We start from the raw sequence: 60,948 nt of genomic DNA, 5'->3' as shown, positions 1-60,948 counted from the left end.
GGTAGCTTGCTTTGTGTTCTCTCTCCTGGAATAGACCTCCTTCTGCCCCACCATGGAAACATAACTCAGCTAGAGTCCCAAAAGCAGAGGTGGTCACCCAAGTGGCCTCTCATTCACCTCACTTAGCCTATTCCATTTTCTGCACAAAGCTCCATGAAGCACGGAGGCTAAGCAGCTCCCGGTACAAAATAGAGCGTCCCTCCGTCTCTACCTCTGAAGGTTGGGGACAGTCCCTCCCAGTCACTCTTCCGCTTTGGGGGGGTCGGTTGGTCTCAGGGACAGCTGACAGCCTTATTTAGCCAACCAGCTGCTCTGAGATACACAATGTCCCTAATGCTCCAAGTCTGGCTGACGATTCTTTTGTATTCATGTAAGCAGCAGTTGCAGGAGAATCCGTCAGTCCCTTTGGTGGCCTCAGGGTGTCAAGGCTGCCATTCAAATCATTACCACCACAATTATTAACCATTGTTTTAGTGAGCTATCTGCCAGGCAATTGTTTTTTCTTTTTTTAATCATTAAAAAACAATCAAATTTCACTGGAGCAATGCTTGCCTCAAGTCACATCAACACATTTATGAAACCCCTTCTGTTTGCCCAGTTCAACAGGAAGTCTTGGAGGAGGGAAGACTGAAAACACTGATTTCAAAGAATTGATAACGCTGTGGGGAAGAGGTTGGCACAAAACACAATAGGAAAAACTTATGTAAGATATAATACACTGCTACAGAGTGGAAATTTTGTTTCCTGGATTTTATGACTCAGGGGATGGGCTGCAATGGAGGAGACGCCATGGGTGGATGATTTGGAGAAGCGGGATATTGCGGTGGGAAACTGCTTTCTTTTCCAACAGGTAAGAGGAAAACAAGCACAGTAGCGGACAGGATATGCACCCCATTAGAGGAGCCACCAGAGCCTGACTTTTTAACAAGAGAGTTCATCATTTAGGATAAATATTAAAGGTAGTTTTAAAAGGGCTTTTGCTTCCAGATGAGTGATGGGGCTGGCCTGCGTAAATCAGTGAGATATTCAAAGGCCTCGTCCATGGTGGGGCTCGGAGCTACCTTCTGAACCCATTTTTCAAGCATGCTAAAGCCCAACAGCGCGCCAAGGGCCGCACAAGGCACGGTCACAGAGCGGGCTCAACGACGTTGCTGGAAGGGATGTGCTGGCCCACGTTTGCGGCCATGCCCGATGCCCCTGGGGCTTCAGCGCTCAGCACACCTCACAGTGTTTCCCCCAGCGATGGAACTTGTTTATGTGACCCTGTTCAAGGGATGAAAACACTGAACAGCAAGGCGAGAGCGCCTGGATCCGCCGCGGAAGCCAGGGCAGACGGGGCCGGCGACCGAGGAGCGCGCGGGAGTCCACGCGGGGCGAGCGGACGGGCTGCGGACAGCGCCCGCCGGGGCTCGGCGGCCCGGGGCAGGCGGACCCGGGGGAGGGGAGAGGGGGGGAGGGGGAGGCAGCGGGCCGGCCGCGGGCCCCGGCGGCGGAGAGCCGTCTGGGTCGTGCGGGCCGGGGCTCGGCGGGCGGGCGGGCAGCGCCCGGGGGCTCCTGAGGCAGGAGAGCAGAGCGGTCAAGGGCAGCAGGGCCGTGGGGCGGGCGGTGCCGGAGGCAGGAAGGGAACGGCGGGGCGGGGGCAGTGAGGTCCCGGGTGGGCGTGGGAACAGACGCTCAGCCTCCGGGGGGTGCCGCGGGGCGTGACCAGGGAGCCCGGCGAGCGCCACCGCCCGGAGCGGGCGGGAGCGCGACTCGAGCCCGCCGCGGAGAGGGCGCCGCGTCCACAGCCTCGGCGGCGGGGCGGGGGCGAGGCGAGTGCGCGTGCGCGGCCCGCGCGGGCGGGGGCGGCGGGAGCGCGCGTGCGCGCGGCCAGGCAGCCTGGGCGGCGGGTCCTGACAGCGACGGGCGGCGTCGGCCGGTCCTGCCTGTGACGGCGGCGGCGGCGGCTCCAGACACCGGCGGCGGCGGCGGCGGCGGCCACCCCGCGGCGGCGACCCCGCGGCGGCGCGGAGATGTGGCCCCTGGTGCTGCTGCTGCTGTTGGGCTCGGCGTGCTGCGGTGAGTGCCCCCGGCTCCTGGCTCTGCGGCTCGGGTCTGGGCGCCCCCGCGGGCGTGTGGGCTGCGCCCCGCCGGCCCCGCGGCGCCCCCGAGCGGGTGGCGGGGCCCTGACGCCCCGGGTGCGGACCTGGGAGGGCCCCGCGAGTAATCGGGTGCCCCCTTCCTTCCCTTCCCTCCTCTTCCTCGTCCCCCTGGGTGAGAGCGGGGCTCGTCTCCTTCCCCCCGCTCTCCACCTCCAGACGCTCACCCCAAGGAAGACGCGTGCACCTTCCGCAACAATTCAGTGTAGACGGAAAGGGCGCGATAGGAGGCGAGGGGGTGACAGCTGTTAGGATCCCTCCTTTTTCGCACCCCTCTCCCTCCTCGGTGTTTAAACGCATGTGGGGATGAAGGAGGGAGAGTGGGAGGGCCCGGGCCTCTTGTGATGGAAGTGCGTATTTTGGCGAAGTCTGCCAGACGGGGTTTCTCCTATTTGCCCTCCCGCATGAACGGAGGAGTTAAGGGGACAGAAAGGACACAAGTAAGTTTCATTTCCAACCCAGCATTTAATCGAAAGAATCTTCTGGCCGTTTTTTTTTTTTTAACCCTAGAAATAAGCTTCCTTATTCTTATCCACTTTTTTTTCTCGCTACCCCACGCGCCATCAACCACCTTAATATAGTCCCAATTGCACGTTCAAATTTTCCCACTTTATTTGAGGGGCCCATTTTAAGAGTTATCCAGATTTCGCTTGAAATATAAAGACAATAACCTCTAGTCAAAACAGATTTGCAGCAAAGTGGGATTTAGCGTCTTTTAACGCCAAAGGCGTCTTGTTCCCCCAAGCTTTTGGAATCCATTTCGCTTTTTGAAAATGTGTGCTTCGTCTGTAAAAACTGAGGAAGAAATAGGGATTTTTGTGGCTCTACAGTGCCTGTCACTCTTCACATCTATAGAGCCTTTTGTGAACTTTTTGTAAGATTCGGAATTGAGCTTGAGTAACAGTAGCAAGCAATTGTTACATTGAATTCTAGAAGGCGAAATTAATTACGTTGTAAACTGATTGTTAGCCTCCCTGCTTCGTTCATAGAGGCTTAAGGCAACATGCCCTTAAGTCCCTGCTTATCACTTTCTCCACTCTCTGAAACATCCTGGGATGTGGGAGCTGTTAATATCAGTATCTCTATTATCTAAAGGATTGATGTTCTGTAAGGTAGTGTTTCCTGTCATCATCATTAATGGCTTGTTGCCATTACTATCATTATAGCTAAAATAATACTGCTTTCAGAAATCTGTTGTATAATCAGACAGCCTTCATAGTGAACCAGATTGTAAATTTGTAATAAAATATCTCTAATTCAGATGGTTGGCATCAAAGCGAGTCTGAAGAGTAAAAAGTGTAAATCATGTACTGTTATAAAAACAGGGGGCCTATTTTCAAGTAGATTAGAAAGAATGGCTGGAATGGTACTTGTGGGAATAGGAATTCTGGTAGGCCTCCTTTAGTAATAGTTAAGATTATGTATAATTAGCATTCATTTATGTAAAATTTTAATGTGCTGAAGCCCCTACAGAGTCATAGAATTCAGAATTTATGGTATTATATTATACTTAGTTAATAATAACCTGAAAAAAAAATAGAGGCAGTATGCATTTGAGTTCTAAGTGTTAAACATAAAACATAAAGTGATAGTGTTTGTCATAAGGTATAATGGCTTTTTTTGTGTGTTTTTAATATGTAGTTTTAAAAGGATGTGTATAAAGAGATATTGTTAGTCTCAGAACACAAGTAGTCATAAACCAAGGTATTTGGGAGATTAAATTTAGAATCCAGAATGAGAAAGGAAGTCCTGCATTTGTATGTTTGTTTGCACTGAAGTTTGATTTTCCTTTCACTTTCATTTGCAAATGGCTGATAATCAAGTTAGCCAGTTTCCTGTTAGCTGCCACAGTTTCAGTTGACCTTTGCAGTGAAAGAAGTTATCTAAAATGCCCTTTCCATCTAATTACAGGCAAACTGCACCCCCTTGTATTAGTTTACAAGATGCAGAATGAATTACTGTGCTCCGCTCCTCCCTCTTCCCCAATATGTCCAATTATATTTGTTTAAAAGCACATCAGCAGTTTCTGTGGTTTTCACTAACTGGTAAATAAAACCTCACTCAAATAACAACAGTGATATGAACTGTCTTTTCAGTGGTTGAATGATTTTTTTCTTTGTTCGAAGTCAGTTTTTGAAATTGGGGTACACATGATTAAATTAAAACACATTTTTATTGTCTTAAGTCTAGTAGTAATTTGGCTTGCTTAAATGAAAATGTTTTCTTTTCTCCTAAAGACTATATTACTTTTAAACACAAGTTGCCATTTTAAGGAAGTAAATGCCTATTTAAAAGTACTTATTTATGGGGCCGCCCCAGCAGTCTAGAGACAGTGTGTTAAAGCATTACACTAAATGCCTGCCATTAAGACACTTGCTCATGCTGTCATCTGTATTTTGGCAGATGTTTTGTCTTTGCCACTGAGTTGTTAACGGAGATTTGAAAGGCCAGGTTCTAAAGATGAAAAATATGAGTTTTTCCCCAAATTGACAAATATTCTAAATCCAAAATAATCACTTGTATTATTAAAACTAAGTTGGCACTCCTTATTGTTAATTCAACTATAACTAGTATAGGCATTGTTTTTTAATATATTAATGTTCCTTTTGTGACATAGTTTTCATATAACCATTTTGCTCATCTTTTAGGTTTTTGCTTCATAGCAGTTTATACAAGATAAAAATTTCTGTATTTTTATATCTTGTGTCTCAGCATAATAGAATGCACTCTTGGGTTGTCATAAAGCTACTTTCACTTTGTGTACTAGTGCAGGTATTTCTTCTGTGGTAAAAAAAAAAAAAAAAAAAAAACAAGAATAGTAGTATAGGTTCAATTTTGCTAAATTCATTGTAGTACTAAGACCACCCAGGAAATTTGAGTCTGAAATACCTAGACTAAGACAAAAGGACCTGGATTTTCCCTCTTTGTGCTCACGTGGAGTTGAAGGAGGAATTAGAAGCTACACCCTCCTCTGAATATTTCATTCCATGTCCATGGAACAGTTAAGTAAGACTCAGAATCTGATCAACCCCAGGGTTTGAGATTTAGATTAGGAGAATAAGTGTTCGTGTTTGAATACATGTCACACTTATGGGTTAAAAGGCAAGGTAAGGGATCTGGCAAGTGCAGGGTCTGTCAAAATTGCTTTTTCTGTTTCAAGTAAGTATGGGTCCATGCTATGCTTTAAGCAAGACCCTCTTGGACATATAGACAAATTTCAGACTGTGTGCTTCTTAATAACTTAAGATGTGGTTTATAGACAGTAGAGATTTTTTTGTTTTTATCCCTCGATGGTACTTAATATATTTTAAGTGCTTGGTAAGGCCGTAGTTCTGGGTGTTACTGACTTTAAACTGCCCTGCTTCCTGTAATTCTAGGTCGGCCACTTCCCTTCTTATAAGGCCACTTTTAAATCTAGTGAGGGGATTACTTTGAGTCAGAACTAAACAACTTGTGGACACCCCACTGTACCCCAGAACTTACCTGGTCTCTGTTGAGGACACATCTGACTAAATCTTCCTTTTTGTCCCTGATTCTAACCTGGTTCATTTGGAGCCTCCAGTTCCTACCAGGGGCTTAGGTCTGGTGGCCAAAACTGGTAGGATTCACTCTGGCAGGTCTTTACTCATGAGTTTCGTGTCATTTCCTGGGGCTTCTTACTCCATTCCTGAACATCCATTCCAAGCAGATAGTTAACTTCCTACTCTACTGCAGAAAATAGTGATGTGTGGTGGGGATTCTCTCAACTTCCCTCCTACCATTGCTAAACTTATCTATAATATCTTAGACAACCTTCTCATGCTCCTCCCTCACCTAGAATGCCTATTCACCTTTCTGAGGAAAGGACCACTTGTCTACAGCTCCTTCATCTCCACCATTTTGGAGATCTGCCCAATTAGCTTAATTCTTCAGTCTTGTGTCTTGGATTTTTCCCTCTGCATTGGTTCCTTCATCTTAGCTTGCAGACATGCTCAAGTTTTACCCCATTTTGAAAACAAACAAGCAAACAAGAGGAACCAGAAAACCTTGCCCTTGTCCCTGCCTCCACACTCTTTCCATTCTTGCGTTCCCGCTCATCTTTCTTACACTGCCACATGTATTGAAGAGAATCACGGCCTCTTCTTTCTCCCCTCCCATTCACTTCCCAAATGTAATCACTAGTGGGACTTCTCATTCCGCTAGTCTATTGACATTGCTGCAGATAAAGAAGCTAATGATGTAGTTTTCAATCTAGAGACTGTTTTTCCTAATCCCACTTAACATCTGTTTTTTCCATATTAAGACCCTCCCTTGGTGTCTGCCATGGCGTTCTTTGCTGCCTCACTTACTTCTCTCACTTCTTTTTCTCACTTCCTTGGTTTGTTCCTCTTTAACTACTTGCTCCATAAATGTTGGTGTTCTCAACATTTTACTCTCTGGTACCTGCTCTGTTTGCTTTGCAAGGACTATCTGGGCAATCTTGTTTATGCTCGCGATTTCAATGACCAGCTGTATTCTTGGTGATCACCAAGTCTTTGTAGCTCCAATCTTCCTTCTTAAATCCAGATCCATATATCCTGGAATCTACTGGATATCTCCATTTCACTGTACCACATGTACTTAAATACTCAGTCTATTAAATATTGAAGGAATATTCCCCCCTAAATCTCTTTTCTCTGTAGTTAATCCACAATCTAACTAGATACACATACTATTTTAATTAATAACTTTAATTCTTCTCCCTCACCTTCCACATCTGACTTACGTTGATTTTACTTCTTTTTCACTGTAATTTTTTGGCCTTATCTCCAGTGGTAATTTACCTGGTCTATTGCAGTGATCTCTTAGTGAGTCTCCTTTCTCTTCTCCCCTCCCACCTTGAATTCACCCTTCATACTGCTGTATTATTTTTTTTAATGCAAGTAAATCTAAGTGGTTTGCTATTGCTTATATTATCAAGTCCAGACTCCTCAGAATGACATTCAAAGAAGCCTTTACAGTATTTCTTAACCAACTTTTCCAGACCCTTTTACTAGAGATCCCCTGAATAATCTTCTGCTTCCAGTTACTCACTTTCTTCATTCCTCCGTACGTGTTACTTACTCTGCCTAGAAAGCCCTTCTTTTCCATAACATTCCTGCTCATCCTTCAAGACCCAGTTTAAAACTCACTCTCTAGGAAGATCATTCTTAGACACATTCATATAATTTTTAAGGAACTCTTCCATCCAACCTGCAACTGACTTCATTGATACTTTCCATTAAAATATATATCTTCACGATTCCGTAATCAGGTCTATGGACGTGAGAAGCAGTGGAAGATTCTCTTGAAATATGGAAGAAGAGTGAATCCTCTCTGATATGATTTTTAGATTTTTCTTTCTTGGGATTCATCCTTTAAATTTTTCACATTCATAAGGAATGTATTTACTCCTACTTGGTGGACCCTGAGTTAAGTCCATGGGATACCAAATGAAGACATTGTCCTTCCTTTTCTTCCTTTTGAGCCTAATGGAGAGGTCAGTTAAGTAAAACAGTAATTACAAGATTCACTAGGAAGTACAGTGACAACGCTTGAACGGGGGCGATGGGAGCAATAGGGAGGAAGTGAGCACAGTTGTGTAGAGCTAGGGAAGGGTACGGAATTGAGCGTCTCCACTGTGCTTTAGCAGGAAGAGCCAAAGTTAGCAAACTATAGCTGCCATGTAATGAGCATTTGCTATGTATGTGAAAGGCACTGCACTAAGAACTTCATGTTCTCATGGGCTGGCCCCGTGGCTTAGCGGTTAAGCGTGTGCGCTCCACTGCTGGTGGCTCGGGTTCGGATCCCGGGCATGCACCGCTTCTCCGGCCATGCTGAAGCCGCGTCCCACATACAGCAACTGGAAGGATGTGCAGCTATGACATACAACTATCTACTGGGGCTTTGGGGGGAAAATAAATACATAAATAAAATCTTTAAAAAAAAAAAAGAACTTCATGTTCTTGCCTCATTAAATCTTAACAAAATCTCTATGAGGTCTGTACTATCACTATTCACATTTTATAGATGAGGAACCTGAGGTTCAGAGGTTAAGTAACTTGCCTAAGGTTATACTTCTGGGAAGAGCTAAGTCTTGAGCCAAAATCTGACTCCAAAATGTGTGCTCTTACCTAGGCACCCAGTGAAGGGTGTGAGTTTCTTTAGGCTGGGAGAATAATATGTGCAAAGGCATGGAGATGGGAGTTCATGTGCATATTCGTGGATTGCAAGAAGGTCATTAAGACTGGAGCTTAGTCTGGAAATGAAGTTAGTACAGGAGATGGAGCTAGACAGGATCTTGAAGGACCTGGTTTGTATTCCATGCTAATGCACTTAGAATTTAGCCTGAAAAGGGGAGAGGGTGTTGTATATTAGGCAAAAGAGTGCACATTTGCGTTTAGAACAGCTATTTTGGGAACTGTGGAAAATACATTGGGGCTGAGATAGGGAAACGTTGAGGCTGGAGGCAGGGAGTGAGTTAGGAGGATATGGCTGTAGTTCAAGGGAGAATTGATGAATGTCTAGTTCTTTCATACAACAGACATTGATTTAGGAACTATTAAATAGGTTGAGCCTACCAAGAATTCTCCATGGCTAAGGAGAAGGGGGAATCCAGCATGAGTCTTAGGTCGAGGTCTGGTTGACTGGTAAATAATAGAAAATGCTTTAGGTAGCTGAGGGTTTGGGAGGAGGGTAGGGGGTGGGTAAATAGGTTTTTGGACCTGTTGACTTTGAAGTAACGGTGGTGCATCCAAGTGGGAATGCACAGCAGACGGTTGGCTTTCCAAGGTCTGCAGTTAGGGAGAAAGGTGGGGCCTGGTTAAATAAACTGTGTGTAAGTCGTTAAAACCATGGAGTAAGGGAGAATACTGAGGGGAAGGGCAATGCTGGGTAGGAAGGCCATAGGAACACTCATATTTACTGTGTCAAGGAATAGAGTTCAATAAAGAAGGAAAGCTGGGATGGAGTAGACAAAGCAGTAGAAGGAAATTCAGAATCAAGAGATATTACAGAGGCCAAGGGACAAGAGCAGGAAAGGAGCTGCCCACTGGCTCAAGGACTGTGGAGAAGTCAAGACAGACAGTGAACCATGCACATTTAATTTTTCACAAGGGACTATTGGTGAGTTTGGCAAGAGCTGTTTGATGTGAAGAAGGAGAGGTGGGGAGGTGGAGGCCGGATGGCAGAGATTTAAGAAGTGAATAGGAGGTGAAGAAATGCAGTTAGATTATTATTTTAGGATTCTAGGGAAGAGAGAGACAGGTATGAGGGATTTTTAAGAAGTTGGCTAATATTCAAGCATTTTTTTAAAATGTAAAAATAAATAAATAAATAACCCATGTAAATGGAATAGAGGGCTGTAGGAGGCTGATAATCAGCTAGGGAAAGGCCTTAAGGAGATTGATGGGTGTGGAGGCAGAAATGGCTACTAGCTCTCAGGTGAAAGAATTCATTTCTGAAGAGGAGGAACTGTGGGGGGGCGTGTAGGTAGTTGGGGTTGCAGGTAAATTTGTATGTGGGAGTTTTGGAAGCTTCTGGCTTCTCATCTGAAGGAATCAATTAGCATTAAGAAACAGGGAGAGAGGGCTTCTTTGAAGAGTATAGGATAAGCTCTTGCCAAAGGAGAGTGACCCAGTAAAAAGATAAAAGACTGAAGGCCCAGATGGGTGGGGACTGCGACAATCTTCTCTTGTTCCCTTAGTAGCAACACAGATTTTCTTAGAAATCTGTGAGACTGATTACTCTCCTGCCCATCCATAGAACTTCGTTCACACAGGAAGGATGGCACTTATGACCTCGTGTTATGCAAGGTACATAACGTTTCCCCAAGAGAGAAGTGTAAGCTTCTAAAAGATAATTCCTATATTTTTTTCATCATTGTATCTCCACATCCTATCACAGTGTTTCAGGTAGGTAATTCTCAATAAATGTTTGTTGCATTTTTAAATTTCTGAGCTGGACTTGTGTGCTGTGACTGCAATGTATTGAGCCTTCTTTGCAACTACATAGTAGCTATTTTCAGGACTGTGGTATGAGATGGTTTGGGTTGGTGGTCTGTATTCACAGAGGTTGTAAGGTCCAATATTTTTGGTATTTGATGTAAAATAATTTTCTCATTTCATTTGTTAATTTATCTGTAACTCTGGCATCACTGATGGTTATGTTTGTCTACTCCTATCTGATTTAGACTCCTATAGGCATATCTTGATTATTGAGAATTTCCTTATTCATATTAATTATCTATGTTCCTTTGTTTATCTCTATATTTTAAATCTTTCTTTCACTTTGCTCTTTCATCAGAAGGCAGTAGCCAAAAGAGAGAAAATGCAAACCAGATAATTTTACTACTTAATTGTTTTTTAATAAGTGTTTATAGAGGATGAAGTTGTAGTTAACAGCTGCTGGAGTGACATTTTTAGACTACCCTTATTTATTAATTATTAGTGTAAGGGTTATTCAAGTTATGCTTTATCCAGGTCAATTTTACTTTGAATTTTATTGGCAGCATTTATTCTACTTAAACTGCTTCAGCTATAAAATTTTTTTATTACAATAAATAATGCAGTGCAATTAGTGCTTTCTGTATTCTTTAGAAAATTTTTTCTCTAAACATAAGTTATGAAATTGTGGAGTGTTTGCTGACCATTTCTGCTTACCTAGAGCCTTCTAAAAAAGTTCACCAGGATAAGTGAGCTCTTCACTTGTATCTCTTTTATTAAAGGATAATTTGTAGTTGGTAAAATCTTGACTCAAACATATAAAATGAACACGTCAAAGATTTTATTTCACGCATTAATTAATGAGCAAACCAGGAAGATGGAAGACCATCTGGGTTTTAAAAGAAAATTGGAAAAACAGACACATTTATAGGCAATCAGGAATGCTGAAATGGATTTGCTAATAGGTGCAAAATTGGTCAATATCCTCAGGGCAGTAAAATGAAATTTTTTGAAAATTTTTTCCTGTCTTCCACTAGGTGGAAATCAATTGCAGAACAAAGCTTATTTGTGTCTCTGTGGACACGAATCATTTGCATTATCATCGGTTTTCTACAACTCACGAAATTGTAAAAGAGCCCAGTCAAACACAGCAAAAGGCACAAGCCCCTATAAAATCAGATATTGCCAGAGGATCTGTCAGACAATGCCCAGCGTTCCACTGAAAGGACGCCTGGTAATCTTTTTGTCCATTTCAAAATCGCTCACCATCTTTTCTGACACTTTCCGTCCTGTCTAATTCAGCATCATAGCCACCTTCTTCTCTCCTTGTTGTACGCTATAGTCTGCTCCTCAATGCTTCTTTCTCAGGGGAAATAATTCACAAGTCTCAGGTTTTGAAGAATTCAATTGCAAATCCAGGTTTGCCTGAGGCTTCCTAATATTTGGGTGGCTAGAAATGTAGAAAACTGGGAAGAGGTGAGCTGTTGGCGCTCACAAGGTGGGTTCAGACTGAAATTACCAGAAATATAACAATTTAGACCTGCCAGAGATGTTTCCGATCATTACATGAAAATACCACATTGCCTAGTTTTCCTAGTATCATGCTCCATATTTATAGCACAGGATTGTTGGAGAGCCTTGCCTGTATATTTTCTCCTTAGATGCTCACCACAATTCTGTGAAGTGGCCCAGTGTTCCTTTTTGATCCTCTTACTTACAGAGAGTAAACCAAAGCATAGAAATGTTAAGTGACTCGCTTAAGGTCGCATACTGAAAAGTGACAGAGATGGGATTTGTACTCAGGCTTTCCGAACGTTGTTCCGTTCATATTCCATTATGTGTCCTAGCATTCAATTCAGTGGGCGTTTATTGAATAAGAATTATGTTCCTAGAATAATAACATCCTATGCGCCTGACTTTTATTCCCAGTTTATATAGAAGGAAGAAAGCTTAAGGATGAACTATTAAAATTGCTATTTTGTTTATATTTGTTAGTGCTTTGTTTTTTGAGAGAAAGGCCAACTAACTACTTAGATAAGAGAGTTGATAAATGGCTGAAAAATGTGGAAGACAACTACAATTTCTCCACATTCTTGCATGTTTTAGATGAAAGATGAGTGATTGTGTTTACTTTCCCAATTCCTTTTTTATAAGGCGATGACTGGTAGTTTATTCTATTGAGAAGAGTTGACAGAATATAGCCTTCTTATTAGCAGTATCTGCTCTTGGTTTCAATGAGTTTCTTAGCTTTATTTTGAGCAGTTTATGATTTCTAGGAGAAAGGTATACCTGTAAAATACATTTGGAAATTGTTATTCTGTGGCTTCAATGAAATATCGGGGTGGGAAAATGCCTTTCAATTGTATATAATCCTTTATAATACTTACATACAAACGTCTATTGCTGTCTGTATTTTGCAGTGTGGAAATAGCCACGGAGAATATTTTTTCTCCTTAGCATTCTAAGACTAGTGGAAAGATGTGATGTGATTCATCCAATTTACTTTTTATATTAAAGTATAGTAGAGCCTGCCACCTTTTTTGGAAATGCAACATAAGGATAGAGATAAACTTCATATCAGTTTAGCAGGTGGTATTTGGAGGAAGTGTATAGGAGTTGAGACTGAATATAATATTTGGTTTGATTTTCTGTTCAGAATTTTCCCATGGTAAGGACAATATTTTTCTACATATATCAGTAGGCAGTAATGATTACTCAGAAGCTTCCAAAGCCGGATACCACACCTGCATGTTCCAACATGGTTGCTGAATTTATTTCCAAGACGCATGATAATGTATACTTTGTATTACTGAGAAAGAATTAGGAAAATTTACAGTGTTGTCTACCAGCTGTGCACATTGATATTAAAATACTTTGTTTCTTTTTTTCACCCTCGGGTCTTCTCTCCAGCTGCACTGCTTGCTTACGTGAACAACTGAAGCATTGCTCTTTATCTTAAGGATTTGTTACACAACTAAGATCTTATAGAATTCTATAGCAAAATGAATTTTCTTTTATTTTTCTTTTCCAGGTTCCGCTCAGCTAATATTTAATATAACCAAGTCTGTAGAATACACCGTTTGCAATGAAAGTGTCATCATCCCATGCTTTGTTAATAATGTGGAGGCGAAAAGCATTACTGAAATGTATGTAAAGTGGAAATTTAAAGGAAAAGACATTTACACCTACAGTGGACAAGAGCAAAAGACCACTAATGACCCCGACTTTAACAGTGCAACTATCACACCTTCAGAATTACTAAAAGGCATTGCCTCTTTGAAGATGGATAAGAGGGACGCCCGTGTAGGAAACTATACCTGTGAAGTGACAGAATTAAGCAGAGAAGGCGAAACCATCATAGAACTGAAATATCGTGTTGGTAAGACTTCTATACGAGCTTTTCTTTTATTTGTCCTGCAGCAACCTGATCCTATTGGAAAGGGCGCAGAATGAGACTGGGAACTCCTTAGAATCAAAAAGCAGGCTGTTAATAATAAAAGTTGATGTAATGTTTGTTAGCAACTTTAAGATCATGAGTTTTATCTTACTTGCTCTTTTACTTTTCACAGTAAAACTCCTTTGCTGTTTGCTAAATTGTATGTTGTGTGGTTCTCAGATTTTTGGTCTGAGGACTGTTGTGTTGGTGTGAGCGGTCCTGGTGTCACCTGCTCTGCATTTCTCTTTGCTGCTGTCAAAAGTACTTTCTTTCGAGGGGCCAGCCTGGTGGCGTAGTGGTTAGGTTTCCACGTGCTGCTTCACAGCTTCTGATCCTGGGCTCAGTCCTACCCACCTCTTATCAAGCCATGCTGTGGCAGGCATCCCACATATAAAGTGGAGGAAGATGGGCACGGATGTTAGCCCAGGGCCAGTCTTCCTCAGCAAAAAGAGGAGGATTGGCAACAGGTGTTAGCTCAGGGCTCATCTTCTTCACCAAAAAAAAAAAAAAAAGTACTTTCTTTTATGTGATTTTCCGGCCTCTTTCCAATTATTTAGCCTTTTTTTTTTTCTAACTTTGCACTTTGATCAAGGGTTGACAAGTCCCAGCTATGCTCCCTCTGGAAAGCATAGATTAGAGGGAGAATCAGGAGATTAAACACGCCTCACCGTGGATGACCCCGTGAGGTTCCCTATGCTGAGCCGTGGTTTGCTGCTTTTTTCCTGGGCCAGGATATGGGAGAGCCAGAGATCCAATTTAATTTGCTTGAATTTGCCTTGGTTGTAGCGCCCTGGCTCTGCACGTTCTTCGCAAGGTTGGGTTGGTGAGCTGTGTAAGGCAGTACAGTTAGCTCAAGTCAGCAGTCGGCTTTCTTTTCCTTGATGTGCCAGCTGAGGTCTTCCACCACACGCAAGTGTGTTCTGACTCTCTATGTTGACAGCTCTATTCAGAATCACGAGACGTATTACTGACCTCGGGACGAGACCATACTTTGAGAACCTCTGCTTTAGACGGAATCCGAACAGCTGAATTGGATCAGCTGTTCGCCTTCTGTTCTTCTAGTGTTTACTGTTTTAAGATGTCTGTTACCAGGTTTGTTTGTTTTGTTTCTTTGTTTTCAACGTGCCCTATAAAATATGAGCTATGCTTACTTTTGGGGCCATTAATATGAGGAGGAATTGTTTTTTTTCAAAGAATAGAAAATTCTACCAGAGGTCTCAGATATTAGGCTTCACACCTATTTTTTTTTTTTTTTGGAATAATTGTAGATTCAGAGGAGGTGGCAAAGATAGAACAGAGAGGTACTGTGTACTCTTTGTCCAGTTTCCCCCAACGGTTGCATCTTATGTAAGTGTAGTAACATATCAAAGCCAGCAAATTCACAATGTACAGTGTATATATTTCTGTCATTTTATCACATGTGTATATTTCTGTAACTACCACCACAATCAGGATATAGAACTATTCCATTAATACAAAGATCTCACCCCTACCATCCCTAACCTGGAAAGCATTAACTTGTTCTCCGTATCTATAATTTTGTCTCTTTCACACTGTTATATAAATGGAATCATCTATCCAAGTTGTTGCGTGTATCAATAGTTCATTCTCTCTTCTTTTTTTTTTTGGCTGAGTAGTATTCCATTGTATGGATATTTCACAGTTTGTTTAACCATTCACCTGTTGTAGGACATTTTGGTTGTTTCCACTCTTTGGCTATTACAAAGGAAGCTGCTGTGAACAATTGTGTACAGGTTTTTATGTGGACATAGTCTTCATTTCTCTGGATAAATGCCCAGAAATTACTGGGTTGTATATAAGTATATCCTTAGTTTTAAAGAACCTGCCAAACTGTTTTCCAGAGTGGCATTCCATTTTACATTCCCATCAGCAACATATGAGTGATCTAGCTTCCCCTCATCCTTGCCAGCATCTGGTGTTGTCACTATTTTGCATCCATTTTTGACTGCAAAAAAAAAAAAAGAAAAGAAAACCTCCTTTGCATGAAAAGGTTAATTTGGGCAGGACTCTTTCTGTGGAATACAAATTTGTTGTGATAATGATATCTACCCATCATGTGGACTTTGGGGATTTAGGGAATTGAAAGCATTTTTACTATGTTGTGCTTTTTTGCAACTATAGGCATAAATGAGAAATAGAAATGACTTAATAGAGAATTCCACTTGGTAGAAAGCGGAGTAATGGTGGCCATCATTTGTGCCATTTTTTGGAGCACTAGTGCTGAATGTGTGGAAATACTGCCTATAAGACAGACTTTATATACCTCTGGTGCCTGTGGGTAGTACAGTACCATGGAAGGAACACAGGACTTGAGTTTAGAAAGCTTTCACCATTTTCTAGTTTAAGAAAACTTGGATAAGAAACTCAACCATCTGGCCCTCAGTTTTTTATCTGTAGCATGGGGATGCCATCTCCATCACAGAATGGTTTGAGATGTAAATGAGTTGATATCTCTCTTACTTAAACAAACATTTATTGAGTATCTACTATATGCCAGGCTCTGCGGATTCAGTGATGACCGAGACATGATCCCTGCTTTCAAGGAAGTGATAGTAGTACAAATAAGAGCAGTAAAATAACCTAACATTTATTTGAGCTCATGCTGGACACTTATGTACGTGTATCCTGTGATCTTCTTGATAACTCTAGGAGATAGATACAGATCTTACCATTTAACAGATGAGGACGCAAAAGAGATTTAGGGTACTTGTTCAAGGTCAGAGTCATAGCCAGGATTTTAACCTAGATCTGTCTGTCTTCAAAACCCAGTATTTTTACCACTATAGTATATGGTTTCTGTGAAAACACCTTGTAAACAACCAAATACCAAATGTAAATAATAGTTACAAAATTTGTTATTAATATCTATATTTATATTATTAATGATACAAAAACTTGGAAGCTTAAAATTTTACATTATTAGGATTTTGTTTAAAAAGGTCAGTTCAAGTTCAGCAGAGTTGCTATTTCCATCATTATCAGCATAATATACATTAGAGTCATAATGTTGACATGGAGGATTGCAAGATCCTTGTATTAGTCTTCTCCTGCTGTGTAACAAATAACCACAAACGTAGCAGCTTAAAACAACACCCGTTTATTAACTCACAGCTTTGTGGGTCACAGTTCTGGTCATGGTGTGACTGGGTTCTCCACTCTGAGTTGTACAAGGCTAAAATCAAGGTGTTGGCCAGGCTGTGTTCTCATATGGAGTTCAGGGTCCCATCCCAAGCTCACGTGATTGTGGCAGAATTCAATTCCTTGTGATGGTAGGACCGATGTCCCTGTTTCTTTCTGGATGTCTGCTAGGGGCTTGTCTCAGCCCCCAGAGGTTGCCCCCACTCCCTGCCACACAGCCCCTTCCATATTTAAAGCCTGCAAAGGAGAGTCTTCCTCTTGTTGAATCCCTCGAACATGTTGAATTTCTTTTGCCGGGAAGAGCCCAGATTCTCTTAAGGGTTCACTTGATTAGGTCAGCCCCCTCTCTCCCAAGAACAGTCACCCTTTTTTTTTTTTTTTTTTTTTTATTTATTTTTCCCCCAAAGCCCCAGTAGATAGTCGTATGTCATAGATGCACATCCTTCTAGTTGCTGTACGTGGGACACGGCCTCAGCATGGCCGGAGAAGCGGTGCGTTGGTGCAGGCCCCAGATACGAACCCGGGCCGCCAGCAGCGGAGTGCGCGCACTTAACCGCTAAGCCACGGGGCCGGCCCCAGTCACCCTTTTTTTAAAGTCAACTGATTGGAGACCTTAATTGCATCAGCAAAATCCCTTTTGCTATATGGCTTAACATAATCATGGGAGTGAAATCTATCATAGTCACAGTCTCATCCCTCCTTCAAGGAGAGAGAATTATAAAAGGCTGATTGTAGGGGGCAGGGATTTCTGGAGAGGCACCTTAGAATTCTGGGTTTGATTAAATAATCAGGGGCTGTAGCCTAACCAAGTCAATACATCAAAAAAGCCATCACAATCCTGAAACATAAGTAAAAATGTGGCTTGAATTTTAGTGTTGTAAATTTTATTGTAATCTTATTTTGTGGAAACTGGTGTTTTCTCTGTTTGTGAAGGTTTACCATGTATGTATTTGAAGGAGAGGAACACTTAATTAATTGGAGTGATCTCTTCACTTTTTTAGGTTATCCCATTTTTATACAATGATAACAGAAATGAAGTCTTGAGTTTTTATAATGCTTAGGCTTGGAAGCAAAATTTAAACACTCATCCACAGACCACACCCTCTTAATATCATTTCTTTGCCTTTCCACCAATAAGAAGTTCATCTTCCTGGAACCACTCTACCTGACCAGGAATTAGGGGAGAGTAATGAGCAGAGTTATCAGCCATAGCTTCAGTGGAATAAGATTATGGATGCCCTTGGGTTATCTTTCTTAATCCTGAGGTAGAAAAATATCTGATATTATTCTTAGTCCATTTTAGGCTTATTTTATTAGTGCCATAGAAATTCAGAGCTGAAAGAGACCTTAGAGAAGTATCTTGTCCCTCTCTCCCCTTGGGGAACATCTGACAGTACTACCATCATAAATCAATAGCTTCATGGGCATATAAGTGGTTTTACATAAAACATCAGGTTTTTCCCCCAGCATCTCATTTGGTTCTTAAATGTCAAATTCAGTGATTGTCAAACTCTTTCCACCTTAACAAGTTAGAGAGAGGTAACATATTTGTGTCAGTGAGAGGAGGTAAATTATAGCAGAGGTCTGTAGCAGTGATTTTAAACTGAGAGAATCGTGGACTCTCCCCCCCCCCACACACATGCTTACCTTGGGGAACATATTAAAATCTTGGGGTGGGAGCTAAGAGGGGAGAGTGTGTGAAGTTTGAATAAACCCCAGGTGATTCTGATAATCTCCAGTTAAGAATCACTTAGACTTAAAATTTTTTGTTCCATAGTCACACCCTCTTCCAGTCATTGAGATAATTCTTACACTTATTTCTGCATAGAGACTTGGAGTCATCTAGTAGTCATCTAGTCTATCTCTACATCTAATTCGTGAGTTACTTCTATCACACCCCAGGTAGTTGGTCGTTCCAACTTTTTACCTAAATGCTTGACATGATGAGACTGTTACTTAAGGATCTTGGTCTATTAGCAGGCAGTTCCAGTTCTCCCATAAGTCAAGCTAAGATTTGCATCCCTGAAATTTCCCACTCACTAGGAAGTCTATCATGTTCCTCTTCTGAGTTTATTCTTCTCTAAGGTAGAAATCTCCAGCTCTTTCAGCCATTGCTCATGGTTTCAGGATCCCCATTCTAATTACCTTCCTTTGGAACAATTCCCTGTTGTGTCTTTAAATATGATGAGTGAAACTGAACTCAGAACTGCCATACCCACAGGAGTCTGTTCTTCAACCCTCTCTCTTCCTCAAGCTTGTGGCCTTGTTCACTGCCGGACCTCAAATATCTAGAAGAGTACCCTACCCACAGTGGGCTTTCAATAAATGTTTGAGTAATAAGAGAAAAATGAGTGCTGAGACCAGGGTCAAACGCACCTCTTATTTTCACTAGTAGATTTCTGTTAATATGTCCTAAAACTGTTGAAGGTTGTTCTATTGTGTAGGGAGAGAGTGAAACAACATTTCATTATCAGCTCATCTTGAACATGAGATCAGATATCTATATTTTGAAAGTAGAGCCCACAGGATTTACTGTTGGACCAGATGTGGGGTGTGAGAGAAACCAAGGAGTCAAGGATGATTCCAAGGGTTTTGGCCTGAGCAGCTGGAGAAATGGAGTCACCACTATGGAAATGGAGAAAATCAAGAGGGGAGGTTTGGTGGGAGAATTGGGTGAGGGGTATCAGTTTGGGACATGAAAATTTAAGATACTTAAGATCCTTAATTCACTGTGCCTCAGTTTCCTCAATGTAAGGAGGGGTTAATAATTCCTCATATAATAATTGTGAGGATTTGAAGAGTTAATGTACACAACTCAAAATAAAATAATAGAGAAAGTGGGTAGAGAAAAATAAGTTGATTGAGAATAGTCATTAGATCATGGAACTTTTACCAAATCCTTTGGGCATTAGTTATGAAAACCTAAGCATAATTCACAAAAGTTTTTTCTGGTAGGATTTTAGACTAAATTGGAATGGGTTTTCTTTGGTACAGGAAGATGCTCAATGATTCAGTTGGAAATTAAGGTATAGATTCAGCGTATCTGAAAACATCCATGTCTTAGTAGAGATCTGAAGCCATGGGAGCCTCAAAAAAAAAACCTGTCTTCATTCGCTCACTAGCCTATCTCATGGAACCATCAACAGCAACCCCCTGGAGTCTGCTATGTACAGGACAAAATGCTAGATTCTGGGAAGCTAATATCTCTAAAATAGAATTTATAATATTGTTATATTCTGGGGATTAGTGTGAACATTTACCAGAGTTTAACATTATAAGCTTAACACAAGAAATGCATGGCTAGCATTATGGTATGAAAGCCCACGAGGTTCCTCATGTGCTGATAGGAGAGGCAGAGCAATGGAAGATCTGAAAGGGTTAATCTGGGCCGGCCCCGTGGCTTAGCGGTTAAGTGCGCGCACTCTGCTACGGCGACCTGGGTTTGGATCCCGGGCGCGCACCAACACACCGCTTCTCCAGCCATGCTGAGGCCGCGTCCCACATACAGCAACTAGAAGGACGTGCAACTATGACATACAACTATCTACTGAGGCTTTGGGGAAAAAAAAGGAGGAGGATTGGCAATAGACGGTAGCTCAGAGCCGGTCTTCCTCAGCAAAAAGAGGAGGATTAGCATGGATGTTAGCTCAGGGCTGATCTTCCTCACAAAAAAAAAAAAAAAAAGAAAGGGTTAATCTTTGGGGAACCCCAGTGTTTGCTTCTGGCAGTATTCAGAAGTGTTGCTCTCACTGAAAATCCCCCATGTTCAGGTGAACTTTGAAATGCTCACCATGCATTTACTTGGCTTTATTGTTAGAAAAGAAATTTCATAGGTAAAATTATGGTCTTAAGAGTTGATAAGACACAATTAAACTTAATTTTTTTTAAAGTTCTGAACAAATCTCACTTGAAGTCTTAATATCACAACTTCCTTTTTATGGAATGTGTGGCTCTATTTTCACTGTCTAGATAATGTGATGCTTCCTAGAAGCTTCTTTAATACCTAAAGCCCTTCATGTTACTTTACATGTAAACAGTCGTTTGAAGCCTTATTATTCGTGAGTACATCTTCTGTTCCAGAGTAAATTTGAGAAAAGGTGGGGCTCGCATTGGTCTCCGTCTTAGTCACACTAAGGAGAGGAGGGTGCTCAGTTGTACAGTTTCCTCACTTCCGTCCTCTGAGTCTTTACAGGAAGACTTCACCGTTGCTTTAGGATAAACTCTTGGCACGTTACACATACAAGCGTTCACCAGAGAAGCACATAATAATCATTGTAGTTAATGTTTACTGAGTACTTGGTACATGCCAAGCTTTGTTTTAAGCAGCCCTTTGCATATATTGATTTCGTTGACTGTCACAACAGCCCTTCATGGGGAAGGTACTGTGTCGTACGGTGTACGACACTGAAGAACAGAGAGGTGTTAAGACTTTATCCAAGGTCATAAAGATAGTAATTAGAGTTGGGTTCGAACCCAGGCAGTGTGGCTGCAGAGCCTGGTTCAGCTCCTGTGCCATGTCACCTCCTTCTATAAATCCTAGGTTAGGGAAAATGGGGTGAGAAACATTTAAATAGCTAGTTTCTTGTTTCATAAATAAAATTTGTTATATAAGTAAATTATATACGTAATTTGTTATTTAAGGCCACAGCATTAATTAATTATCTTTATTTCCCATCTACACAATAAAATATATTGTTGACCATTCATTGGCAGGACTTAAAGTGATTGTAGTAAATATTAATTGTGATTCTTGTTTTCTTTCTTCCCAGTTTCTTGGTTTTCTCCAAAGGAAAATATCCTCATTGTTATTTTCCCAATTTTGGCTATACTTCTGTCCTGGGGACAGTTTGGTATTGTGAGTAAGTATTTCTATTTTTTATTTATGTTTTAGTGATGAAATTGTTATTTCTGGGAGGCAATGTTAGTGAAATATTTTATTTAACTAAGTTGTATTAGGAAGTGTGATTATGTAATAAATAAGAATATACATATTCTCCTTGACGTGTATATTGTCCCTCATAATTTCCTACAGTTCACTTTTAATTCCTAAGAAGTTGTTTTTTTTTTTAACTTAAGATTGAATAGTGGGAATCCTAATAATAACAATACCTTAAACTCATGCTGATTTTAATGTTTAACAGAACATTTACACACACATTATTTTCTTTGGTAAAGAGATGGTCACAACCTACATGAATGTTAGGATCGGATGTTGTACTTTTGAGCGTGAAGACTTCCCTCCCTTTAGTTTCCTAGTTTGAACTTCTCTGTATACAGGTGTTCATCCTTGAAAAGCCCAGTTTGAACAACATTTTGTCATCCTTACCCTGTGATTCTGCAGCCTCTAAGCAAGTAGCCATGGGAGAGTTGTGTTCTGTGATCATGTTTTGCTATAATAATTAAGTGACCAAACTTCTCAGGGCAGATCTTAATGCTGTATCAGAATTAGCATCAATAATGTAGAATTGTCACTACTAGGTAGAAAGGTCATATGCCTTCTGGTTGATGTTTATACTCAACCGTATTTCCATATCAATTTGGTAAAGGAAATTTGGAAAGTTAGTGAAGTTCTGAGGTGACAGTCTAAACTTTTAAACTTTTAGAATGTAAGATTTATTCCTTGTCTATAGCACACTGAAATAGTCAGCCATTGAAGGCCAGTAACATTTATACAAGGCAACCAGTAAATAATGCTGATTTCAGTTATTTATTTCATTCTGCAACCTTTAAAAAAGTGAAAGCTAGTAAAATATTGTAGCGGATTGGCCTGTTGTATATTTCATGAATTTTACTTTTACTCAGAAGTTTAAGTCATGTGTATCTAAAGTGATAGATAAAAATGGAAGGGAGATGACTGATTTTATATTTTAAGGGTTCTTCTCGTTGTATAGCACTCTGGAAATGCTTTGTGATTTCAAAGCTGTTCTCGACTTCTGTCTAAAAGGCAAGAAAGGGCTAACAGTGACAACTGTCAAGACGTTTCACAATTCTCACTTTCAAAACAGTGTCTAGAATTCTTGGGGAAATTTTCTTAGAATTCTGGTAAGTTTTTTATGTCAAGACAAAACTGGTATAGCATCAAGACCTAGTCAGTCTTCGCTGATGTTAGGGAAAGCCTTTAACCCTGTTGGCAGACCCAGGCCTACATCATATGATTGAGGTAGGAAATAGCCTCTTTTTAAGATCATGAAATTATTTCACAGTAGTGTGAGTTTTTGCATTTGGATTGATGGCAGTATGCTGATCGCGGCAACATCATCAGTGACATTATTTTCAGTGGACTGAGCCAGGAGTGAGTCTGTTCACTGTCAGCCATGTTTTTACAAAATAAGCTTTACAATTTTTTTTCTGACTTAAAAAAGTAATACATGTCACTTTAAAATACCTTGTATAATATAGGAAGTTATAGATAAAAACCAAAAATCATCTAGAGTCTCACAACCTAGAAATAAACTATTGGTATATTCTAATGAATTTCCTGCTTCCCTTTCTGTCTTTTTCTATGTATTTTTGTTATCTTTCATAAAAAAAGAAAAACTATACATGTACTCATATAGCTTATATACTTGTACATCCTGATTTTCTGCTCTGAAATCTTTCTAATCTGCCTGTGCTCTACTGTCACAGATGCACTATAATTTACTTAACTCTCATCTTGATGGATATTAAGGATATGTCCAAATTTTTTTAATACTGTGAAAGTAACTCTGCTGAAGATAAGATTGGAAATGGCAGAGATATTTTAAGGCTCTTGATACAATATGCCAAAATGTTTTCTGGAAACATTGTATCAATTACTACTGTAGATGAGAGTACCTGCCTTTCACCTCACAATCCTGACAGCATTTTAATTCTGCAAACTTTGCTAATTTGATGGGTGAAAAAACATCTTGTTTTAATTTTCATTTCTGTGTTAGTGAGGTTGAATGTTCTTTTTTATATTTATTCTTCTGGTCATGTTGTAAGGAATGTGCTTATGAACCTAAAAAAATATTTCAGTGGCAATTTTTTCTTTAGGCTCATCTTAGAACAAATAAATGTGGTGTGTGTTTGTGTGTGTGTGCATGTGTGAGGAGGTACCTATATACTTGATTCCCCCAGTCTGGACTCACATTTAAAGGTGTTTATATGATAATAGTACCTAAACATTTGTTGAGCTCTTTCTGTGTATGATAGACACTGTGCAAAGGACTCTGTGTCTGCAATGACACTGACTTCTCCCAGGAACTCAGTGGGGGCAGGTACTGTTGTTATCATTCCTGCTTTATAGATAAGAAATAGAGGCACAGGTGAGTTAGGCAATTTTCCTGCAATCACCCAGCTGTTTCCTAGTAGTACTGGGATTGGAACCAGTGCTATTGACCACTATGCTATACTGCCTCCCTGTCTTGAATTTGTTTTGAGCATTTTTTTTCCATGAAGGGTGAACCTGTATCTGGGTACACACATTGAGTAGATGAAACCATTATTGGTAGAGCAGAATGTGGACCTACTTTATTCAACAAACGTCTATTGACAGTGCCTACCGATGGCTGGGCACTGTGCTCTGTGCTCGAGGGGTGGAGGTGAAGTGTGTGTTGCCCCTGGCCCTGTAGCGCTGACATCTCAATTGAGGAGACAGTCGTGTGCCTTCTGTCATATCTTTGGGTAGACATGGATCTAACTCTGCTTTTCTTTTGGCACCCTTTGTAAGAGGCCCCCTGCTTGTGGCCTGGGGATTCCACAAACCGGGAGAGCCCCTCTGTTTTCTACTCGCTGCTTGGCTATGTTCTTTAGAGTGCGGTGTCTTACAGCCCCTCAAGTATTAATAGTAACTGAGGCCTGTGACTTTCAGTTTCTAGGTTTCTAGTTCTCCTTAACTTTTTCTGATTACCATTTATGGCCTGTACTTGACCACAGGGTTTTGCTAACTCTGCACGTCAGTCTTTTGGTCATCCAAGATAAAACCAGGACTTTCCATAGGCCAAACATTTAGTAAAGACAGCAGGTCGTGCCTTCACTTCGAGGAGAAAGAGTTTCTTTATACCAGAATTGTATCTTAACTATTTGTCAGGGTGCCGTTGATCCTACTGAGGAAGAAGCCTGAGATTCTAAACTCCCAAAGCCAAGCCAGGACTTGGTGAGCCCTAGACCATCTTCTGAAGACAAAGGTCCCTAACAGGGAAGTGTTCCTAAACACCTTGACCTTTCTCTTTAACTTATGAGCTTTTAAGCAGAATCTCATGCTTGGCAAACAGCTCAGAGATTACTAGAATTAAACACTGAGCCTTAACCAAAGTAACAAATCTCTAATAGTATTGCATTTCAGGCACTTGGTTTTTGTTCTAAAAACTATACCAACTCACAGTTTCCACTTCACTGACAATTAAGTTCCTGGCTGATTTTCAGAGTTTTTCTTCCTCACTAAACAATATAGCAGGTACTTTCCGTCATTTAGATGTTTGATAAATGTTTGCAAGTGCTGTGCACCAGCATCTTCAGTCCTTGTAGGATTAAAGTTCAATTCCATATCAGGAACTAGCTAGCATCCGGAAATTCTTTGAGATAGGTCTATCTATTCTTACTTCTCCTTCCTTTAAACTTTTATTGTATATAAGAAGTCCTCGCATTGCACAGAACCATGAGACCATAAACATGACTGTGTAAGCTGAAACTCTGTAAAGCAATCTAATAACTGTGAAAATCACTGTTGCTCCATGACCTTTAAAATTTTTTGTCAAAACATTAAACACTCTCAGTCAGTAATAACTGTATTAGGAAATGAAAAAATAGTAAAATTAATATTTAGTACGCAGTAAATTAAAATATTAAAAACATTGAGAATTAAAGTGTTTTATGAAGAGTAGTTTGAACAGTGTTTGCCTTCTTCTTACAGTATAACTTCAAATACAGAGCAAGCATCTTTTCTATGTCTTGGCGAATTGTCATACACCTTTTTAAATTCGGATCAGCTTCCAACATTTTATCCTTTGCACTTTCAATGTCATGAACTATCTCTGAGAGTTCCTTTCCTGTGAAGTCTTTTGCCAGAGTCACTTCTTCTGGGACATCTTCATTCTTTTTGTCACAACCTCCTCACTGTCCTCATCTATGCCAATAAGTTTACGTTTACTAAGTTCCTCTGGCTGCATATCTGGAGTTGCTTGAATGGCAGGAGTGTTGATAATTCCCACAGTTAGCTGTCTCTTCTGTAATACCATTTACATTCTGTTCGAATTTCCCTTCCAGCGTTATTACTTTTCATTTCTTTACTCTTTCATCTTTGTTGCCCAGTTTCGTCTTTTGATTATCCATTGTAAAATGTCATGTTGGGAGTCAAGGAGGTAACACGACACATGCCTTGCTGTCTGTGCATGAACTGAATAACAGATGTGCAGGGACCAATCACCAGCAGTCTTTAAAATAAGTGGCACGATGAGTCACTGATCGTGATGCATGTCTGTTACTTAGGTAGTGATTTGTGACTGAAGAGATAGCAATGAAGTTTGCACTTTATGCAATTACTCAATTAATATGTTGTGGTAACTGAAATTTGAACTGTGTTTTGGGGAGACCTGTGTTATTTAACTAAACCATAGTAACTGAAATTCATGCATATCAGAACCACGAAAAGCAAGGACTGCTGGAATTTATTTCAAATTCGTGCTTTCTAGGCATCTTTCATTTTCTTTTCTAGCTTTCTAGTTCCTGCTCAAGATTATTCCACAAGGATTTTGGTTACTGCTCAGAGATATTTGGTTAGATGTCCCTGTAGAATCATTGTTAGAAAATTGAAGGAAAAAAATTCTCTATCACCATAGGCTGGAGATCCTAAGTCCTTGAGTCCCATCTTGAGGACTATTTAATACTGAAAGTAATTAGGCTGTGAAAGCACATTTAAAGAAGTAATGGAACAGAGAATTTCTTTGTAGATTAGAAAAATCATTCTGAAGAAGTGAGGACATATACTAACTTCACCAGGAAATTTCTATCCAGGAAGGAAAATATTTCTCACAATAAATATTATTACAAAGAATCATTCTGTGACCTGGTTGATGGCCACTGTTAATAGGACTTTGTTATTAAGTTTACACTGAATTCTATTCAATAATCTTGAACCCCTAGTGCTTTCCCTTGGTCTTGTCCATATAATTGTCATATTCTATCTTTAAATGTTTTTATGCTGATTTTATTGTAGGGGGAACCGAACAGAACTATAGCTCAGCAGTGTACTCTTTTGTAGAAATGTAGTTGCTATTCATTTGACCCTTTCCAAATTCAAACATCCCAACCTCCTGCATACACTCTGAAGTTATGGCACCATCCACAGGACCAGAGAGCGTTTGGAACGAAGGAAAGGAGTCAGTGTGTCGAACATCCTCTTCTTTAACCTTTTATATTCAAAGTACTTGCTGCACACAGTCGGGGCTCTTTTATTTCTGGGTCCTGTATACTGGGAATGTGATTTCTAGTCAGTATTCATTTTGACAAAACTGTTTCATCAAAGCAAGTTAGATAGTGTATGGAATTTATTATAAAATTATTTTATGTTCTGGCAAGTAATCAGTTTATAATTGGCATTAATATTCACTTTTCTCCAGCACCAGTCTCAGAAAGCCTTCGTTATTTTTTTATGTGTTAAATATTTTAAAATAGTAATTTAAATTTAATTAAATAACTTAAAAATTTGAAATTGTAATTTCATTTTAAAAGTTATCAGATGTGCTTTATCCTGTATCAAAGACAATATTGATTTGCAGCTCAAGAGATACCAAAAAGATCCTAAAATTAATTTCTTAGAGTTATCAGAAAATATCACTATAATAATAAAATTACACACGTCTACCTTTATGATTTATTCTTAATCTGGTAGGCATTATGCCTCACTGGTTAGCCTTCCTGTCTCACCACTAGCTCACTGATCACTTAGGGACCATCTCAATGTCATGTCTTTGAGTAGCCATTGGATTCATGGATTTTTGGTTTCTGTTGGATGGACTGTGGTCTGTGTTGGCCTTTCTAATACCATCCTTGGAGAATCATGAAAACTAAGATAATAGATTTTATTTGATCTCCAAGATGACCTGGTCGTTTCACTAGATTTCATCAACCATAACCTGTATTGTGTTTCTGTCTTATATGTGCTTTATATCAGTTGCAAGGAGACAGGAAAACAGAGTATCTCTTCATAGTATTAGCTGTTTCTTCAGGTGGCTAGAGGGATATGTCATTTCTTCATTCACATGAATTTGAAAGATTAAATGCATAAAAGGGGTTTTCTTCGGCTAGAGTAGACCCACACCTTTTATTTAACTGGGGAAGAGGATCCGGGAGTAACTCCCCATCACTCATTCCTCCCCAACCCTTCAGCACATGCTCACACATTAGGATGTGAGGGCATCGAGGCAGGAGGATCTGTCTGTCTTGTTCAATGCCAGCACTTAGAATAGTGATTGTTACATAGTAGGCACTCAGTCAATTATTGTCGAATAAGGTAATCTTCTACTTGTACCCTGATTTGGTTGATACGATTTGGACTAATTAAAGGACCTGGTACATTGTGGGTACACAGTAAATATTTGCAGAACAAATGAATGAACCAACCTCGCTCATTTTTGGGAAGTAGCCAGCTAGATTTAATTATTTTATAGAAGATATAAAAGGGAAAATTTTAGAATTCCTAATTTGTTGACAAAAATATGATATTGCCTCTCCATATGTTTTGTATTTCTGTGTCAGGCAGCGCTAAGATTATAAGTTTTTGTTAAAAGTGTAAATACTGACAACACTAAATTCTGGTGAGGATGTGGAGCAATAGAAACTCTCATTCATTGCTGGTGGGAAGGCAAAATGGTTCCGCCACTTGGGAAGACAATTTGGCAGTTTCTTATAAAACTAAATATGCTCTTTCTGTATGATCCAGCAATTGGGTTCCTTGGTATTTAAACAAATGGAATTGAAAACTTAGGTCCACACAAAACATGCACTTGGATGCTAAACTTGGAAGCAACCAAGCTGGCCTTCAGTAGGTGAATGGATAAATAAACTGTGGTACATCCAGACAATGGAATATTATTCAGTGCTAAAAAGAAATGAGCTATCAAGCCATGAAAAGACATGGAGGAACATTAAATACATATTACTAAGTGAAAGAAGACAATCTGAAAAGGCTGCAGACTGTATGATTCCAACTATCAGGCATTCTGGAAAAGGCAAAACTATGGAGACAGTAAAAAGATCAGTGGTTGCTCGGGGTGGGTTGGAGGGGAGGAGAGAGGCATAGGCAGAGCACAGAGAATTTTTAGGTCAGTGAAAATACTCTGTACGACGTTATAATACTGGATACATGTCATTATACGTTTGTTCAGACCTATAGAATGGACAACACCAAGAGTGAACCCTAACGTGAACTATGGACTTGGGTGATTATGATGTGTCAATGTAGGTTCATCTTTGATAAAAAATGTACCATCTGGTGAGTGATGTTGATAATGAGGAAGGCTGTGCATGTGTGGGGGCAGTGAGTGTATTGGAATTCTCTGTTTCTCCCTCTCAATTTTGTTATAAACCTAAAACTGTGCTAAAAAAGTAAAGTCTTAAAAAGTGTAAATACTATTATTTCCCCTATTTTATTTTGTGTATTGATTTTGGTAATTTTACCTAAGGAGAATCTTTTAAAGTGTGCAGATTTTTAAAATTACTTAAGTTGTCTTGCCAAGAAGCCAGAAAATCATACCAGGAAGTTTGATAAGGGCCTGCTGTTAAGAACACATTAAATTATCTTTATCTTAATGCTAGTGTTTGGGAAATTACTTGAATTTATTTTCTTTGTTACATTTAAAGTTTAGATAGGTTTGATAAATAAGGATAAATTCACTTATTAAAGGACAAGAAAAGATCACCAGAAAAAGACTCTTGAGATTCTTGGGTTCTATGGCATCTGTATCAGATGCCTGACCCTTTAGCTACACTGTAAAGATTGACAGCTGGACTAGCAACAGCATACCTTCTGCACACTTGCCATGGGACTTGCTCAAATGTGGCCATTGTGAGCAAAGAAAATGAGTCAAAAGAAACTCTTTTTAAAGGTTCACTAAAAAATAACATGGAGATACTCTTTTCATTGCCTGTGGTGACTTAAGTAGACCCCACTAACATATTTTTTAGAAATGGCTGCTTAGTTTAGGGAAGAGTTTAGGTAGCCTTGAAAATAAGTAGTAGTGGAACCAATCAACAGGAACTAAAGGTACCTCCAATATGTAGTGAATTTATACGCAAAGGTTTTGAAAAACCCATTCTATGGTAAAACACTACCAATTTTGTGGTATTTTATTTTTCTTGCTATTGTTGGCATTTTTCTCCTATAGCTCTTCTAAGCCTGAAGAGGTTGAATTTTATGTGAGGTTCAGATTTTTATCTTTGTTAAGAATAGTATAAGTCAGCTTTTTTGCATGAACTTGTACTGTATTCTAAGGTGAAGTCTTGCTGCTTACTCTTGGTCGCTCCTTTATGTATTGAGTTAAACCTAGAAAAGTCTCTTATGAATGTCTGATTGCTTGTGAAGTATGTTTGAAACAGCTTCTATGTCATAACTCTTTTGCCGAACTTTCCAACTCGGTTTAGATAACAATATACATAAGATTAAAGTGGAAACTCTGACGTATGTTTAGAGAAAGTTTCTTTCTCTAGCTGTGTCTGTGCCTTTTATGACCTATACACTGAATTTCATCCTAGCCAGTGTTTGAACCTGGAAAATAGGGAAGCTGTGAAAATCTGTGCCCTAGAAGAAGGTGAGGACATGACTGAGTCAAGTCAGATGAGTTCCAAGACTGGATGGATCAGATGAGAGCTTGGGGAACTTGCCATATTCCTTACTCTTTTCTGATTAGTGTGGATTTTAGTTACTCTGCTTCAGGATTAGTTATTGCTTAGCCCTCCATCTTCCCCTGAAGAGAATAGAGTTGAGGTTACAATCTAAAGTATGAATAGGTAGAGATTTCACGTTACCTGTATTATACCCTAAACACTATAACCATAGGTTATACTATAACCTTGGGTTACAATCCCTGAAACATAGATTTTACCATGGTCATTTAGGGGGTTATTTGTTGTTTTTACTATATTTGATCTGTTTGTCATTATTAAATGCAAAAATTATAAAATATTTAAAAATATTATATATGTAATATTTTAAATATATATATAAATATAAATATTATGAAATATTTTCAAAATAAAATGTAAAAGCAAATTAAGTGCTGAAGATAACATTTAAAAAATTTTCTCCCCCAGAGCAGTCACATAATTAATGGCATGAAGAATATCGTGTGTGGATAAAACAGCAGAATTTCAATCATGCACTCTGTTTCTCTCTGCTACTCAGTCTGCCTTTAGGTTACTTTTAACAACTTTCTTGGGGAAAAATTAATTTTAATATTTATCAAACAAAACCCAAAATATATGGTAAAAGATACAATATTTTTAGGCTTATCTATTACATTATTCTGTCAGGGAAGGTACTGGATACTTGGCAATAAAGCTGGAATCAAAACCAATAACATGTGATGAATCCTATTGAGTATTTATAGTTTATTTTTATGAAATTATTTTAATTGAACAATTTAAACATTTTTCCCCCTCAGGATTTCAAGAGGGTATGATTTGTCCCATGTTTATTCTACTCTTTCAAAACAAAATATCTAGATATCCAGATGCTTTACTAATTTTATATAAGGTAGAACAAAGTTGTCTTTTTCTCGGTGTTACTAATTAGCCAGGTATTCCCCGTCAGCATTATATTTGTCAGTTGTAAACCTGAGGCAGTTTTGCTCCTCAGGGGACATGTGACAGTGTCTAGAGACATTTTTGATTGACACAGCTGGGAGGCTGTTACTGGCATCTAGTGTGTAGAGGCCAGAGATGCCACTAAACGTTTGCTAATGCACGGAGCAGCCCCCCAGAACAGGGACTGATTTGGTCCAAAATGTTAATAATGCCTCAATTTAGAAAGCCTGATGTACATAACTTCATTCTTTGAAGTGTAGGGGAATACAGCATCACCTATAAATTGGGCATCCATATTTATGCTGCCATGACACTATTTAGCCATTGACTTACTGTGAAAAAGGTTTGAGGTGGCTTTACATGATATGAAGGAGTTGTTCCTCAAAGGTTATTCAATTTTAGTAAGTTATCAGTTTGTCTCTGCACTTTGTAAGTTGTAAGGCCTCACTTCTTGTGATTGAGTTCCTGTAATTCTTTGTTGTTGTTTTTTTTAAGCACTTAAATATAAATCCAATCCTATGAAGGGGAAAACCATTTTTTTATTTGTTGCTGGACTGGTGCTCACTATAGATGTCATCGTTGGAGCCATTCTTTTCATCCCAGGTAAGATGCACAGTTACTGTGAAGGAAGGCAGGATTGGTGTAGATGGGGCATGCCTGGGGGGGTTCGTAGTAGAGTCCTAGGGCTACTGTAACGAATTACCACCAACTAGGTATTTTAAAATAATAGACATTCTCTCACGGTTCTGAAGGCCATAAGTCTGAAATAAAGATGGCGTCAGGGCCACACTCCCTCCCGAGGGTTTAGGGGAGAATCCATTCCTTGCTTCTTCTAGCTTCTGGTATTTGCTGACAAATCTTTGCAACTCCTTGGCTTGTGGCAGCATAACTCCAGTTCTGCCTCCATGGTCTCATTGCCTCCTCCTCTCCTCTGTGTCTGGGTCAAATCTCCCTCTGCCTCTCTGTTATGAAGACACTTGTCATTGGATTTAGGGCTCACCTGGATAATCCAGAATGCCTCCTCCTTCCAAGAGCCTTAACTTAATAGTATCTTTTGCTGTATAATGTAATATTCCCTCTTTTGCCCTATAAGTTAATATTCGCAGATTCCGGAGATTAGGAAGTGGTCATATCTTTAGGTCCACTGTTCAGCCCTCCTCAGAGGCAAACTTCCTTGGCCAAGACATGGCAGTGGGAATGAATGTGGGAAACAAATCTGTCTGAAACAGCAGTTGCATTTAGAGGATGGGAAATAAGGGTATGCAGCACGTAGAAGGAACAGCAGAGATGATCTGGGACCCAAAGTGTAGACCTGGAAAGCCATTGTTGTATTTTGAGCAGAGTACGGGATAGGTGTAATGTTTAGGAACATAAATTTGGCAGCTCTGTTTGCAGCTGGAGTTAGTGAGGACATGGGGAGGAAGAAGATGAATTCAGAAGACAACTGGAAAGAACAACTGTTTTGATTTGGGGACAGATTGGATATGGCAAAGGAAAGGAGTGGTAAGAGCTGACTCCAGGGTGTCTCACTGGAATCCTGTAACGGAGTTAAGAAGGAAGCAGAGCCAAATCAAGGTTTTGACATGTAGAGACTTAGATGTTGACATTTAGGTGTCTTAAGTTTGGTCTTAATCAAAAAATAGTCACTTATTTTGTGCGAAGTTTAGGGGGAAACATTTTTAAACCTTTCACAGTTTATAAGAGGAGTATTGAGATTAATACATTTAATAAATTAAGTTAACTTTAACTTCCTGTAGAGTAGGAAGTATGTAGGAAAATATTTTAAATTTTATTTTTATTTATTAACAGGTGAATTTTCAACAAAGAATGCTTGGGGACTTGGTTTAATTGTAATTCCTACAGCAACATTAACGTTACTTCAGTACTGTGTGTTTTCGATGTGTGAGTATTTGTTGTCATGGCATGATTTTGCTGACCTTTTTCATGTAAAAAACAGAATTTTTGGTTAAAATATTCTTTTATGGTTTTTTTAACAACTCAGTAAAAGTTAGTTTATTAAAAGATTTCCTAAACTATTCTTAGTGACATTTTCCTCATATGGATTAATTTTAAGGTTAGCTTAGTTTTTCAAGGTATTCAATTACTTTGTAAAAAGTGATTTTCATATATATTTGATGCCAGTCAGTAGGTTTTTTAAATTATGCTGCATAATTTCTTAATGATTATCTTCGTATTCTTATTACAGTCTTTTGAAATTACAAGTGGATATTAAATATGCTCTTTCTCTTTTTTTCTAAGCCTCTCCATTAAAAAAAAAAACCAGTTCTACAAAACAGGGTTATAAATCGCAAATAGTAGAAATATATATTTTTTAATTATTGGCAAATCTTAACATTGTAGTTTTAAAAGATGATATAGATATCCAACCTATAATTGGTATCATTTTCACTGCATTTTGGGAGTAAATTGCTAACATTTTTTCGTTACTATTAAAGAGTCTATTTTTTCTATTTGCACATTTAACTCTTGCTCTTAGAACCTATCTCTGGCTTGCTGTACATTGGAAAGGTATTACTTTGTTATAAAATCACACATCCAGACACACAAGATAGAGGTTATGATGTTTACAATGGCCTGTTTGCCTAATGGTTCTCTCCACCGGAGCAATTTTGCTTGCATGTGGCAAAGCCATGCATAATAGCCATTCATATTGTAAAATGCCCAAATGTGATAAAAGCAGCATTGTTCTAAGATTTTGGGTAAAAACTGCCAATCCAGCTCAGCTCACTGTGAAAATAAAAGGCTGCTGGGTGTGTGAATGTGGAGCTGACTGTTTGTGTTGAAGGGCAAGGTTTAGAGCCCTGGGAAAGCATCTACTATCTGGCAAGGACCTCCAGAGTCAGTCTTTGGTCAGAGGCTGTTATTCTTGGTTGCACAGAATATAAGTAGGAGTGATTGCTCCTCAAATACTCTCAACATGCTCTTCCCTCCTCCAGCTTTCGGGATGAGCTCCTCCACCATCGCCATACTGATCCTCCAGGTGCTGGGCTTTGTGCTCTCTGTGGTTGGACTAAGCCTCTGTATCTCAGGTAAGGGTCACGTCTTTCTCTAGTCCCAGTTTGTCTAACTGGAGATTTCTCTTGGGCAGAGCTCTTTCTTTTTTCTTCTTCTTTTGTTTTAAATTTACAGACTATTTTTTAGAGCAGTTTTAGGTTCACTGCAAAATTGATTGGAAAGTACAGAGAGTTCTTATATACCCCACACACTCACAGCTTCCTCCACTATCGACATCTCCCACCAGAGTGGCACATTTGTTAAAATCATTGAACCTACATTGACACATCATTATCACCTAAAGTCCGTAGTTTGCTTTAGAGCTTACTCTTGGTGCTGTTCTATGATTTTGATAGATGTATCATCACATGGGTCATAGTCATAGACATAGTATCATAGGGACAAGTTTCACTGCCCTAAAAATCCTCTGTACTGTGCCTGTTCATCCTCCCTCCCTCTAAATGCCTGGCAACTACTGATCTTTTTACTGTCTCCATAGTTTTGCTTTTTCCAGAATGTCTTATAGTTGGAATCATACAGTATATAGCCTTTTCAGATTGGCTTCTTTCACTCAGTAATAGGCATTTAAGGTTCTTCCATGTCTTTTTATGACTTAATAGCTCATTTCTTTGTAGCATTGAATAATATTCCATTGTGTGGATGTACCACAGTTTATTTATCCATTCACCTCCCTGTGCAGGTTTTTGTGTGGACATAAGTTTTCAACTCCATTTGGGTAAATACCAAAGAGTGCAATTGCTGGATTGTATGTTAAGACTGTATTTAGTTTTGTAATAAATTGCCAAACTGTCTTCCAAAGTGGCTGTACCATTTTGCATTCCCACCAGCAATGAATGAAAATTCCTGTTGCTCCATATCCTCACCAGCATTTGGTGTTGCGAGCTTTTCTTTTTTGTCTCTCATCCCTCCCCCACCTCCCAGCTGAGGATAGTGCTTTCACATTGCCATGAGAATATTGGCTGTATATGTCTTGTGGGCTGATGGTTCCAGCAGCTAAACAGTTACATCTGTATTTGGGGGAGAACTTTTGAAATAACCAGGCTCCAGTTGGTTGGAGCCTCAGGCTTCACACATCATTTTCCATTAGTCTTGATATGATAAGGTACATCTTATGCAAATGAAGGCTTTTTTCTTTTAATAATTTAGAGTCATTTCGGCAATAATGATGAACATACGTAGATAATTTTTGTTTCTTGATAATTAGAATCAGTTATTTCATGTGAATTTCTAATATAAAATTTCATTTGTTTTTACAGAGTGCACCCCAGTGCATGGCCCTCTTCTGATTTCAGGTTTGGGTATTATAGCTCTAGCAGAATTAGTTGGATTAGTTTATATGAAATTCTTTGGTAAGTCAAACTTATTTTTGTTAGCCTATGTCAAGAATTTCAGATGTATAATTTGGAAAATGTTTTTGGTTAGTTCTTATAGTTTAGGACCAAAGAATATATTGGTAACTCCAAAAATAAGAAAATACAGTGAATGCTGCTGTAGCTTTTAAGTAATAAAATTGGAATGATTGGGGGTAATGAAAAAGGGTAGGAGACATATGAATTAATGAAATTTTAAGTGATAAACTAGTTTAAAAGAAAATGGCTTTATGTTTTAGAATTTGTAGTTTTTTATACTAAGTAAAAGGAGAGATTGTTGAGGATTCATTTTAATTAATACAAAAGGATTTTAATTGGCCATTGTTTCTGTGACAGAGCTCTCTCAGAGAGACCAGTCTGTCACTTGCCCTTCTTGCAGACTGTTTGTAAGACTTGGACTCCCTAAGTAGACAAGAATCGAAATTCAAAATCTGTCATTTTTGTTAATTAAAGTAGTGTCCTCTGACACTTGACTTTAAAATGTTTTTGGTTAAAATCAATATAATAAAAACATTGAGTTTTAAAATTTAGGCTTTTACTACTTTTAAAATCAATTATTAGTAAGTGTGGAATTAGCTTGTTTCCAAACTTTGTGTTTAATCTGCCACTTTTCAAATAACAGGTTTCTGTGTAAATTCTTATTTTTAATACATATATAGAAGTAGATGCTTTTAATAGTGTCCAAAATTAGTGTGTTGTCTTTCTTCAGTTAAAAATGTTTCCTACAATCTGGTTTATATTAGTCTCTCTTTAAAAAATAGAACTCTTTTTTATTTATGAAGTAAAGCAAATGCTTAAACATTTGTCAAAATAATCAAAAGTTACAAATCAATGGAGTAAAAAAATCGATGTTTCTGCTTTGCTTTAGGAGAACTTCACTGTATGTGTCTCTAAAAATTAATACAAACCTTGAATTGTTATAGTGAAATAATTTGCCATATGACTCGCGTGGTACTTGCAAAGAAATTTTACCTTTTTCTGAACTTTAGCTTTTGCTGACTGACTGATCATTAAGTTCAATTCTGTTGTATATTCTTTGTCCCCCTTTAATTAATGCTTATTGGATAAGCAATTAAAATACTTAACTAAAATCTACCTATCTTTAGTTTATGTGTTAATAAGTCAGAGTTGCTACCTCAATGAAATATTCTTAGTTCATGCCTCCTAAGTCCAAAAAACACAATTAAGACTTCTAGACCAGAATGGCATTCATTTGGTAGCTATCATGAGCATCACATTATGCATACTCTATTTTCGTTGAGTCTTCTACTTACCATTTGTCTGGTTCCTGAAGACGACACTGCTGATTCTGTTGCTCCCTGTGAATGCTTGAGAGCAGTCTGTGACCTGTAGGACGCACGTATTAGGTGTCTTTGACTGATGATCAGCTCTTTGCTCTTTTTTTCCCTCATTATCTGGATCGCCCTCCCTTTGATTCCCATGCTACCCCACATCTTCCTTGTCTAATAAAGGATGATGTTCGGCACACTTGCCAACAGATCTGGAGAAGCTGACCGAAGTGGAAATAGGCATTGTCTAGCTGCCAGCCCCTTGACCTTGCTCTCCCCACCCCACTTCTCCATTGCTTACATCCCTAAGAGGCCTGTGAAACCAGTGTAATTACAAACATGCTGTTTTCACATTAAAATCAAAGTGAAAGTGAAATTCTGAGACGTTCCCCAAATTATTTTTTATTTATTACAATTTAACATATAAATATACCATATGTAAATTAAGAATTTAGTCCAATTTTATTGACATGTTGAGAGTATTCTAAATTAACTTTTCTAATCAACTTATCTGACACCAGAGTTCAGAGGCACACCTTCGGTCAGTTGAAGGGCAAGAAGAGAAAAGGTACAGGAAAGTTACTCTTTAGGTAATGTGGTAGACTAGGAAAATTCATGTGTTTCTCTTATAGAATGTGAGCGTGTAAATCTGAGTATATGTAACGTTAAGGTTGCAAATTTGAGCCTTTATATCAGGAAGTAAAAATTGTAAATGTTTCCAAAATAATTTTCACTCATTGAAGATGCTCTGTTTTGGAAAAGCCTGATGAATATGTCTTGACTTAAATGCAATAAAATCCTCAGATGGTTTAAAAAAAAAAAATCCAGTCTATCTCTGTAAGAGTAAGTTAACGTCCCCAGGAAAAGTTTCACTTTTATAATTTTCACTATTTTCAAGTTCAAATTTGTAGCCTTAATTGTTACTTTAAAGAGTTATTTTAACTTTCATTTTCCATGGTCTTCTTTAACTGTGTTGGATTTTTTTATTTTTTACTGGAAACATTTAAATTTTAAGAAATGAAATTGGAAGCTGGGAACAATAACAATGCGAAAGCATATAGAAGATTAGAAGGACTAAACTCTCCAGAATTGGGCTTGTTATTTATACAGGGTGTTTAGAGCCATTCTTTACAAGGGTCAATACTTGGCTTTTTTTAAAGCCATTACCAGTTAATTCATTATAAGGGCGTATGATTATGTTTTGATACAAATCAATCTACTATCAGTCAGAAACCGTATTTAACACAACCTCTAAGATGTTTTAGAATGACATGGAATACATATATAAAATTCAGTGATATTTTCTTGCCCATTGTTGGGGAGAAGTGAATCTGAAAAACGTGTTCCTGAAAATTAAAAATCTAGACATGGATTTATGGCGTGTGTCAAGTGTTTCAGGGAGAGAAGAACAAATCAAGAAGAAGCATTGCAAGTGAGCTCATATGGAATGCTTACAGCTTATGGTTTAAATATATATATGTGGCCGTCGATGCCTTAGCCCTGTGGCGGCAACAGAGAAATCAGTCATTCTTCAGGCACATAGGTCATATGCCTATTCGAGAGGATTAACTCAAGTGAAATTAACTTCTGCACTGTTTGGTTTTATAATATTAGAAGGAGCACAGCTGACTGGTGTCCCTTTGAGTCACTGTTCTTTGTAGATCTCTTTTTTTCAGAATGGGCTAGCCGAATATGATGTTCCTTTGACCTGGGAATTGAAACTCAGAAACTATTCTTTACACATTATTAGGGTAATAAAGGAGTTACTTGGCAGTTCTTGATACTAATTCTCATAAATAAATTTATGAGCTCAAAAATGTAACTCTAAAATCTTACCTCTGACCCTTCACATAATGAATCAGAAATTTACATAGCGGTTCAGTTCTTTTCTCCTTGAGATAATGTTGATGCAGGGCATGGTTTGGTTGAAGTAAGTTGTGTATATATGTAACCATCATGATGATCCCTAACAAAGTTCTATAATTCTGCTTGGTTTATTTGGGAGGCTGCTAAGTGTGATTCACCCACATTCCCAACTCATTTCACACCATAGTTCTTTAAAAAGAGGTTTACTTCTTGTTTGGTTGCGTGGACCAAACCACTCCCCAAGTGCCTCCAGTAAGAGAGATTTACTTTAAAGCCACGCCTGAAACTAACAGAGATGGAAATCTCATGAGAGCAGATACGTAACTGGGCCTCAGAGAGAATCGAAAAGTAAGAAGTTCAAGAATTGGAAGGATCCAATACATCTCTAAGGACTGAGTCATCATGTTGCCCTCTCAGTAACAAGAGTTAGTTGATGCCCTTCTGCCAGTTATAGTTACTTAGTTCCTCTCTGTTTGGTTCTTTACCTTTTAGTCAACTAGCTCATCCTCCCTTTTATGTCCTTATTTTTTCTCTTATTCTTCTCTTCTCACTGTTAGCTTTTCTTATCTATAGCTCTAAGCTTTGAACTTCTCCTCGCTTACTTTCTGTCTCCTTGTCACCTTCCTTTATCATCACCAATTTTCTAGTCTTTTTTCTGTTTCTCCCCCTTCAGATTCCAGTGGAAGAGAGAAACTTTTCAGGCCAGTCAGTTGCCATTTTTCCTGTTTGAGAGAGCCTTATCAGCTGCTAGCTAACCTATAGACTGGCTGCCCTTGGTCTCACCCTCGTTTTCCATCAGCTTTGGAAGCTTGATAGAGTGGATGTGGAGGAGTGGTGGTAAATAAATAGCATAGAACACCAGAACAGCTCTGGGGGCCTGCCTCAGTGTGCTGGTAAGCAAATGCAGTGCTGTCATCCAATCCAGAGGACGGTGGAATTGACTCCTCCATCCAGTAGCATCACTCTCCTGCAGAGGGATTCACAAGATGTTGCTGGTTGATGCGTTTGTATCTGTAGGACTCTGATTCTGTATTTAGGACTAGTTTTAGCTGCTCTGGGACTTCCTCCCTTGGGTTTTGTAAGGAAGTTCTCTCTTCTTCCCTATGCAACTAGGGCAATTCTTTTCCCTTTTGTCATTTTCTTCACACCATATATTCCGTCATCTTCATTAACCAGTCCATTCAGAAGCTGTGAAGGGTAACTCAGAAAGCTAAGAAAACACAGAGAAGGGCTTGTTTGTAGCTAAAGCTAGCTGCCTAGAATAATTCTTTAAACTCAGAGGGATCTGAATATTTTCTTTAATTTGTTAGCTATGTGGAGCTTTGAAAACTGGAAAGGTGGAAGAAAAGAAAAGAAGACTAGGCTACAAGGCACAAGAGCAGTGAGCTCAGGGTGGGCGATGAAATAGAGGTGGAGAGTGGTCACTGCCACATTCTGTCCACATGCTGGTTGGGTTGAGTGGGGAGGGATGTAGAGTCTACAGTAGGAGTGAGGAGATGACAACATTTTCCCACCATGAAGTGTAACAAGTGGCTGATTTATGGGGAGATGGCATGCACAAATGAGAGAATGTATATTTTTATTATTTGATATAGGTAGATTATTTGTATCATGGTATTCTATTAATGCATATGGTCAAGAATGTTCTGTATATTTTAAGAGACTATTAAAGTTGGAACTCTTTCAATGGATTCTGGCACCTCTGGTTTCAGCCCTGAACATTTTATCTTAAAAATTAAACATTATATTGCCTTAATTTATTTTACTTATTAAATTCTTTTCCATATTTTTTAATTTTATCAGATTCCCATAAGAAGACTATACAGACTTCTAGGGTAAGTTTATATTTCTTAAATGAATTGGGTATGATCACTGGATGGTTTAGATTGAGGAATGGTAGTTGAGATATTGGACCCTTTTTTGCATCTGTTTAGTGTAACATCAAATTAAGAGAACGTCGAAGTCATTTCATGACCTTTGCATGAATAGATCCAGTTCTATGTTAAAACCTATGTTTGGTCATTTAGTAGCAGTGGGAAAGATAAATGATTCCTTTTAATATTGTACTGACTTCTCACACCCGGAACTGGAAAGTTTATGTGTAAGAATAATGGTCAATACCTCTGCTGAAGGAAGCTGATTCCAATATATTGCCTCACCTGTTGGATCCATTTGATGTGCATATACAAACTGATATTTCAGGCTTAAAAATGAGAGAGAGAGAGATTTATATTCAATTGATTTCATTAAAAATAATAATCTATAAAATAAATGTACATATTGTTCAAAAAATATGTTCTGAATTGTGATTCGTTTCCCTCCTTCCCTTATTTTATAAGCATTTTTCTTCCTCCAAACTGTACTGTAGTTTTCACTATATCTTCAATACCTGAACACGCTGAGAAAATTCCAAGAAAAAGGGCAAATTTAGGAGATAAACTGAGAGGGATAAGTGAGGGGGGTGAAGAAAACCTTTATAAACTCATCATGGTGATGGCACAGGAGCTACTTTATGGAAATAAGATCTGGAAAGGACTATAGTGGACTCATCTTCCTATAAAGGATTAATGAGAGCTCTATCTGGAATGCCAAGAGCGAGACTCCTGTCTGCAGCAGGAAGTGGAGATTCTACCTGCTCCTGAATCTGACAGGCCTTAACAGACGTACCTGAAGGGCAAGGGGGTGGGGTGCATCTTCCCACAGGTGTTTCTTCTAAAAAGATTGGTGCCATAGCTACACTGGTCACAAACAGCCAGCAGTTTTTAAAGTGCCTCTGTTAGAGATAACCCAATCATTAGACCTTTATATCTTAACGCATTCTCTTTCCCTGTTCCTGAGTTCAATCTGCATGACTTAAAAATGATTCTGTCTTACTCTCTTCTCTTGCTTAACTGCATTATTTATTATGTTGCTATTGAGGTTTCTGCTTTAGTAATTTTTTTTGAGAAGTTAGGATTTCTTGAACAGTGAGAGATGGTGGGGTGGGAAATTCTGCATAGAAAAAGAATCTTAGCAGAATAATACAGTTATTATTAAACTATTTGCTAGGCTTGGCAAGCTTTGTTTTTTTAACCTTTGTTGCCTTATTGTGTTTTTAGACTATAGGATTCACTGCTTGCTATATAGTTTAAATGTTAGCATATATAAATTTCAGTATATAAGGACATGAAATAAATTCTATTTTTATGTAAATATATTTTAAATATTTTCCAGAAAGCTGTAGAGGAACCCCTTAATGGTATGTGGTTATTACAAACTTATATATTCTTCTTGATCCATTACCAGACCATAATTTGAACTGGCCCCCAAAGCAATTAGGATGCCCTGTCTATGCCTTGGGAAGAATCTAGTTTTTTTCCTTACCTTGACCTCTCTTTTCTTGATTATTCATCAGGAATTAAAAGTATTGCTTATGTAATGTTCTCACCTCTGAGAAAAATGCACTGTTCTGTGCATTAAGTAGTTGCTGGCACTAGCCAAGTGATACTGGGCGAGGGGACCATTGCTTTTTTGTGTTGCCCGAGGTGAAGTGCAGCACCCCTAGTAGAGAAGAATCTCAATTAATTTCCATTTCTGATGTGTAAATTTCAGAAAGATACAGGCTGTCAGTATGGAGTAAGACCAAACGTCTCACTTTCTTTCTCCCTAAATCTAGATCTATATTCCGAACTGACTTTGTTTCCTTTGTGGGCACTGTGGGTATGATCCACAGAAAGGCTTTGTAATAAAATGATAGCCTTAACATTAATTTGGCTTTATAGCTGTGCAATAGTTGGCATGTTTATTTAGAAATGATTTCTAATTGTGGAACCTTACTAACTACCTGCTTGGCTTGTTACTAATTCTTAGCATTTAAAGAATCAAAAGGAATGATGAACGATGGTGAGTATAAAATGTACCTACCATTATAGATTGGTTAAAATATGGACATTGAAAAGAAATAAAATAGCTTCTTGAAAGTATGGCTTTTTTTTTTAAATAAAAAGGACACTGTCAAATCATAAAGGTCTACCTTTCTTGATTTATAAAACTTAAGTCTACTCTGTTAAAAATTGCAAAACTAATAATATAAAAGCTGTGGGTGTCACTAATCAGACTGTCCAGTCATGTTGCTCATAGCAAAGAGAAATTACCACTTTTTCAAAAACATTTTTCAGATGCAGCGTCTGGTGACTGTAACTTTAGAGTGCTTTTTATAAGACACGTAGATATCTGGCACAAGTCTTTGTCATCTTGACAGTTTCTTTTGTGCTTGTCTTGGCAATTTTGTCGCATTTAACCCATGGGGACTTTATATCTCTGCTTTTCCAGGCAGGAATGGGGTTCTAACCTTGTGGGAGAGGATTTAAAAAGAGAGAGAGAGAAATGTTTAGACACTCCAGTTTTTCTTCTTTTTTCCTAAATCTGGGCTAATAACTTCCAATTTTTATTGAACACTTCAAAGACATATATTTGTTAGTTCCTAAAGATATATAAGTCTGAGATATTGAATGCTAAGTATTCATTTTGACTTTACCTTAACATGCTATGATACTTCAGTTCTGTTAACATGTTAATAACTACTTGTTTTAATCCTATCAGAATTTCTTCATACCTTTGATATTTATAATCATTCATTGATCATGGAAAGTTTGTTTTTTATTTTACTGTTTTAAAGTCTGTGACCTACCTGCTCACCTCTACAGCAAAGTGCAGCATTTAACTCAAGAGGCTGTATTCCTCTGAGTGCAGTTAATTTTTGCATAAGATTAAAAACACACCGATTGTGTCAGGGGACTAAATTTAAAACGATGCTTAGGTTGTGTTCAACAAGGAGTCACAGAACGATCCCACTTTTGTAAGTTTGTGTCACAGCCTTTATTACAAAAATGCATGTTTTGTTATAGTAACCACCACCCTCCTACATAAATTATAGTTAGTAGGCGTACATTAAATGACATCAAAAAAAGAGCTGGTACCTGGAATTGTGGCATGCTTTGTCCGTGTTTACATCTTTGTGTTCTATATCTTCATCTGTTTGTTCTTTCCTTTTCCTCCTGTGGTGTCATTCTTCCATAGTTGTATGAAGAAACTAAACTCCTTTTCTCCATTTTCAGAAAACCAGTATAAGAACCTTGAATGCCTCTTTCTTTGTTAGTTTTTCTTAAGATGTGACTTTTTTTGAGCCATTATATCAGGAGATACAGCAGTTTTTGTGCGTTCATAGCACATGAAATCTACGATGACCTTTGAAATTCTCTTTCCTGTTAGTTTGGCACATAGTTAGCTGTTCAGGATTTGTTGGGTTTTTTTAAACTGCCTGTCTCGTGGGCTCCTGCTGACAGCTACTCCATGCTCACAGTGTGTCTGCCTTGTCGGTGAGAGAGGTCTGGAGTACCCTCCTAGGGACTGCGGCACCATTTCCTCTTTCACGTACACCTGATCACCTATTTATTTCACTGACATTAAATGAATGATGTAGATCTAAACTGAATGTGATTGAATATTATTCTAGGATTAATATCTTTTGCTTTGAAAAATCAACATCTCTTGGCTTCTCCTCAGCTCATCCAGCAAACGGAGATTACCAGACTTTGTTGATTTTAATTTTCATCTGCATTGGCCTTTTACTTCCTGCAACTAAAAAGACTGGTGATTTGCCTGGTTTATGTCTGTGACCCTTGCAAATCTAAGATTAAAAGCTTTTTCTAGATACTATTTTTAGATACTGTATATCTGAAACAATTCCAAATTTTTAAAATACATCAGCTTATTAATGCATAGAAAATAGACATGAATAGCTATTATATGTTTATTTTTCAATTTTCCAGAATAACTGAAGTGAAGTGACGGACTCTGATTTGGAGAATAGTAAGACGTGAAAGGAATACACTTGTGTTTATGCACCATGGCCCTGATTCACTGTTCTGGAGAATAAAACAAGAAAAGTAACTGGTTTTTATCTACAGGAGAAAGTATATCATTGACCCTTAAATGATTGTTATAAATAAGTTTTTATTCAATGCATTTGTAATTTAGTTAATAAAAGAATTATGATCTGTGTTGTGTGCCCAATTGAGATCTAGTTTTTTGTTGTTATTTTTATTCGATTAGGGGCAAAAGTAGAGTGGGCAACTTCCAAGAATGATGCCTTTCAGATCTGAGAGCCTCTCAACTCTAGGTCATCAGTCTAAATTGGTCAAGGTGAGAATTACCTGACACTAACCTGGTGGTTACCCTAAGATATCTATGAAAAACAGTGGCTTCCATCGAACCTTAGGAAACTCAGGTTCACAGCCGCTTTTGCAGTTGGGGTGGTAGCTGAATGATGTGTCTGCCACTTCTGGGTCAAAGGAATAGCAAATTAAGTACAGACGGGAATTTGGTTGGGAACATCTTGTATGCTGCCTACATGTAGTGTGATGCTGGCGGAGATCATGGTCTTCATTCTTGGGGGTTGCCATTCACACATTCTATCTTCAACATACAGTGTAACAGATCCTTTCCAGATTTAGCGTCATTTTATTGATGAATTTGTTTTTCTTTTATTCACACAACCCTTTGAACCCTGTCTCGTCCTCCTGTTATTTGCTTCTGCTGTACAAGATGTAGCACCTTTTCTCCTCTTTGAACATGGTCCAGTGACACGGTAGCATCATTGCAGAAAGGAGCCAAGCTAGTTCTTAGAGAACTATGTTCACACTTTTCAACATAAATAGCGATGGTTGTAACATATGTATTCCCTTCCTTGGATTTGAAGGCACAGTCTACAGTGTTTCTTCACTTCTTTTCTGATCTGGGGCATGAAAAACCAAGACTGAGATTTGAACTGTGAGTCTGCTGCATGGCAACATAATGTGTGTCACTGTCATGCCAATAGGCCAGCCCTTGAAAGGGCGGTTTTGTAACTGTTGTATCTGTGTTGCATGGTAAGCACTCATCATCTTCCTCCTGTAGTCCTGCCTCGTACGCCCCTTCCTCTGAGATTGAGAAGCAAAACAGAACCCCCACGTGTCCTACCCCCATTAGAAGAAAATTAACATTCTGACAGTTGTGGTCGCCTGGAGTACTTTTACATTATTAGCACTCATCTTCCTCCTTTGTGGGTGTGTGTTTGTGTGTGCACATGTATACAATAGGCACATGCATCTTCTGTATGGACAACAGTGAGGTGATACCTACAGGAGAGCAAATGTTAATTTCATGCTTTTAGTCAAAACATTTAAAAACAAAATCTTTATTGGGTTCAATTATATTTGATGTGGATATTTGATCACTTAAAACTTTAAAAACTTTTAGGTAATTTGCCAAGCTTTTGGACTGCTCACCAGTGCCCTCCAAAAATACTAGTTATTCTTCCTGTTTGTGTAATAATGAGATATTCATATTTGTAGTTGCATTACTAATAGTTATTTCTTAGTCCACTGAATGTTCCCATGTGCCTCTTTTATGCCAAATTAATTGTCATATTTCAGGTTGGGACCAAGTGGTTTGCCCATGCAAACCTAAATTTATGACCTGCTGATGCCTCTGAGAAAACTGAACACACTCTGAAGACAGCTCTTCTTGGACAAAAAACAAAAATATATTTTATTCCCTAATTACGTTGCTGTCCAAAATATTATCATATGTAGAGGGAGCTGCATTTCTTTATACAAATCCGATGGCTCCTGCTGCTCTTTTTCCTTCTGAATGTGTATTTTACTAATATCATTTGTGACTTTAGAAATCAATTTTGCTGAAAGGAGGAAAAAAGCAGATGGACTTGAAAAAGATCCAATTCCTATTCTCTATTAAGAAAAAGTCAGGTACGAAAATCTTTATAGTAACCTTTTTAATAAACTAAAGTTGTACCTTTTAATACATAGTAAACTCATTTATTTGGGTTCAGTCTGGGGACTTATCCATCCTTTGTGTTCTCTTGGATGCTGCCTGTCTTCTGAGGCATTCACTGCCCTAGACAGTGCACAGAGGTAGCAGGAGAAATGCCAGATAAGATCAACTCTTGCTCTTACTAGGTGTCAGCATCTGGAAAAGGGACCACGGCAGCACGAGCCCTCTTGCTTGGGCATCATTGAGCCAGTTCATTGTCTTTAAATCGGACTTGTAACGGCTTCCAGTTTTCTGTCACACCAAATTAAAATTGCGGACAATGTTCTGACCATGATACATCTGTTTCCCCCCCATAATCTGCTTTTTACTCACTCATCCCGATTTTTGCCATCGACTCTTCCATTCAATTTTATTTATTGTACTTCCTCAGAGTGATGTCATTTGTCATTTTTGCAGCAACCTTTCCAGCCTTTTTGGCCAAATAAAATTTTCCACCTCCTTCAAAACATTACCCTCCAGCCCTCCCACCCCCCCGCTCTCCTTTGCTGTCTGTCCCCATCTGTCGAGCCGCCTCTTGTCATCTCTTACCTTTCCTAAGTAATGTGTCTGCTTAGCTCTGTTGGGTTTTTCTTTTTGTCTTGCTTCTCTCACTCAATTTAAAAATTCCTCCATACACAGCAAAAGCTTTTTTTCCTTCCTTTCTCTTCCTGTAGTGTTTTGCATACATTAGACACTCAGTTCATAAGTTTAATGATTGAAAGTTGGCTGTATGTAGATTTCCCACTAGTTTTAATAGGGTGAGCTAGACAGTTTTCTTTTTTGACAAATTTCACATGCTCTGAAAACCTTAAAAGGTGATGATTTTTTCACCTGGAACCTCCAGGTCCATTCTGTTTAAATTTCTGCAAATATCAGTATTAAAATAATGGGGCTATGCCACAATTGGGAGTATTGCTCTTTTCAGGATGCTGTAGTCAGTGTAGTAAGTGACCAATCAAGTTGTGGTTTGAGCTAATAAAGCTCAAAAAGTGATAAGTTTACTCCTCCATCTCATTAATAAGAATTAAACTCTATATCACCTTCTAGATTTCTCTTGTCCTAAAATGGGTATTCAAATACAGAGACCTGTGGTGTATGGAAGTACATACTCCTTTATTTACCTGTCGATGGGAACTGGAGAAATGATTGTTAGGCAACCCTTTATCTTTTTATTGTGTTTTGTTTGATGGAGAGTATGTTTAGAAACATTAGTTTTACATGCGTCGTATTTTCAGAATCACTCACTACCATCATCTGCTGGGGTCCTCTGAGTCATTTTCCATGGCTAATAGGGATAATCTAGGTAACTGTTCAAAGATGTGCAGTGAACAGGATGTTTTCCTGCCTTTGGCTTTTGACAGCTCTTACTTATCATTGAAGACCAGCTTTCCATAAGTTTAGCCTTTTGAAAAAAAGAGCATTTGTAATAAGCTTCTCTGTAAGGCAACATCAGTGGAATCTTAAAAGTGTTGCTATCGGGGTTGGTGAGAGAGGGAAACATTTTCATTTTTATTCAACAGAGCATTATTTACAAAAAGCCATTGTTGAGAATTAGTTCCCACACCGTATAAATATCCATTAACCACTCTAAATAAAGAAAACTCCAGTGTTGCTATGTGCAAGAACCTCTCTCGGGGGCTTTTTTTCCATAGCAATTAAAGGTGTGCTATTTGTCAGTAGCCATTTTTTGCAGTGATTTAAAGACCAAAGTTGTTTTACAGCTGTGTTGCCGTTAAAGGTTTTTTTTTATATGTATTAAATCAATTTATCACTGTTTGAAGCTTTGAATATCTGCAATCTTTGCCAAGATACTTTTTTATTTAAAAAAACATAACTTTGTAAATATTACCCTGTAATATTATATATACTTAATAAAACATTTTAAGCTATTTTTGTTGGGATATTTCTATTGCTGCTACAGCAGAGCACAAGCACACTTCTGAGAAATTTAGCAATGTATTTGCAAGTCCATATCCTAAGTAACAATGCAAAGGATGACTTAAGATAGTAATTTATAAGTTCTTTTTTAAAGTATAATACCCAGTAAGTAAACTTTTAATCAGAGCAAAGTTTTATTAAAAGTTTGAAACAAGTCCAGTGTGTGACTTTTTCCCACGGTGCGGTGAAAACACCACACGAGAAAGCAGGAGCCCGGGGTTCTAGTCCTGCTGAGCCACTAGCCAGGACAGGGCTCCGCAGGCCACTTACCTACTCTCAGGGTCCTTCCGCATCTGTACAATGAGATGAGCCTCTTCCAAAACTGAAATGTAAATTAAAATGGTTCTCCATTTTCATTGGTTATCGATTAGGACTATTTTGATTACAAGTGAAAGAAAACCTAAATCTGAGAAAAATGGGAGTTATTGGCTGATGTAACTGAGAACTCAGAGGGACCACTGGATTCTGGGCCTCAGAACAGTGTCATAAGGATCCAGCATCTCACTAGCGCTCAGCTCTGCTCCTCCCTGTTGCCTCCTTCACAGGTTGCGTGTGACGGCAAAACGGGTGACTGCAGCCCCAGACCCAGCTTCTCCCAGGTTCCGGGAGAGCAGAGGGGAGAGGGGAGTGTGTCTCTCTCTCTCAATAGTCCCATACACCCCCGACTGCACCTCGGTGCTCCAACTGGGTCACGTGCCTCCGTCACTCAGTCACTGAGGCCAAGCATCAATGGCGCTCTGATTGGGCCGGCCTGAGTCCCATGTCCAGCCTGGAACGGAGGTTGTGGGCTCCACCTGGGGTGGGGATGGGAGACAGAGTGAAAGTTAACTTGAAGCAAAATCGGGATTGTCACCAGATGATGAGATGTCATTTGATTTGGGGGCACAGGATTCCTCGTCAGTGCTGCATTCCATGCAGGTATGTACTCTGATTCTGCACTGTGTGTGTGATTGCAGAGCATTTGAACCGAAAGTAATATTTGGCAGCTAAGTACCGTCTCATTCCTTACCTCATAAGCAATTTAATTTTTATGCATTTCTGAGGACTTTTCCACTCTCGGCAGGAGTAACTAATGGCATTTAATGGCCTACCTCCTGCACTGAAGCTGTTCTGTGTAGCACAGAACTGTACTCAACCTGATTAGAACTTCCACGGAGAGGTAGGCTTCCAAATGCAACGGGGTTTTATTTTTGTTCGCAGCTTTCCAGCTCAAGGCCTCAAGTTTGACAGTTTCAGAAAATAATGGATTATGGTAACACCATCCATGTAGAACGTGATTTCGCCAGTGGCTCAGAGATTTAAGCACAACCTCCAGTGTGTGGTGTTAGAAGTGAGACTGTGCCAGAACCCTGCAACCAGGGTTTATTTTGCGTATATAAGCTTCATGCTCAAGTACCCATCCATCAAATCAGAGGGAAATGAAGTATTTACCCTAAGTTATGAATAGTTGGACTGATTATGTAATGTTGAAGAGAGCACTGCAGACTGCATAGAAGTGATGGTGGACTTCATAATTAGAACTCTACTTAATTAGCAATCATTTACAGTCATGCGTCGCCTAACCTCGGGGATAGTTCTGAGAAATGCGTCGTTAGGCGATTTTGTCGTTGTGTGAACATCATAGAGAGTACTTACACAAGCCTAGATGGTACAGCCTGCCACACACCTAGGCTGTATGATATTAATCTTATGGGACCACCATCGTATGTGTGGCCTGTTGTTGACCGAAACATGGTTATGTGGCACATGACAATGTATTTAGTCATTTGACTAGAAAGTCATTTGACTTTTCAGCTCTGATAATAGCCAGTTGTGGAAAACCAGGTGTCTCTTCCCAACTTGGGTGATGAGAAATGCTTGATAAGGAGTCCAATTTGTAGAGAAATAATTGGTAAGTCTGAAAGCTGCAATCTGAGATCAGTCTTGATGCCAGGTAGCATGCTAGTTTTGCAGATTTGCAGAACTGTTGTTCTCCTACAAATGTTGGAACACTGTGGCCTGGTACTTGGCTCTGGGATCCTCCTCTTAAGGGAATCTTATTTGATCACTGACCTGCCTTCCGAAAAAGACAACTATCATTTTGCTTCCTAATTTTCTTTGAATTGCCTGTAAAATTCCTCAAGGTTAAAACTGACAATATATAAGTGGATAGACTTCCTAAACAAATGGATTGTTTGCAAAGTTTAAGTGTATTTGTTTAAAACATGGGGTAATCTTCCGTGGAAGCTCTCTACTTATTTATTTTTAAAATAAATAGTAATTTAGCTCTTTCAGTTAGTCCACAAAGGCTTTCTTAGTCATTTTTATTAAAAACATTGTTTGCTTTGGGGTGCTGTAGTTGAGCTGTATTACGGGAACTTTTGTGTACATACCATTCATTGTATAAATTCTGTGGGGAAATACATCTTTCGTGCTGCAAGCAACTGGAAAGTACTGGAACCTTTGCTCTCCACACTGCCGCATGTCTTTCCCTCACAGCTGCAGGAGTCGCTGCCCTATGGTCCTGGAGACGGCCTCCAACCCCACCTCCCGGGCAGCTCGTTCCAGGAATGCCTTTCACTCTCCACGGAGTGTTCACCTCAACTCTAGCAGACATTTTTAGAACGTGATGTTCGTAAGCCTCATTTTTTTTTTTTTTTGGTGGGGAAGACAAGCCCTGAGCTAATGTCTGTTGCCAATCTTCCTCTTTTTGCTGAGGAAGATTGGCCCTGGGCTAGCATCCATACCATCTTCCTCTATTTTATATGTGGGACACCTGCCATAGCATGGCTTGATAAGTGGTGCATAGGTCCGTGCCTGGGATCCGAACCAGCGAACCCTGGGCTGCTGAAGCGGACCGTGTGAACTTAACCACTACGCCACCAGGCCGGCCCCTTGTAAGCCTCATTTTTGCAAGTTAGAGGATACATGTATCTGGTTACTTGAAGAAACCTTTCTTTATTGCGATATTATCAAGTGTTAATTCTTACAGTTGTATTGGTTAGGTATGTATCTTGGATTTTTTTTCTAAATTTGGTTATCCTGGATTCAGCAGAGCCCATGTCTCCTCGTATCTTAAGCTATATGCCTACCTATCAACAGAGATTGTTCTGGGAACAGCTATTACTAAATGGAACAGAAAATATTACCCTGGATCCTATGCAGGAATATATGTGAAAGTATCAACAAATATCAGTTCTTCTTACTTCCATTCAAAGCAAGTTGTCAGAAAATTTTGGAATCTTTCTTTATGCTTTAAGCTGATTGATAGATTGTGGGGTGTTTATTAATTGCCTAAAAGAATTGTGCTTGAAATTATACAAAAATTTTTTTCAGTTAAGTTTTTTCAAAAGCATCCCATTTAGTAAAATTAAATATTCTTAGGTTATTTTTATGTCTCTGGAAAAGTATTAAATACAGTTTCCTGGAAAACATTTGGCAAAAAGATTTGACTGAAATACGTATCAAATCTCATCCTTGGGCCTTCTGGTTGGAATCATTTCCTTTGCTGTGTGAATAGACTAGACTCAGGAGAGGGACCAGCCAGCCTTTTGCCTCCCTCCTCAAAAGCAGCTGGGATGCTCCAAAGGAGTCATAATATAAAGTGATAGGAAGGCCTCAGAGCAGACTTTTCCTGAGTGATCGTCCCCTGGGAGGCTACTACTTATCTATATGACTCTGTCTTCTCCTCAAAGGATTTCAAGTGCCCCATTTGGGTCAGGTGTTCTTACAGAGACAAGAGCTGCTTTTCCTGGTCACCACCACTTCAGTGCTGTCACAAATCGGCCTGGGTGTCCACGGAGAGCAGAACGATGGTGGGTAAACAGATCTATGCAAAACCTGGCTTCTAAATGCCTTGCTCAAAGCTACTGGGCACAGAGGCCAAGAGATTAATTTATGCGTATAAGGAACAGTTCTTAATCTTTTCCCCTGAGAAGTAAAGCCATCACAATAATTTTCACTACCTGTAGAAAACAAATTTATTAAAACAAACAAAAACAAAACAGAAAATTCCTGAGTCAACACATTCCAAATGCCTGGATGCCGTCCAAATGAACCTGGCGGTGACACAGGTGCTGATGAAAACAACACTTTATGAGTCTCCCTTCTCTGGTCTTCGTAGGTATTTTTATTCTTCAAATCGGAGAAAAAAAAAGGGTTGATCTGTCAAGGTGAAGAGAGAGAGAGCAGCACGTGTTCTTCAAAAGACTCAACAAGATAATAGATTTTTTTAAAGCTGTTGCTGAGTTTAACTTACTTATAGTTTCAAAGAGCTCTTTTAAAATGAAATCTTTGCAAGCAATAATAAAGAAATCTAGAACCCCCTGGGGTGATGGTTAGAGACCTGTCAGGGATTTAAATCGAATTATTAGGCTGAAAGTAAAGATGGGAAAGAAGAGGCTGAGTGTCAGCCTAGAAACAATAACACCCGTGTGGTGGTGTTCGGCAGCCCAGGCGTTAGTGCCTTAAAGGCGAGTTCAGCATGTTTCTTCTTTCCCTTGAAAGAAAGCCACAGAGGCTTCAGGGTTTTCTGATAATAGTTCCTTTTTCTACGGAGTAGAGATGCTGCCTATGCTTCCAGATATCACCTTCTGAGAGCCTGGTCGACCTTGGAGCCGGCTCTCAGGGCAGGCACTTAGAAGAGAGACAGTGTGCATAGGATTGGTGCACCCCACACCCTGCACTTCACCAGCTGTGTGACCCTATGCAGTAACCTAACTTCTCTGTGCCTCTGTGTCTTCATTTGTTGAAAGAAGATTAAATAAGATAATGCATGTGAAGTACTTAGCACAGTGCCTGACCCAGGGTAAGCACTCAGGAACTGTAAGCTATTTCTCTTTGTCCTCTTCTTATTAAATATTGGCCAAGGAGGAAAACACTTAGCATGACAGTCTAGACATGAGCCTAACATATACTGGAATATGTATCTTCCTATGTTGGGTTATTCCCAAAGAAGCAAATAGAACGTAAAATGGAAATGTAAAATGATACAACAAGTGTAGCCACACTGCTGACATGTTCACTCCAGGCACAATATTCTTGTTAGGACACCCTCCTGGCTCCCTTAGTGAGGCTAGAGGACAGGAAGTGACACCAGAGAAAGGCATCAGATAGTCCTATTTACCCTTTCCTGGAACGCAAAGAAAATGGAGGAGAAGGAGCTCATCCTGGCAGCACACGGAGGATGTTGGGACCCCACTTCTCCTGCCAACAATACTCAGCTCACGCATTTATTCATTCATGTTGGTGGCTGAGGCTCAAGACTCCCAAAAATGCATTAAGAGCAGGCCCTCCATTCACTCCAGATAGAATATGATTACGAACTTAGAGCTGCCTTTAGGCTAATAACTAGCAGAAACTAAATCCAAGCATATGGGAGTGAAGATGGACATTGAAAATATCGGAGCCTAGTAAGTATTATTTCACAGATGGAAGTATTTCAGTCAGGGAGGATTTGATAAAGCTTAGGTTATACTGTCCACAGCCCGCTGTCTTCTCTGAGATGGTTAGAGTCTGGGCTCCATGATGCTCTGGGTGGCTGTAGAAAGCACAAAAGGCAGCTGGAGAAATGCTGTGAATTGGAAGTGGCCTCTATTTACTTCTTCTCCACCTACTCATATGGCCATGGACGATGTCCAGTTCAAGGGGGAATCAAATGCCAAGTGGAGCTATCTGGCCTAAGTCCTTTGATTGGAGTGCAGAAACTTTCTGAGAATGCTTGAAAAAAGGGCCCCGAATTCAATTTAAGGCATGGTGTCTATTAAGCCTTTAATGCTTACTGTATTATACACTTTCCATAGAGAGAGGATCTTAACTGTCCTAATACATTGGTGTTTTAGCTTCTGACTTCTAACTTGGCCAGAGATGTGTGGTGAATCAACACATCACAGTCCATTAAAAGATGCTTTGCAAGCCAACCCTGATGGCCTAGTGGTTAAAGTTTGGCGCTCTCACCACTTCGGCAGTCTGGGTTTGTTTCCCGGTCGCAGAACCACAACGCCCGTCTGTCAGTTGCCATGCTGTGTCCATGGCTCACATAGAAGAACTAGAAGAAGTTACAACTAGGATATACAACCATGCACTGGGGCTTTGGGGAGGGGGAAAAAAAAGATGAAGATTGGCAACAGATGTTAGCTCAGGGTGAATCTTTCCCTGCAAAAAAGAAAAACAGATGTTTCGCTGTTCATGTTTGTTGGGTGTTTAGAAATGCGGTAACCATACTGGAGTCTTTTCTAAGTCTGTCATCTGTGAACAGAAAGTAAGGCAGAGAGCCAATCACAGCACCATAATTGTATCAAAAAGTGGGCGACAGTGTCCTTCATTAGGAACATCACCCTTCCATGCTACCAAATTAAGAGTATTTTATAGACACCTCCCTCTCATCTCTTCCACCAAACCAATCCCTCACTTCCTTGCACCCAAAATAAAAGGACACTGTGATCATGGCATTATCAATGAGTTTTCAGCGGGAAATGTGTTCTGATCAGTGAAAAATAAAAATAAATTGGTTCTACACTAGAATTAACTGTGGAACCAGGCAGATAAACACAGCACAACTAATTGCATCCAAGCAAGATTAACAAGAACGTTGTTCTATGGAAAGAAAAAATCAACAGCATTGATGAAAATTAAGCAATATCTCAGTAGAACTAGTAAATAAATAAATATATATCTGTATGATTAAATAAAAGCAAGACCCAATTATGTCTTGTTTCTTACTGAGCTGCTTAAATCAAGAAATCTAATGTTAAATGAGAAAAATCAACTCAGGACACCTTTTCATCTGCGTTTAATCAAGATTTCTGTGTCACGTACAAGCTTTTATGACAGGTGGTGGCGAGGGTGTATTTAGGAGTCTCACGTGAACTTCCCATGGCTTCCAGTTTACCAGTCTGTAGATTTCCAGCTTGGGTACAGAAATCTCCTAGAAGTGTTATGACTGTAAAGCCGTTTCCCCTATAACTTTCACTCCATGATTTTGATGAAAAGATACCATATCAGGCTACTATAAGCAAAGCTTCTATCTATAGCTAAGCTAAACTTGTTAGTATGTTGTTTTTTCTGATAACAAAAGCAATACAGAAATGTTCAGCAAAGCATTTACTTGAGGTTTTGCTCCTTTTCAGCTCAATTTCCTGCAATGTTCTAGGCACTGCAATATGCATTAAAGCTCAGATTTTGAGTAGAAGACAGATTTGGGGGGTTGTCCCCATCTGCTTTGTCTAAATACCTCACCACAGTCAATTATCTACCTTGTTTACTCTCCATCTACTAAGAGCCCAAGGTGAAATCTGAGTTAATCCTCTTGCTGAGTTCAGTGATAGTCAGTCCTCAGTGAGGGGGATGGGGTAGGAGCAGAAGGCCCGCTCTCTAGAGGCACCTGCGGAGAGAGTGTCCTGAAGACTCGAGTAGGGCAGGAAGGAGGGAAGGGGAGCGGGACATGACTGCGTCTGGTCCTGGAGTTGCAGGTTTGGCCCTCACTAAATCATTTCGTGCCTCATGTTCCCTCACCACCAGGGATATTGCCAGGATTGATGAAAAGACAGGTGAGGTAACTGTCAAATGCCGCAAAATCCTTGAAAGAAAGATACTGTGACTTATAAATCAAAGTCATTTCTTATTTCACTATTAATTATGCAAACCTCTTTCTTTTCTTCATCCCACAAGGTCTTTTTTCATCTTTCATGAAGGTATCATAGCTCACTGGCTCTTTCATCCTGGGAAATCACGTTATCAGCAACCATTTATTGAGTACCTGTTCTGTGCCAGGCGTTACACAAGGGTGTAAGAACACAGCCAGGAGCAGACAGACCCAGTCCCTCCAGGCTGGGGGCTATAATTTAGTAAGATTTTTACTTTCTCTGAACCTTGATCCCCTCATTCGTTACATAGGAAAAAATAAAAATAAAAAATAGTGATCATACCTTCCAGAATTGTTTTGAGGGCCACATGAGATAAAGTATATAAAACTGTCAAATGAAATATAACTAGGAGTTTAATAATGTTACTTCCCCCACCCTCATCGTAAGCAGAAAAAGAAAAAAATCTAAAGCCACGCATTTCCCCGTTTCATAACAACTTTTTCAAAAGGTTGTGGTTGAATAGAAAATTGAAGCTCTTGATTTAAAAGAATGAGCTAGTTGGGATTAAATAGCAGATCACAGGTTAGGAATCACAGGACGAGCAATGCTTTATGCCACTCTCTTCCTGCTGGGATACGTTCCATCAGGGGAAGTAAAACCTCACCCAAGAGGGAAGTGTGTGGATTTGAATCTCAAGCAAGTGAAACCCTCTGAGCTGGAGGATGGAGCGAGATGCCCTGGGAGATGGAGCGGAAGTCTCCGCAGAGCGTGAACTGGCCGCTCTGGCCAGCCAGCAGAGTGGCTCTGGAAACTGGTAGAGACCCATGGAAACCCTCCGCCAGGCCTGCCCTCATGTTGAATTTGCCTGGCATGGCCTAATGGGCTCCATGGTCATGGGTGACCCCAGACCCTGGTGGCAAAATAAGCAACGGACCCTTTTCTGGATGGATCTCAAGTGACTTCTGCTCACATCCAGAGGAACACGAGAGAGAGTTACATATTTTCCCCCACTTCAGTTTTCCCTGTGACCTTCTCCAGTTTTTCCAGCCTCAGCTCTGAAATTCGGCCTTTTAGGCAGTTGCAGTGCCCAATTAACCTCTAGATAAGGTCTGGAGGGGCTGAGTGTACACGGTGGAGGTAGGGCCAGCATGGTACAGTAAACAGAGTGCTGGACGGTGAGGCAGGAGGCCTGGGAGCTCAGCCCTCAGCTGACACGGATGAGCTGTGGGTCCCAGAGCGGTCTGGGCCTTTCTGCATCTCAGCTTCTTTATGTGTAAAATGAGGGGCTTGGCCAGATGCCTCAAGGGCTCACCTGTGCTTCGGTCTATTGTCTCCCAGGAAGTCAGCGAGGACAACAGGACAGTGTTTCTTCTTTAACTCTCCTTTAACACAAGGAGAGGTCAGGAGGTAGCCTGTAGAAGGGGTCAGTGCCCCAGCATCTACCTCAGGGTGACATAAAGACCCCAGGAAAGAAAGTCTGCTGAGAAAAGAAGATTGCTCCTCTGTCCAGCCTGCGCCAGCCCCTGACATCCCCTAAGGTCACAAGGCCCAAGTCAAGTTCAAAGACATGGCCCTCCTGGTCACCGAGGATTCCCCAAGCTCCCAGCTGCATGAGGAGGGGTACCTGGAATGCCAAATATGTAATAATTTGGCAAGAACCCTTCAACGCTCAGAGTAGAAGATGGGATACAAATGGGCCACAGGCAGGTGGGTTTCATTTGGTGTACACAAAGTTTAAAACCACGTTTGCACCATTAAAAGAAAAGAAGAAAAAAAACCCAGCAAAAATACGAGATTCTACATTTTCAAAAAATCTGAATCGCCAGCTTGTGTTAGATCAAAAAAGTCAAAAATCTGGCCACACTGGGTCCACACGCCCACCCCCCAGTTGCCAGCTAGGGTTGCACAGCTTCTGTCCTCTGGTGGAGCACGCCCTCGTCGGATCTCCATGGCTCCTTCCACAGTTTCTACTTGAGCCTGTATTTTACCATTTTGCTTGTAGCAGAGAAATAATTTCTCTGTGCTCATAAATCCACAAAAAGTGAGAAAACAAAACAGATACGCAGAGACCGCTTCTTTCACCAGCAAGTAGAGAAAACATCTTTGTGGATGTGAGGGATATGGCTAATGTTGACTATGCAAACTCCCAGCATGCTCCACTCATTTGCATTACCTGCCTGATCCTTAACAGCTTTTTATTTCATGTGCTCTCCCTGGAAAACTTGGACGGTGGAAATCCGCAGCTAGTCGGCAACGTTGTCCAGCCCCTCCTCCTCAGAGTTATTCGAGGTCATGGTGGGAGTGCTTTGGTACCTAACCATGGCAGCGGTTCTGTTGTGTTTAGCTCTTGCTTGCTTCATCGCCTGCAGAAAAGTTAACAAATCTCATCCATCAGTCTTCAGGCGGGTAAGAACTTGGGAAACTAACCTTTAGCTTGTTTGCTTGGAGTACTAATAACATGAAGTTCTGTTACCACTTCTTCGTCTTTCATACAGACAAGGAAATTCAAACTCAGGCAGGTAAGTAATGGGCCCAAAGGTTGGAATTCCAGTATCAGTGGGTCTGGAAGGAGAGTTGGGAAGGGAACTTTTCCTTGCTCCTCTCCCTCGGGAAAGCAAGGTGCCCTTCCTCCACAACCCCCTTCCCTCTTCTCCCAGCATGCATGCAATCGTACACACACTAGCCCTCAGGTTGTAAGCTGGCCAGCTCAGCCTCTCCGGGTGTCACCCTCATCTAGCAGATGGGTTGTGCAGGGAGAGGAGCCAGCTGGTGTCTTCGTGCTCTGGGCCTGCTGCCTGTGGAATGGCCACTGCCAGCCACTGCCAACTGAGGCTGATCACGAAGCACCGGGTTCTGGAGTCCTCAGGAGAGCCACTGGCCACGCATGGACGAGGATGGGCCAGAAGCTCCCCCAGTTTTCTACACAGGGCTGCCCAGTGCTGCCCAGTTCCCAGCAGGGAGGGCATAGGCCAGGGGGTAAGCTCATCCCAGCTCTGCCAGCATGCAGAGGAGCAAGATCAGTAATACCGTGATGCATGGGCTGTATATAAACATCCTAGAAAAAGAGCAGCCCCACAGCATCAGCGTTGCTGGGGTGAAGGTACTGCCCAGATGGGGATTCTGGGGGGCATTTCTCCAGTCACAGTCACTCACTCAATCCCTATTTGGTGAGAACCAACTGCGTGCTAAGTACCTAGACAAACACTCGGTTTCCCTGGCATCCCTGGCTAAGGCCACGTGATCCACAGAGGAGCTTATTTGCTGAGCATGAGTCAGAGCTGGAGAAAATCCTGAGAAAGTTCTGAGGCTTCTGTGTCTGAAGTTTCAAGTCAGTGTGGAAGCAGCCAATTCACCTGCTATGGACTGAATGTGTCTCCCCAAAATTCACATGTTGAAGCCCTAATCCCATTGTGGTGGTGTTTGAAGGCAGGGCCTTTGGGAGGTGACTTGGGTTAGATTAGGTCATGAGGGTGGGGTCCTCATGATGGGATTAATGCCCTTAGAAAAAGAGGAAGATGGAACCAGGAAGAGGGCTGTCACCAGATACCGAATCTGCCAGAAACTTGATCTTGGACTTCCCATCCTCCAGAACTGTGAGAAATAAATATTTGTTGTTTAAGCCACCTAGTCTGTGGTATTTTATTATAGCAGCCCAAGCTGACTAAGACATCACCCAAACTCAACTCTTTGGCAATGAATCCATCAAATGATCACTTTGCAGAGTGATCAGCTAACTGCAGGTACCATTCAAAAGATTGGGCTAAAAACTTCCACTCAGAGTATGTGCCGATGGAGCGTGATCTGGGCTCCAGAAAAATGGTAAGAAGTTAAGTTTCTACTGTGTCTTCACGCTGCATTAGGGGCTTTTACGTATGTTGTTATTTCATTTAAATCTCAAAACACTCAACAGTAGGTTTCTCCAGATATATTTTATCCATGAGGCATATGAGGCTCAGAAAGGGTAAGAAACACATCCAAGGTCACCCAGTTGGTAACTGATACAGTCTGGTTTCAACCCAGTTTCTTCTGGCTGAAAGCCCCTGCTCTGTTCTCTGCAGCTGTGCCCGGGAAGGCTGTGCTGGAGAAACATTTTTTGTCTCAGATTGTTGAATTCACCTTGAATCATTGGAAGCATTTTAAACCAGCTGCAAACATAGTTTCTAAAGAGTGTACCCATAGTTACTTCTCATGTCACCATCTTCTTCCAGCTGACTGAGACTCGTTTGCTGGCGGTAAGACAGGATGAACCTATCTCAACTGGCCGGCTGGATTCTGACACACTGAAAAGAAAAATGTACGTAGAGGACAAAAACTACCGTTACACTGAACACAGTAATATTTTTTCTTAGGAAACTCTCAGGTTTTACAGCCAAATACTTACTGTAGATCCAAAAGAAAATAAGAATCACCGTTCTTCCTTGATTCTATGATACATAGTTTGGATAGTCTGATACCAGGATGTGTCTTAAAATCAACATCTTTTCTCTTCTCCCCGCCCCTACCCCCAAGTGAGCTTTGACGTTCAAGTCAGGGGAAGCTGCAACTCAAACAGTTGTGTGTGTTAATAGTAACAGCATTTAGAAAGAGGAACTATGGAGTA

At 39.9% G+C, this 60,948-nt stretch overlaps 1 protein-coding gene across 6 annotated transcripts; it reads left to right on the top strand.

The window, feature by feature from the left end:
- The first annotated feature begins 1,899 nt into the window (after positions 1 to 1,899).
- CD47 (CD47 molecule) lies at positions 1,900 to 45,051 on the top strand. 6 transcript variants are annotated; one of them, XR_015554428.1, is made up of 11 exons: positions 1,900 to 2,058; positions 13,110 to 13,457; positions 21,443 to 21,532; positions 31,932 to 32,039; positions 33,246 to 33,338; positions 34,394 to 34,486; positions 35,729 to 35,821; positions 37,653 to 37,699; positions 40,801 to 40,832; positions 42,211 to 42,235; positions 44,808 to 45,051. XR_015554428.1 is itself a non-coding variant. In XM_087439555.1 (11 exons), exons 1-11 carry the CDS (start codon positions 2,013 to 2,015, stop codon positions 44,810 to 44,812), a joined length of 966 nt encoding a protein of 321 aa, XP_087295681.1. In that variant the 5' UTR covers positions 1,900 to 2,012; the 3' UTR covers positions 44,813 to 45,051. The 6 variants fall into 6 exon arrangements, 4 of the variants coding, with proteins under 4 accessions (XP_087295681.1, XP_087295682.1, XP_087295683.1 ...); XM_087439555.1 differs by lacking the exon at positions 37,653 to 37,699 and adding an exon at positions 42,847 to 42,879; XM_087439558.1 differs by lacking the exons at positions 1,900 to 2,058; positions 37,653 to 37,699 and adding exons at positions 11,217 to 11,312; positions 42,847 to 42,879.
- Positions 45,052 to 60,948: the final 15,897 nt, after the last annotated feature.

This window comes from Ceratotherium simum, chromosome 15 (genome assembly GCF_057802395.1).
Source record: "Ceratotherium simum simum isolate JZ-2026a chromosome 15, ASM5780239v1, whole genome shotgun sequence".
NCBI lineage: Eukaryota > Metazoa > Chordata > Mammalia > Perissodactyla > Rhinocerotidae > Ceratotherium > Ceratotherium simum.
This window is presented reverse-complemented; position numbering and strand designations above follow the sequence as displayed.

Coding starts and splice junctions, on each gene's coding strand:
- CD47 (XM_087439555.1), top strand. CDS start 2,013: ATGTGGCCCCTGGTGCTGCTGCTGCTGTTGGGCTCGGCGTGCTGCG. Junction 13,458..21,442: donor AGAACTGAAATATCGTGTTG/GTAAGACTTCTA, acceptor CTTTCTTCCCAG/TTTCTTGGTTTTCTCCAAAG. Junction 32,040..33,245: donor AGCCATTCTTTTCATCCCAG/GTAAGATGCACA, acceptor ATTTATTAACAG/GTGAATTTTCAACAAAGAAT.